A 72,089-nucleotide genomic window follows, 5' to 3' on the forward strand; every position below is an offset into this window, starting at 1 on the left:
AATTATAGATTAGTGAATAACTTTATCAATATTAATAATTATAATTATAATTTTTCAATGATTTTGTATTTTTTTTTTTCTAATACTGTCTTGGGTTGTATTTTTCTAAAATAATCATAACTACAATTTTTTCAATGATTTTGTATTTATACATGTTTCTTCTGCTTAGTTGAATTCTCACCAACCTTTTATTATGCAAAGTTGTGTAGATGATTGGGGTTGTCAAATTGATGCCAACATAGTAGGTGTGTGAATGATTTTCTGACCATACTGCCAACTCAGTAATCAGCTGGAGAGTACTGGCAGAATAGATGATACCTGGTTGACCTGCAATAGAAAGAGAAGATTCTGGCAGTGGTTCGTCCACCCGGAGACACTCTGACGATCAAGTCAGTATATCTCTCAAAGATAATCAATAGTGCTAAACTCACTGTTCAGAATATAAATTGCGTACCTTAGACCCATGTGGGTGTCTCTCTTTTATAGCCAATACAATCCTAGTCCCAATAGAAGCTTAGCTCTAATGGACTTAGGATTACTACTAATCTTGGACTCCTAGTAGGATTGTGATAAACTTTCTAAGAGTTTTATCTTTACCCAAATTGAAGTCTTTTCCCTTTCTAGGACTCTTGTCCCTTATTCGCTTATCTCGGATTCCGGTATCTTCGCAGATAATCTCGGCCTAGCTGAGATCATCTCGGCCTCATGATCAGGACACGTGACACCTCGGCTGACACTTCGGTGTCACCTCGGCCACGTGTTTGTCATTCAAAAATTATGTCCTCACAACTGCCCCCTAGGTTCTATTACCTCGGCATCCTGAGGTGATGGAACCTATATCATTTCTTCCATTTAGCACGTCGGCTAAGCTCGCTTCATTATCTATTGCCGAAGTCAGAACTCGTCGGCTTAATATGACCAAGACCTATAGCCTGCTTTCATCAATGCTTTAGAACCAACGACCAAGTTCGTTCAAGTTTCTCAGCCGAAACCGTCCTCCCAGCCGAGGTATTTGCTTTATTGAATCAAGAACTCCAAGAGTTCCAGTACGCATATGAGTTGGCACGCACAGTATTTCAACTGTTTTTACCACGTGTCTTTTCCCTACTGGACCGTACCTGATACGCACTATCAAGTCGCATCACTTTTGCTTGTGCTGTCTGACAAGCACGTCGTCCAAGGCACCATAATTGCCATTTTGCCGCTATTTCATGCTTTTTGATCAAAATCAACTCTCTCTCCGTCTTTTCACTTCTGCATCTTCGTTCTTGTTCAAACTTTCTTTCTCAAATCCTCCATTGCTGCTTTTGCGAAGCTTTCTGCAACCAGTTTCACTCTTTCCCTCTGGTGAGGCTTTCGTTGCACTTTTTTGCTTACTACCACCGTCTGACACCGACGTACTCCACATCGGGCTTTTTGCAATCTAAACAATCATTCTTCAATGTTAGGCCGAAGTGCCTTCTTTTCTTTTCTGAATGCATTCTATGCTTAAAATAATTTGCGTGTCTTCAAAATATACCTTAATTGTGCAATCTCCTCGGGGTGTAACACCTCGGTTGTACCCACTAATCGGTTTATCTCAGCCTTGACTTAACACTTGAAAATATTTTTTACAATATTTTCACAAGTGTTATTTACAACTCGATACTTCACTCTTAGCAAGACTTCTGTTTTCAAATTTCTTCCAAGTCTTGGCAACATGGTAATCTCGACAAGTATGTAGATATTTTTTTCAACATAACCTTGGCTTAACTTGTAAATTTTTCTCAAAATTTTAACAAGTGTTTAAACCAATCTTCTTTTAACATAACCTTGGTTAACTTCAACTTGTAAACTTTAAATTTCAACAAGCGTTAAACGTGACCTCGGTTTAATTTCAACTTGTAAACTTAAATTTCAACAAGCATTAAACGTGACCTCGGTTTAACTTCAACTTGTAAACTTAAATTTCAACAAGTGTTAAACGTGACCTCGGTTTAACTTCAACTTGTAAACTTAAATTTCAACAAGTGTTAAACACGTTTTCGGTTTAACTTCAACTTGTAAATTTAAATTTCAACAAGTATTAAACACGTCCTCGGTTTAACTTCAACTTGTAAATTTAAATTTCAACAAGTGTTAAACACGTCCTCGGTTTAACTTCAACTTGTAAATTTTAATTTTAACAAGTGTTAAACATGACCTTGGTTTAACTTCAACTTGTAAATTTTAATTTCAACAAGTGTTAAACATGATCTCGGTTTAACTTCAACTTGTAAATTTTAATTTCAACAAGTGTTAAACACGTCCTTAGTTTAACTTCAACTTGTAAATTTCAATTTCAACAAGTGTTAAACACGTCCTCGGTTTAACTTCAACTTGTAAATTTTAATTTCAACAAGTGTTAAACATATCCTTGGTTTAACTTCAACTTGTAAATTTCAATTTCAACAAGTGTGAAACACATCCTCGGTTTAACTTCAACTTGTAAATTTTAATTTCAACAAGCGTTAAACATAGCCTCGGTTTAACTTCAACTTGTAAACTTAAATTTCAACAAGCGTTAAACGTGGCCTTAGATTAACTTCAACTTGTAAACTTAAATTTCAACAAGTGTCTAAACCAATCTTAGCTTGTGAAATTCAAACTCCCAAGCATCATTCTTCAGCCCTTTGCCTCCTAATCTGAACTTAAGTTCCACTTGGGTTCTCATTAGGCACATGGCTTTAACCTCGTCGCCGATGTAAGATTCGAACAAAGACTGGCCGAGGTTATCAACCTTGGTCTCTTTATTAAGGCGCTCAGCTCTAATCTGTGTCTGATTTTGCCGATATGACAAGTCCAGATTAACCTAACGCAGTTCAACTTTATTATATGCAAGTAAAGTTTCTACTCTGCCATATAATAAGTCTAAGTTATTCGTCATGTTTCAGTCAGAAACATTGTCATAGGACTGGTCGGTCCTATCACACAGATTTCAAAAATCAAACCAGCACTTTATTATTACTTCAGCCGTTATGCCCCATTGCCGGCAACCTTTCTCAGGCTGAGGTCTTTAACTTTGAACTCTCTTGGGCTGACCTTTTTGTTGTAAGCCCTAGTAAGTTGTTACTGGTATGCCCCCAGCCGAATTATTGTTCTATCGCACGTTGCATGTGGATTTCAAAGCATTTTTACACTTTTTTACATAGGCTTCAGCTTCCTTTTGCATGTAAGGCCAAAAGAATCCCTACGATATTGCTCTATGGGCAAGGGATCTGCCCCCTGCATGGCTTCCACATACTCCTTTATATAAAAATTCTTTAACTTTGGCCAAGCTCTTCTCTTCTTGGACTTAATCATCTAGGCCGAGATCTTGTCTTCTGGGATCTGGGATCCGAGATCTGGAATCCGAGATTTGCTCATTTGGACTGAGCTCTTGTCTTCTCCTATCCAGTGTTACCTCAGCTTCACTTTGGCGAACCATTTCTCTTCTCTTGTTTGGACGCCTTTGTCCCCGGTGTGTCCTCTTCGGCTCTGGCATACTTTTCTATCCTGGCCATCAGCTCCTCCATGCTTTTCGGCAATGTCTTTGCCAGTGATTTTTGAAGCAAGCAGTTATCCTTCATGCCGTTTTTAAACGACATGACTGCCACCTCTTGGTTGCATCCTGGTATTCAGTTGAATACCTTATAATACCTTTTGGCATAGGCCCTAAGGCTTTCATCCTCGCCGATCTTCAGGGCCATTAGGGCGTCCACCCTCAATGGCTGTAGCTTGTTTATCATGAACCTGGCCACAAACATCTCGGCCAGGCCTTCCTAGGTTTTCACAGTTCCTTTCAGCAACTTGTGAAACCAGTCCGATACAATTTCTCCGAAGGATGAGGGGAACACCTTGCAGAGCAACGGCTCGTTCTCGGTGTACAACGCCATCGAGTTCAGGTACAAGCCGACGTGAAGATTGGTGTCTGACTTACCATGGTAGATCTGGAATCTCGACATGCTAAACCTCTTCAGGGCTTCGAATTTGTCCAATTCTACCGAGAACGACGTTCTCGGCTTGACCGGGGAGGTTACCTCGGCATCTTGTTGCTTCCTCAGTAGGTGATCCCCCATATCTTCTTTGGTCCGTCCAAGAGCTCGGCTATCTCCTGACTTCAGCCTTTTCGGTGCACTACTCTCAGTTTCATTATGGGTCCTTTTGGACTTCCCTCCATTGGTTGCGTCGAAGCACAACTCTTGCCCTTGAACATGCCGATGTTCTTTGGGGTCGGCTTCCTTGGTGCGATGCCTCCTCCTCAATTCTTCCCTTCTTGACTCTCCTCGCCCGACCTCCCTTGAAGGCCGGTGACAGTGTTTTTCGGTCCTGGTGTGCTGGGGGACTGTAGGGACTGTTTTCTGCCCCTCTTTTTGGGCATTCTCTTTTGCCGCTGAAATCGGCGTATCTTGTAGTGGGAACGGTGGCTGCATGACGTTATTCTACATCATGAAATTGGCCACTGTTTGTAGGTCTGCCAATTTGTTCACCATGGCCTTTACCTCATCGTCCCTCCGTAGGCATCTTTCTTTCCATACCTGGAGGTCGTCCTCGTTGCAATACCCGCTCCGGTCCGTTTTCTTTGGTACGTCGCTCTCTTGGCCGACATCCTTTCCTTCGTGATTCTTATCACGAGTCTCTTCGTTGCAGTTGACTTCTTCGATATCAGAGTCAATATGTTTCCCATTCTCAGTAGGGGTGTCGTCCCCAACCTTCTCTTTTTATCCGTCGTTGGCCATCTATTCTCTTTTCTTTCCCACAGACGGCGCCAAATTATGTGAGTGATTTTCTGACCACACTACTAACTCAGTAATCAGCTGGAGAGTACTGGCAGAATAGATGACACCTGGCTGACCTGCAATAGAAAGAGAAGATTCCGACGGTGGTTCGTCCACCCGGGGGCACTCCGACGATCAAGTCAGTATATCTCTCAAAGATAATCAATAGTGCTAAACTCACTGTTCAGAATATAAATTGCGTACCTGTAGACACCCCATTTTTGGCCAACCTTAAGACTCAGACGTCATCGATTGAGTGCTCAGTGATGGTGCTTGTTGTGCTCGTTTTGAGGTATCGGAGTTTCGGTTGAGAGCCTTACCCCCGGATTTCGGGACCCTTTGTGCTTTGACTCAGTCTGCAGACTAAGTTTTTTTTTCTCTTCCCAGAGGGAGGGAAAGGTTTTGTAGACCATCTCTCAATGGTCGTAGACTACTTTTCGTGGTCATAGGCCACTGTTCCCATTTGGAGATTAGTTTCCGATTTTCGGAGCCGTCGGCCGTGCGCCTCGGTTCGGGACCGCTTAACATTCTCCGTTTGGCATAATTTTTGGAACACACCTTGTTTCCTCTGTCTAGAGGGACACTATGGTCCGGGGACCACCTTTGTGGTCGCACGCCACTTTCGATGCTTAACAGCCTATTTTTTGGGCACCCAGCTGCGCGTTTTGACCCCCAAACCCTCGTTTTGCATCTGTCTTGGTTCATTTTTGGCATGGACCTTGTTTTCATTGTTTGGGAGGTGGTACAAGGGTGGGAGACCACCTTTTCTCCTTGGAGACCACTTTTCTCCCGCCAGCCGATTTTCTTGTCAGGAAGCTGGTCTCCTTGATTTTTGAGCCACATTTGCTGATCTCGCACCATACCACTAGCTTGCATTCAATGTGGAGACCATCAAATGGGGCTGCCGACCACCTTTCATTGGGTTGGACCTTTTGAACTGGTCGGCCGACCAGGGGAAGTGGTCGGCCGACCACCTGAACTGGTCGGCTTGCCTCCCTCAGCTTTGTCTCTGTGAGTTGTTGCCAGCTGTGCTAGCTGGAAGGCATAGACTGGATCCTCCATATACGTGTATGGAGGATCTTCAACCTTGGTTTTTAGCTTCTTTGAGAAGCTTTGGTCCCTTTTGGCTATAAGAGAGGCCCTCCTCTTCCTTGGCACAGGTTCAGAACTTCTTGGAAGGCATACAATATATCTCTCTCTCTATATCTCTTCATTTTTGGGTTCAAAAGGGGCATTGTTCTTGACCTATTACACCACACCTCATAGCCACACACCTCCACCATTGTTCTAAGGTTCTTGGAGGGTCTTGAGAGGTCTCAAAGAGTTGGTTTTGGGCTGGAGAAGTTGCTGGTTTTGCTGAGCTACAAGGGTAACTCATTTTTCCTCTTTTGAGCATTGTTTTGATCCATCTGTTAGCCTTATTTGCATGCATATTTGAGCTTTGTTGTCAACTGAAAAAAGTCTTGCTTTGAGGTCCTTTTGATGTTTGTTTAAGGTCATTTTGTTGTTGGGGGTCATCTACCCCCTTGCATGCTTCATTTTGCCTTGTTTTGAGCCATGCCCTAAGGCTTTTGTGGTGACCTTTGCTTGGCCTTTTAACCACTGAAATCCAGCAGATTTTCAGTGGTTAACATGTGTTTTTGAGAGCCAAAATCAGAGAGGGGTGACCCTCTCCTTCCTTGTCTTGTTCACTAGCATTTTTGGCCTTGCAAAGGAGTCTTCATTTTCACACCTCCAAGCCTTGTTTTAGGTCCTTTTCATTGAATTTTAGGGCCTACCTAGGCTCTTTCCAGAGTAGGTTTTGTCACCTTGGGTGTGTCTCTTGCATTTGTAAAATAACCATTCTTATAGCCTATCAAAAGAGTATGTCATTCTAGCATGTTTTGACTATGTTTCAGTGGATTTTTGGCCATCATTTGGCATGCCATGACTCTTTTTTTAACTGGTTTGGTAGCCTCTCACATGCTTCATATACTTGTAGTGCAAATCGTGTTCATTAGCTTAAAATGCATGATGTTTTGGCTCACTATGCTAGCATATTTTGGCCATGCTCCAACATGATTTTGTTCATATTTTTGGTTTCCCAAGCTCTGTTTTGAGGTCCTTTGGTCGAATGATGCTTGTCATGCACACTTGTAGTGTAAATCCCTTAAACTAGCTTTATATGCTTCATGCCTTGACATGTCATTCTAGCTTGTTTTCTTCCCATTTCAGCATGTTTTTGGTGATGTTTTACCATGTCATGACTCTGTTTTGGTTTGGTTTGGTTGGCCTTTGCATGTTCCATACACTTGCCATGCAATCCCATGAAATAGCCTAACATACATCATGTGGGCATATGTCTTTTTAGCATGCTTTTGGCTTGACTTCAAGAAGACTTTGTTCATGTTTTTCCATGTTTAAGGTCTGATTTTGGTTGTCTTGGTTATCCATGACTTGCTTTGTATAGCTTTGGTTCAACTTAGCTTGTTTGCTTTGTGCATCGGGTCCACTAGCATGCATTACTTGGCTCATTTCAATGATTTGGCATCTTTAGTTATACTATTTCAGTCCATGTTTCATGGCCGTGCGCTTGCATTTGTCACTCAATCAATGCATTGGAGGGTTTCCCCTTTATGCCTTAACATGAGCCATTGTGTATGCATTCATGCATTTGCTTGTGAACCATCATTTCAATGCTTATTTGGGGTTATTTTGCCATTATATAACTCTGATTTTTGTTGGTGGAGTCATTCCATGCTTGGTCCTAATAGGTGTAGTGTAATCCACCTAATTTGCCTTGTATGCATTATGCCTCATGCCCTTCATGCTAGCACATTTTGGCTTCCATCCATGCATTTTTAGTCTCATATTAACATGTATTAGGACTATTTTTGGTTGCCTTAATCACATGCTTCATGTTTTGTATACTTGTAGTGTAAATGCTCTTGCTTGCCTCAAGCTTTGAGCATCATTGCATGCTTTATTTGTGTTGTGTACTTGATTTGGCTTCACTTTGCATGTAATTTCAGAGCATATAGACTTGCCATGCTCCCACTTTTGTCACCCCTTGAGTGCCCCTAAGGGTTGTGTTCTTGTTGCCTAGCTTGTGGACCAATACATGTGCATGTGTGTCTTGCCTTTTGGTGCCTTAGTCTTGGTGTTTTGGCCACTGATTTGGGTGTGCCTAAGGCCCATCAATTTTGGTTTAAGTCCATTTTGCATTGAGTATACCATTGTAGTTCATAGCATTGAGTATGCTATGTTATCGCATGATTGATCATTGCATTGTGCATGCCTAGTTCATCTCATTGTGTATGTTAGTTTCTACGTGCATTGTGTATGCTAAGTGTCATGTGCATTGAGTATGCCATTGTTAGTTCATAGTATTGTGTATGCTAGTTGCATGTTTGCATGTTATCCCTTGCATGTTTGCATCACTTAATTGCATTGCATTAGGATTACATGTTAGAGTTGCATTTGTGCATGCCATGTTTGTTGCATTGTGTTTGGGATAGGAGTTAGTCCGAACACGGGAAACGAAGGACGTCTCGTACTCAAAGTGACGAAACGTGCCTCGATTCCCGGTCGCCGACATTCTTGACTACCCATGATAGAGTTGTTGGCTTTAGGTGCTTGTATGTGTATTCATTTCACATTGAGTCGTGCAATTCGGCTCCTCGGCCATCATGCATCGAAATACGTGATTGGTGGCCTGAGGGTTGAGGACTACACTCCCTTGAGCTTATGCAATGATGGAGAGAGTAGTCGTGCACACATGTGTTGCAAATACTTTGCCGTGCCCCTCTTTTTCCCTTTGTTGCAGAAAACCAGAAACCAAGAGAGGAAACTGGTCGGCCGACCAGATTTATTGGCAGGCCGACCACTTTTTTTGGTTTCCACCACAAAAGGTGGTCGGCCATTGGTCTCTCATGCCCATAAGCTGGTTGGCAGCCTCCCCACAGATTCTTAGGGTGGAGTTTCATCTCTCTGGAGCTTTGTAAAAATTTCTGAAATCAATTACAAATAAAGGCAAGCTAGGGCATCGCGACGGATTTCCTGACAAGGTGACTCGAACACGCATGCACCCTTTATCATTCAAGGTAGAGCTAGGAATGGCAACGGGGCGGGCGGGGCCGGGGATCACCCTCCCCGTCCCCGATCCCCGATAGGGAACCCATCACCACCCCCGCCCTCATCCTCTAACAGGGATCGGGTTTCCCCGACCCCGAAATATCCTCAACAGTTCTCAACACACACACACACACACACACACACAAGAACTGTTCAGATCAAGAACCATCACCAACAACAGCAACAGATACATATATATATATATATATAACAACTTAAAAAAAAAATTGTTCATCAACACAAACAGAAAGAGAGAGGGCTTCTGTAGCTTCAGCTTCAAAAAAATTTGTTCATTAATGAGAGAGAGAGAGATCGGTAGCTTCAGATCGAACCACGATCCTAGTCCTGTGTACGGATGAAAGATAGTGAAGAAGAAATGATCGAACCACGATCTAAGTGAAAAAAAGCTTCAGATTGAACCACGATCCCGTGAGTGAGGGAGAGAGAGACGAAAGACATGGTCAAACAAAGAGGGAGAAATGATCGATGACGATGTGATCCGTAGAGGAGGGGGAGAGAGGAGGGGAGTGGTGAGAGTATTGGTGGAGGAGGAGGTGGCGGTGAGAGATGGTGAAGAAGAGAGAGAGACCAAAGACGGTAGAGAGGAAGAGAGATGTGAGGAATGGAGAGAGAGAGAGAGAGTAGATCTACATGAATGAGAGAGAAAGTGAGTAGATGTAAATGAATAAAAGGTAGAGATGAGAATGAAAAAAAGTATATATATAATATATATATCATTCGGGGGACAAACGGGGCGGGGCTCGAGGGCGGGGCGGGGCGAGCCGGGACTGAAACATGTATCCCCGTCCCCGGCCCGAATATCATCGGGGATTTTTTTTATCACTATCCCCGGCCCGTCGGGGGTATTTTTCGGGGAATAACCGTTATATTCGGGATCGGGGGGTCGGGTCCCCATCGGGCCGATTTCAGATTGCCATCCCTAGGCAGAGCTGAGGCAGTCCACATTCATGTAGTTTGCATGCTAGTTTAATTGCTTACTTAGTTAGTTTGTTAATTAATTAAGAGTTGTGTAATAATTAGCTGTAATTTATTATTCATTTTGGTTGTGTAATAACTAGCTTAATTAGATTAGCTTAGATTAGCTAGTTGGTGTTGTATTATTTATTCGGACCCTCCGTCGAGAGGGCGAATTTTGTAATAAGTGTGCGTGTGTGTGATGCATGTCTTCCAACCCCACGTCTTTCTCCCTTTTATTTACCAGCTTACGATGGTTAGTTTTAGGGCATGTTTCAATTAGCATCCTTATGTTTCGCATGTTTGCATTCATTCATCTGTCTTGCATGTACCGAGCTTGGCGTATCATACTAACTGCATTGTATTTCAATTCCGAGTTGAATACATGTTATCTGTAGCATCTCATATGCCATCTTAAAATAGCCGAGCCTATCTTAGTTGCATTTCGCATGTGTTGCATTAGCCATCTTAACATGAACTATGATCACGCATTGATTACTAACTAGTTTCTGTTTTGGCTTGGAGTACTCGGTGAGTGTTTATGCTTTAGCATCCTTGCATGCGTGTGAGTGACTGCAATGATAGCATGCTTGCCATGAGGCTAACTGCTTATGTGATATACCTATCTGAATGCCTGTGGGTGAAGGTTGGATTATTTAAATTGGAACAATTCATCGATTGCGAGTTTTAAGCCCACTTGAGAGTGGCAAATCACCGTGTTTTCTAAGCCCACTTGAGGGTGGCAAAATCTGTATTTTAGCCTACTTGCGAGTAGCAAACTGCTTTCAAAAACAAACATGAGATGTTTTATTCCAACTTAGACGACCCAGTCTATACTTGTATGTTGTGCGCATCACGTAGCAATTCTAGGCTAATGAACCGGAATAAGAGCACATATATTTTCAAAAACAAGATATCATGTTTAGTAGTGGCCGATCTTTGATCGGGCGAGCGGGGGTGCTCATTGCATGACCTTCCCTAATCATACCCAAGTTCCCGAGCCGAGGCAACTTTGGTGATGACGGACACGTGCCCTTAGGCACGAGTCAGGGTTTCCTAAATTCCCCCAAAATAAAATATTTAGGTGGCGACTCTGTATCTGGCAAAGCAATCCATGTTTGGCACTTATTTCTAAAAATTAATTTTTCAAAATAATTTACCAGATTTGGACTCTTTGGTGATTTATCAATCTTGTATTGCATTTTGCGAGATCAGATTAAGAACCGTGACATTTGAGTCTGAACTGTAGTGAGCCCCAATGAACAAAACGAGATTTTCCCGAGACGTTCGGGGACGTCTACAGTTCTGGCAACTCTGTTGGGGTTTAGAGAACTTGACTCGAACTCATGATATCTTATTTTGATTACACTTATGTGTTTCTTTGCATTGCATTTACATTGGTGCGCCTAGGACACCGTGCTTGCCATCTGCTATTCCTGAACGGTTTGCTGGAGGCTCGCTTTGAGAAGCGTGCCATAAGGCTGATCGGTTACGGGCTTTGCCACGATGGGAACACAAATCCCGGTTTTTACCGGGGCACCCCTTTTGACCATTCGACCTAGTGCATATCGGAATTCATAGTGACTATCCCAAACTAGGACAGGTTGCTCACCCGATTGTAGGTTGTTTGAAACCGCTGTGTGCGTAGTGAAACCCTAGCTCTTGACAAAATAGGACAGGGAAACCCTACCCCAACATAGGGGTGTTTTGGCTCTCATTTGCTTGCTATGTGCTTTTAGAGTGTGTCTCTACAGGAATGCACATATCAGTTTGTAAGTCTGGGTATCAGGACTGAGGGCATCAGTATTTTGGGGATCAGTTTTGCCTGAGGGTATCAGTTTACAAGCAAAATTTTGGACAGAATTCAGTAATGAGTATAGTTATTCAGCTATCTTCATATTTGTATCGGTGAAATTGGGTTGAGATGCTGCATGTTTTCTCTTTTGCAAGGTAGTCTTGGAACCGTAGCTTCAGAAGGCTCCAATATCCCCCGAGGTTCATCGGACTTATGCTGATAGGCTTTGTCAGGTCAGAGATTCAGTTCAAGGGCAATTAGTATTCCTTCGCCAGAGGCAGGGGAAAAAGGCCAGTCAGGCACAGGTTGCCAGTTCAACAGTCTCCAATTCAGCGTTCATTATCCACCTCATCTGTGCGCAGTTGGGCTGAGATATCTGCTTCCACTTCAGAAAGGGGATACACATTTGTTCAGTCAGATCCACACTTTACAGTCGAAATGGAAGAGATGATGTGTCAACTCCAAGAGAGTATGAAAACCATGTAGCAGGACGCTGCTCGTCAAGCAGAATTTGCCGCACGCCCGGCCGAGGTTATGGCCCAACAGGCAGAGTTAATCACCAGGCTACAGCAGCAAACCGGGGCATCTGCTTCACACCCAGCTCCTCCCCCACCAAGAGTTCCAATACTCGGGGAGACAGCAAATGTCCAGGAAGATACGAACATCCCAACGGGGCCGGCTCCGCCCCCAATCCTACCCCAGCTGTCCAAGGCACCCACACCCACCAACCTACTGGATTCTCCCTTTGAGTTCGAAGTGGACCCCACAGCACTAAAAGTGAGCAAGCTAGAAAAGCTGTTCAAGAAGTCTCAGGGCGTGAAGTCCATTCCGGATATTGAGGATGGGTACACCGATTCAGCTGTGACTCTGCCGGACCGATTCAAAATGCCGAATATCGACCGCTTCGACGGCTCTGGAGATCCAATGGTGTACCTCCACCTGTTTTCCGATATCCTTAGGCCAATGGGTTTGATCACAGCCCAGAAGTTGTCTCTCTTCGGCCGAACCATGTCTGGGATGGCCGCAATCTGGTATGCGAAATTGGAGGACTCTGTGAAATGGAACTGGGAAGAGCTGGCTGAGGCCTTTATTGCTCAATACTCCTACAACACACAGATCGAGGTCACAACTCATGATCTCGAAGTCACCCACCAAGAACCAAAGGAGGGTTTCTCAGTGTTTGTGACGAGATGGAGAGCAAAGGCCTCAATGATGACTACAAGGCCTTCCGACAAAGATCAAATCAGGATGATTGTTCGGAATTTGCATGGCAAGTTGTTGCAAAAGATGGTGGTTCTACCTCTGTTTACCTTTCCGGCCCTTCATGAAATGGGGGTTTAAATCGAGGATGTCATCAGACAAGGAATCTTTATGGAAGATGATGAGCCTTTGCAGAAGAATGTTGTTCGCAGTTCCAATGCTACTACTGATGGTAGCACAATTACAAAATGCTCAGAAGTAGACTCTATCACCACTTCTCTCAATGGCCAGAAACCAATCACTTCAAATCGGCCCCAAGCCCGAAAGTTTAATCCTCTTTACATAAGTCTCTCCCAAGCTTTGAAAAAGCTACAAGAAGAAGGGCACCTAGAACTCCTAGAACCCTAACCCCTTTCAAATCCTCTTCCACCAAGATATGACCTAGCTAAATACTATGTCTATCATCAACAACACGGTCATGATACGAACCGTTGCATCCGCCTCCATCATAAGATTCAGGATCTCATTGACGAAGAGACCCTAGCTCCACCCAAAGGACCTCAGGTTAGTACTGACTCGTCACCTCCCCACCTCAACCTCATCCATACACTACCATCCACCTTCGACCCCAGCATATACATCACCCCAGCCCATCTACCCAAACCTGAGGTGTTCATTCCAGAAAGCATGGACTTATGCATGATGGGTGCACCTGAACCCCAATCATCTCAAACCCGTGAACCCACTACTTCTGAGTTGATGAGAATGATTAAAGATCTTCAAAGAACTGTGACAAATCTGACCTCTGGGACATTGGCTCCATCATCGACCACATCACGTGCTAGGAGTTTCACGACAAAATGCTCTCCAATCTTGGGACAGGTTGTATTGGAAGAAGGCCAATCCCTTGGCAAAGCGGAGGCAGGTGGTAAGAACAAGGTAGGGGCAGGCATTGGTCTCCATGAACACCTTCAGTGGGCTGTGGAGGCTTTGAGAGCCGAAGGGCTGAATAAACAGCAAGTGATTGCAGTTGTTGCAAAGATTGTGGAGGATACTTTCGTCACTCAGAATGAGAGTAGTTCGAAGCAAGGGGAAAACTGGGAGAAGGGCCGCCATACCAGAAACGATCCTGTAAGCTCTAATCCTCCACTCGGAAGAGATCAGCAAACCAGGCCAACACCTGCCAATCCTTTTGCTGGTGCGTCCAGCAAAAATCCACAAACTTTGAAGTACCAACCCCGAGGTCGGAGGGTCTTCCATGCCCTCTATATGCCTTTGTCCAAAGCTCTCCAAATCCTTATTGGACAAGGCCATCTCAGACCTCTTGAGCCTCGGCCTCTCTTGAATCCTCTTCCGGTTACGCATGATGCTGCTTAGTACTGTGCCTTCCATCAACAAACTGGTCATGGCACTGACAATTGCTCTCGTCTTCGCCACGAAGTGCAAGATCTGATTGACGATGGGGTCATTGCTGCACCAGCTCTTACAAAGTCTATCGGCACTTGATCAGTGAACTTATAGGGGATAATGTGATGTGATCGGGGGATGAACTACATGCGGGCGGCGCTCAGTTTACTCTAGATGTAGCGTATGGCACGCACTATTTTGAGCATTTACGAATGCTAGCTTTTGTGCTTCCTGACTTGGGTATTGGGTCAGTTTTGTTGTTTTATATAGAGTCAGTCTTTTTGTGCTGAGTCAGTCGGGTCTGTCTTGTTGTATCGAGTCAGTCTTGTAGTGTTGGAGTCGGGTGATTTCGGGGGTGTTACCTCAGACATCACTTGCTTGTTTTGTGTTTGTCTCTTCGCTTTCCTTTGAGTCTGTTTCTGCCTTGGAGCCAGTTGTGCCAGCGGATTTGAGTGAAGCAACAGTGATTTCCACGCTTTTGTGTTTGTTTCTACCTTAGAGCCAGTTGTGCCAACAGAGTTGAATGAAATGGCAGTGTTTTTCCCCTACTCTTCTATGCCTTGAAAATCATTGCATTGACCTAAATTTTTCAAAACCTTTTGAACACTGTGGTGAAAACAAAGAGGGAGGAATTTCTCGGGTTTTGCAAAATTTGATCAATTGAGAGAAAGAAAGGCATGCTAAGCCCTTAATGAATGAGATCATGTTTGTTAGTGTGAGTACTGAGAAGGATCCTGGCTTGATCCAGATTAGTTCTACAATGTCTTCAGCGCGAGCGATTTGTCGCTTTCTTAAAAAATTTCAAAAAATGTTTTGCGCGATCCTGCGAAGACCTGTGTGGAATCGCTCTTAAGATTGTGTAGCTTAGGATCGCTCTCAACCTCGGGACTTGAACCCTTTCTTTCAAACCTCAAACTCGAACTCAGAATGTTCAACAGTCAAACACAATGTGAAGCCTGTGTGGCCAGATTTGAAGCAGCCCATGAACTAGGGCCAAGGAGGTCAGAAATAATCAAAAGAAAGCTTGCAAAGCCAAATAAGAAGCACCCTAAGAAATAGGGGCAAAAAATGTCAGATGTGCTCGAAAAGTCAAAAATGGGGTCATTGCTCAAACTAATGAAGATTGGCAAGAATGCCAAATCCCAGAAAGGAAGAAAGAAGAAAGTATTGCTAAAGGATAACCGAGTTCCTATCCACAACACTAGGGGCAAATTCAGCCCCCCATTGGATGGACTCCTGCATCGTCAACGAACAGTAGCCATTCTCCTAGATTTAGATGACTTCAGGATCTTAAAACCATTTTACATGGACAAAGCTACACTTTTACCCTTGAGAGGCTCACTGGGCCGAAAACCTAGAAGGGCGACCCAGGCAAAAGTAGAGTAAGAAAAAGAAGAAAAATAACAAAAAAATAAAAATGCAAAGAATGAAAAAAAGAAAAGAAGAAAAATGAAGAAAATGAAAAGAAAAGATGAAAAAGAAAAAAGAAGAAAAGAAATGAAAAGAATTGAAAAGAAAAGAAGAACAAAGCTCGCAAGGTTGAAAACCCAGAAAGGGCGGCCTTGGCAAAAGTTAGAGCGCAAAAGGAGAGGTTAATACCCGAGTGTACCTTAACCCCGGAACTACGCAAGGCTTGATTCCCATGTTCGGGATACGTAGGCAACTTTATTCTGAAGTCCAGCCATAAAACACTTCAAATTCAACTGTCCTGTCTATGAGATTGAATGGGTCATCTTTGTCATTTCTGTATCTAAAAGTTCAGTTGTGACCTTCACCATGAGAATTGGTTACAGTGCGCTACGGTACTATTCAAACAAGAGGCAACTTTCCATTGCCATACAGTGTGTTGCGGTGCTATTCAAACAAGGGGCAACTTTTTGTTGCCGCGCAGTGTCCTTCAGACAAGGGGCAATTTTTCATTGTTTTTGGATCTGAGGTTGTGCATCTCAAGAGTCAATTCCACGTTGGTCAAGCAGTGGCCATTTGCAAAAATAATTTTGAGAATTTTTAATGAAGTTGACTAATTTTCTCGAAAATTACTCCATTTTTCCAAAACTGGACCATTTCTTGGACCCAAAAAAGGAAATTTTTCAGTGCTCATAACCTGACTTGCATGATTTCAAATCAGAAAATCGAACAAGCATGTTAATCTAACTCTCATTTTGGTCAAAATTGTTTCAGTAGAAAGCCAAAAACAAAAAATGGTCAACATGATGAATTAGGGGCACAGTTGAGTCAGGTTTTCTGTCTTTTCCCCATTGCCAACATACTCGCCAAGAAGGGCACTCATACCTGCTGGAAAAGGGTACCACTGAAGCTAACCGCAAAAGGGCAGAAAGCTCTCACATCCTCTAAGCAGCGAGGTATCGAGCCAAGTACGAAGCACGAACTGGAATGGATCAAGATATTTCACTCCCTCATCTGGATAGATCTCATCACGTCCAAACTCCCCAACAGAGCATCGTCAACCGATGTCAGCTGCAGATTTGCTACACACCCAGTTGTAGCACAACCCCTCTGTGGGAGAAATTCACTGCTGTGAACAAGAACAAGAATATGGTAGAATACCAGGGGCAAGAGCCCACAACTTCCTACTTATCCATCAACCACCTAGGGGAGGGATAAAAAATGAGAGATTGAATAATAGAGAGATGCGCGCTGAGAGGAAAAGCGAGAAAAGGGTTTTGAGAGAAAAACCGAGCTTGAGGGCTGAGTGATATGAGAATCACAAATAAGAAAAGGTGGGGAACAATACCCGGAGAAACTGGCTCCTCGTGCACTGAGAGGTCTATTGCCATTGGAACACGTCTGTGTGTCGTGTCAGTCGCTTTGTTCTCGATTCTTGTTTTGAGTCGTTTCGGGTTTCTATAGATGTGTTTAGGTTGTCTTACCTTGTCTTTCTCTTTGTTGTTGAGTTGCGATGTGTTGTGTTCAGTCGTAGGCTCAATACCCAGTTGAGAACTTATTCTCACTCTCAATTTCAAAAATATCGTTTCGTGCTCAGAGTGCCGTGCCGTTCTCCACATTTGTGCAAAACAAGGTTTTGTTCTTTAAAAAACCACAGGGTTCAACCCGGGTCATGTGGGAACAGTAAAACCAGGACCTATCTGAAGCTATATAGGTTCTAGACTTTGAAGCAAAAGAAAAAAGGAAAATGTCGGGCATCTGAGTTTGTTTCAACTTCTGTAAGTTCCGTCATCGCATCCTGTATGTTCAGAATGAGCTGTGTGTTCAAAATTTAAAGAATACTGTGTTATGAGCTGTGTGTTCAAATCGAGCAGTGTTGTGTCATGAGCTGCGTGCAAATTGAAATGTGTGAGCTGCGTGTTCAAAGTGGAATGTGTGAGCTGCATGTTCAAAATGAAGTGAATGAGCTGTGTGTTCAGAAATGAAAATTTATGAGCTGCGTGTTCAAAATTAAGAATGAGCTGCGTGCAAATGAAAATGTATGAGTTGCGTGTTCAGAATTGAAATGTGTGAGCTACGTGTTCAAAGCGAAGATGAGTTGTGTGTTCAGAAATGAAAATTTATGAGCTGCGTGTTCAGAATTAAGAATGAGTTGCGTGCAAATGAAAATGTATGAACTGCGTGTTCAAAGTGAAGTGAATGAGCTGTGTGTTCAGAATGAAAAAAAAAATGCTGAGCTAGGTGTTCAAAATTAAAAAATGAGCTGTGTGCCCGAAAACGAGTTGTGTGCCCGAAAAACGAGCTGTGCGCCTGAAGAATAAGCTGTGTGCCCGAAAATGAGCTGTGTGCCCGAAAACGAGTTGTGCGCCTGAAAACGAGCTGTGCGCCCGAAAATAAGCTGTGTGCCCGAAAATGAGCTAAGTGTTCGAAGAATGAGCTGTGTGCCCGAAGAATGAGCTGAAAATGAGCTGTGTGCCCGAAGAATGAGCCGTGTGCCCGAAAATGAGCTGTGTGCCCAAAAATGAGCCGTGTGCCCGAAAAATGAGCTGTGTACCCGAGATGAGCTGTGTGCCCCCGAAAAATGAGCCGTGTGCCCGAAATGAGCTGTGTGCTCGAAATGAGCCATGTGCCCGAAAAATGAGCTGTGTGCCCCCGAAAAATAAGCTGTGTGCCCGAAATGAGCTGTGTGCCGAATAAACCAAATACTGTGTTATGAGCTGCGTGTTCAGAATGAGCAGTGTGCTGTTACGAGCTGTGTGTTCAAAGTGAACAGAATACTGTGTTGACTGTTTCACCGTTTCAGGCCAGAATGCCGATCAGAAGTGCTCTCCCTGAGTACCATTCCCCGTCAAAGTTATCTTGGCTATGTTTGCAATGAGGGAAAGTTCTGAATATGATCAGGAAGGAAAACGACATTTGTGGTTTCTGCATGCAAAAGCTACCCCCCTTGTCAGCATTTCAGGACTTTTGTACTGCGAGTTGAAGGTAAGTGTTCGAAGAACACAATGGAGAGGAGATCCCCGTCAGAGTAAAGCGGTTTACCGCCACTCACTCCATGAGGTGCTTTCTAAAGTGCCGCTTTGTTTGTTTATTGCATTCCCTAAGCATCATGCTCTACATTGCTTGTAACATGTACTGTATCATCGTACTTATTGCGTTTATTTGCATCTTGTGTTATCTTGTACCATTTATCCTTTTACGCCGAGCTACGTTTAGGATCGTTGTCCTCTGGGACTTTCTCAGGTTGCGCTGAGCACGCGCCTGATAGTTTGTTGCGGACCTCCTCTCATGATTTCAACGTGGTTTGAGTGTCCATTTCCTCACACGATTTCAATGTGTTTGGAATTTATCTCAGGTTGCGTTGTGTACGCACATGGGCGGTTGTTTTCGAACCCCCTCTCACGATTTCAGCGTGGTTTGAGTGTCCCTTTCCTCACACGATTTCAGCGTGTTTGGAATTTATCCTAGGTTGCGTCGTGTACTTGCTTGGGCATTTTGTTTTCGACCTCTTCTCACGATTTCAGCATGGTTTGAGTGTCCCTTTCCTCACACGATTTCAGCGTGTTTAGAATTTATCCCAGGTTGCGTCGTGTACGCGCTTGGGCGTTTTGTTTTCGACCTCCTCTCACGATTTTAGCGTGGTTTGAGTGTCCCTTTACTCACACGATTTCAGCGTGTTTGGAATTCATCTCAGGTTGTGTTGTGCATGCACCTAGGCGGTTGTTTTCGAGCCTCTTCTTGCAATTTCAACGTGGTTTGAGTGTCCCTTTCCTCACACGATTTCAGCGTGTTTGGAATTTATCTCAGGACGCGTGATGCGCGGGCCTAGACGGGTTTTATCTCAGGTTGCGTTGAAGACGGGCTGGGCGGGTTGTTGGACCTCCTCTCATGATTTCAACATGGTTAAAGTGTCCCGTTCCTTACGCGATTTCAGCGTGTTTGGAATTTATCTCAGAACGCTTGATGTGCGGGCCTGGGCGGGTTTTATCTCAGGTTGCGTTGTAGATGCACTGGCGCGGGTTGTTGGATCTCCTCACACGATTTCAGCGTATTTGGAATTTATCTCAGGACGCTTGATGTGTGGGCCTGGGCGAGTTTTATCTCAGGTTGCGTTGTAGACGCGCTGGGCGGGTTATTGGACCTCCTCTCACGATTTCAGCATGGTTTGAGTGTCCCCTTTCTTACGCGATTTTAGCATGTTTGGAATTTATCTCAAGACGCCTGATGTGCGGGCCTAGGCGGGTTTTATCTCAGGTTGCGTTGTAGACGCGCTGGGCGGTTTGTTTTGGACCTCCTCTCACGATTTCAGCGTGGTTTGAGTGTCCCCTTCCTCACGCGATTTCAGCGTGTTTGGAATTTGACTTAGGTTATGTCGTATGCACGCTTGATTGTTTGTTTTTCCTCCTCTCATGATTCCAGCATGGTTGGTGTATTTTCCTTTTTGCATTCACCATTGCATTTTGCATGCATTGCATCGTGCTATCTTGCGCACCTTACCTGCACTTATTAGTGCATTGCATTGTTTGCGCTTTCGTGCGCATCTTACCTGCACTTGTTAGTGCATTGTTCGCGCTTTCTTGTGCACCTTACTTACACTTGTTAGTGTATAGCATCACACCGTCTTGTGCACTCTCTGGTCTGGGAGACCTTAAATCCTGCATCTTTATTCACACTGTCTTGTGCCCTCTCTAGTCTAGGAGACCTTAAATCCTCTAAAGGTGCAATTCCTTTGGTGTTTGTCGTGCCCGAACAACTTTCGGTGGTCTGGTATAGCCACCTGCCTGTGTTTGCGGTGAGTTCCTAGGGGACTAACTGAGACGGTGGAAACTAGAGTTCGAATGGCTCATGCCTAGAACGCAAAGGTTCAGGATTTCCGAGACTAAAGTCTGGTTTAAATACCCAGGGGTATATCCTCGGCTTGAAGTCTGTATGGCAGCCCCATAGATTGAGATAGCATGTGTATGCGCCTCAATTCTGGATATTGAACCAACCTAGTCTGTCACTCTGTTGGAGAATAGGGAAAGCTACGACCATAGTTAGGGAGAAAAGTAGTACCTGCGGTTCAACCGAAAAGAAGGGGAAGGTCCTCGGCAGCATGAGGCACGATATTGTATGTACGGTTCATTTGAAGTTGGTGCGACCAGACGAACCAGACAGGTATTGTATGTACTCCGCGTGAGACGTAGCGAGAATTGGATAATTCTCTTACATCCTTTCTGCATGTAATATAGTTTGTTTTGTATTCACCTGCTTAAAAATGTTGCATTTATTTTGCATAACTGCTTCGTTACAGCTTTCTTTGCATGATCATAAGTTATGTTCGGCTTTGTGCATATTGTTTTGCATTTTGCCCCTGCCTGCGAGCACATTTTTTGCTTATCCCGCCTGTTTGTCTAAGTCTTCGGCCTTGTCAAAAATAGGTCGTCTATGGGCTTTGACATTCACTCCCGTCACGTATGACTTTTGAGTTCTGTCAAAGAGGGGCAACTGTAGACACCCCATTTTTGACCGACCTTAAGACTCAGACGTCATCGATTGAGCGCTCGGTGATGGTGCTTGTTGTGCTCGTTCTAAGGTTTCGAAGTTTCGGCTGAGAGCCTTACCCTCGGACCTCGGGACCCTTTGTGCTTTGACTCAGTCTGTGGACTAAGTCCTGTTTTCTCTTCTCGGAGGGAGGGAGAGGTCTTGTAGACCATCTCTCAGTGGTCGTAGACTACTTTTCGTGGTCGTAGGCCACTGTTCCCGTTTGGAGACTAGTTTCCGATTTTCGGAGCCGTCGGTCGTGCGCCTTGGTTCGGGACCGCTTAATATTCTCTGTTTGGCACGATTTTTGGAACACACCTTGTTTCCTCTGTCTAGAGGGACACTGTGGCCCGAGAGACCACCTTTGTGGTCGCACGCCACTTTCGATGCTTAACAGCCTGTTTTTGGGGCACTCGGCTGCGCGTTTTGACCCCTGAACCCTCGTTTTGCATTCGTCTTGGTTCATTTTTGGCATGGACCTTGTTTTCATTGTTTGGGAGGTGGTACAAGGGTGGGAGACCATCTTTTCTCCTTGGAGTCCACTTTTCTCCCGCCAGCCGATTTTCTTGTCAAGAAGCTGGTCTCCTTGATTTTTGAGCCATATTTGCTGGTCTCCCACCATACCACTAGCTTGCATTCAATGTGGAGACCATCAAATGGGGCTGCCGACCACCTTTCATTGGGTTGGACCTTTTGAACTGGTCGGCCGACTAGGGGAAGTGGTCGACCGACCACCTGAACTGGTCGGCCTGCCTCCCTTAGCTTTGTCTCTGTGAGTTGTTGCCAGCTGTGCCAGCTAGAAGGCACAAACTGGATCCTCCATATGGAGGATCTTCAACCTTGGTTTTTAGCTTCTTTGAGAAGCTTTGGTCCCTTTTGGCTATAAGAGAGGCCATCCTCTTCCTTGGCACAGGTTCAGAACTTCTTGGAAGGCATACAATATCTCTCTCTCTCTATATCTCTTCATTTTTGGGTTCAAAAGGGGCATTGTTCTTGACCTATTACACCACACCTCATAGCTACACACCTCCACCATTGTTCCAAGGTTCTTGGAGGGTCTTGAGAGGTCTCAAAGAGTTGGTTTTGGGCTGGAAAAGTTTCTGGTTTTGCTGAGCTACAAGGGTAACTCCTTTTCCCTCTTTTGAGCATTGTTTTGATCCATCTGTTAGCCTTATTTGCATGCATATTTGAGCTTTGTTGTCAACTGAAAAAAGTCTTTTTTTGAGGTCCTTTTAATATTTGTTTAAGGTCATTTTGTTGTTGGGGGTCATCTACCCCCTTGCATGCTTCATTTTGCCTTGTTTTGAGCCATGCCCTAAGGCCTTTGTGTTGACCTTTGCTTGGCCTTTTAACCACTGAAATCCAATGGATTTTCAGTGGTTACATGTGTTTTTGAGAGCCAAAATCAGAGAGGGGTGACCCTCTCCCTCCTTGTCTTGTTCACTAGCATTTTTGGCCTTACAAAGGAGCCTTCATTTGCACACCTCCAAGCCTTGTTTCAAGTCCTTTTCAGTGACTTTTAGGGCCTGCCTAGGCTCTTTCCAGAGTTGGTTTTGTCACTTTGGGTGTGTCTCTTGCATGTGTAGAATAACCCCTCTTATAGCCTATCAAAGGAGCATGTCATTCTAGCATGTTTTGACTATGTTTCAGTGGGTTTTTGGCCATCATTTGGCATGCCATGACTCTTTTTTTAGCTGGTTTGGTAGCCTCTCACATGCTTCATATGCTTGTAGTGAAAATCATGTTCACTAGCTTAGAATGCATGATGTTTTGGCTCACTATGTTAGCATATTTTGGCCATGCTCCAACATGATTTTGTTCATATTTTTGGTTGCCCTAGCTCTGTTTTGAGGTCCCTTGGCCGAATGATGCTTGCCATGCACACTTGTAGTGTAAATCTCTTAAACTAGCTTTATATGCTTCATGCCTTGACATGTCATTTTAGCTTTTTTTCTTCCAATTTCAGTATGTTTTTGGTGATGTTTTACCATGTCATGACTCTATTTTGGTTTGGTTTGGTTGGCCTTTGCATGCTCCATACACATGCCATGCAATCCCATGAAATAGCCTAACATGCATCATGTGGGCATATGTCCTTTTAGCATGCTTTTGGCTTGACTTCAAGAAGACTTTGTTCATGTTTTTTCATGTTTAAGGTCTGATTTTGGTTGTCTTGGTCATCCATGACTTGCTTTATATAGCTTTGGTTCAACCTAGCTTGTTTGCTTTGTGCATCGGGTCCACTAGCATGCATTACTTGGCTCATTTCAATGAGTTGGCATCCTTAGTTATACTATTTCAGTCCATGTTTCATGGCCGTACACTTGCATTTGTCGCTCAATCAATGCGTTGGAGGGTTCCCCCTTTATGCCTTAACATGAGCCATTGTGTATGCATTCATGCCTTTGCTTGCGAGCCATCATTTCAGTGCTTATTTGGGGTTATTTTGCCATTATATAATTCTGATTTTTGTTAGTGGAGTCATCCCATGCTTGGTCCTAATAGGTGTAGTGTAATTCACCTTATTTGCCTTGTATGCATTATGCCTTATGCCCCTCATGCTAGCACATTTTGGCTTCCATCCATGCATGTTTTAGTCTCATATTAACATGTACTAGGACTATTTTTGGTTGCCTTAATCACGTGCTTCATGTTTTGTATACCTGTAGTGTAAATGCTCTTGCTTGCCTCAAGCTTTGAGCACCATTGCATGCTTTATTTGTGTTGTGTACTTGATTTGGCTTCACTTTGCATGTAATTTCAGAGCATATAGACTTGCCATGCTCCCACTTTTGTCACCCCTTGAGTGCCCCTAAGGGTTGTGTTCTTGTTGCCTAGCATGTGGACCAATACGTGTGCATGTGTGTCTTGCCTTTTGGTGGCTTAGTCTTGGTGTTTTGGCCACTGATTTGGGTGTGGCTGAGGCCCATCCATTTTGGTTTAAGTCCATTTTACATTGAGTATGTCATTGTAGTTCATAGCATTGAGTATGCCATGTTGTCGCATGATTGATCATTGCATTGTGCATGTCTAGTTCATCTCATTGTGTATGTTAGTTTCTACGTGCATTGTGTATGCTACGTGTCATGTGCATTGAGTATGCCATTGTTAGTTCATAGCATTGTGTATGCTAGTTGCATGTTTGCATGTTATCCCTTGCATGTTTGCATCACTTAGTTGCATTGCATTAGGATTACATGCTAGAGTTGCATTTGTGCATGCCATGTTTGTTGCATTGTGTTTGGGATAAGAGTTAGTCCGAACACGAGAAACGAGGGACGTCTCGTACTCAAAGTAACGAAACGTGCCTCGATTCCCGGTCGCCGACATTCTTGACTACCCATGATGGAGTTGTTGGCTTTAGGTGCTTGTATGTGCATTCATTTCATATTGAGTCGTGCAATTCGGCTCCTCGGTCATCATGCATTGAAATGCGTGATTGGTAGCCTGAGGGTCGAGGACCACACTCCCTTGAGCTTATGCAATGATGGGGAGAGTGATCGTGCACACATGTGTTGCAAATACTTTGCCGTGCCCCTCTTTTTCCCTTTGTTGCAGAAAACCAGAAACCAGAAGAGGAAACTAGTCGGCCGACCAAATTTACTGGAAGGCCGACCACTTTTTTTTGTTTCCACCACAAAAGGTGGTCGGCTATTGGTCTCCCATGCCCATATGCTGATCGGTAGCCTCCCCACAAATTCCTAGGGTGGAGTTTCATCTCTCTGGAGCTTTGTGCAAATTTCTGAAATCAATTGCAAACAAAGGCAAGTCAGTGCATCGCGATGGATTTCCCGACAAGGCGACTCGAACACGCATGCACCCTTTATCACTCAAGGCAGAGCTGAGGCAATCCACATTCATGTAGTATGCATGCTAGTTTAATTGCTTACTTAGTTAGTTTGTTAATTAATTAAGAGTTGTGTAATAATTAGCTGTAATTTATTATTCATTTTGGTTGTGTAATAACTAGCTTAATTAGATTAGCTTAGATTAGCTAGTTGGCGTTGGATTATTTATTCGGACCCTCCATCGAGAGGGCGAATTTTGTAATAAGTGTGCATGTGCGTGATGCATGTCTTCCAACCCCACGTTTTTCTCCCTTTTATTTACCAGCTTACGATGGTTAGTTTTAGGGCGTGTTTCAATTAGCATCCTTATGCTTCGCATGTTTGCATTCATTTATCTGTCTTGCATGTACCGGGCTCGGTGCATCATACTAACTGCATTGTATTTCAATTCCGAGTTGAACACATGTTATCTGTAGCATCTCATATGTCATCTTAGAATAACCGAGCCTATCTTAGTTGCATTTTGCATGTGTTGCATTAGCCATCTCAACATGAACTAGGATCACGCATTGATTACTAACTAGTTTCTGTTTTGGCTTGGAGTACTCGGTGAGTGTTTATGCTTTAGCATCCTTGCATGCGTGTAAGTGACTGCCATGATAGCATGCTTGCCATGAGACTAACTGCTAATGTGATATACCTGTCTGAATGCCTGTGGGTGAAGATTGGATTATTTAAATTGGAACAATTCATCGATTGCGAGTTTTAAGCCCACTTGAGAGTGGCAAATCACCGTGTTTTCTAAGCCCACTTGAGGGTGGCAAAATCCGCATTTTAGCTTACTTGCGAGTAGCAAACCGCTTTCAAAAACAAACATGAGATGTTTTGTTCTAACTTAGACGACCCAGTTTATACTTGTATGTTGTGCGCATCACGTAACAATTTTAGGCTAATAAACCGGAATAAGAGCACATATGTTTTCAAAAATAAGATATCATGTTTAGTAGTGGCCGATCTTTGATCGGGCGAGCGGGGGTGCTCATTGCATGACCTTTTCCAATCGTACCCAAGTTCCCGAGCCGAGACAACTTTGGTGATGGCGGACATGTGGCCTTAGGCACGAGTCAGGGTTTCCTAAATTCTCCAAAAATAAAATATTTAGGTAGCGACTCTGTATCTGGCAAAGCAGTCCATGTTTGGCACTTCTTTCTAAAAATCAGTTTTTCAAAACGATTTGCCGGATTTGGACTCTTTGATAATTTATCAATCTCGTATTGCACTTTGCGAGATCAGATTAAGAACCGTGACATTTGAGTCCGAACTGTAGTGAGCCCAAATGAACAAAACGGGATTTTCTCGGGACGTTCGGGGACATCTATAGTACCTTAGACCCTTGTGGGTGCCTCTCTTTTGTAGCCAATACAATCCTAGTCCCAATAGAAACTTATCTCTAATGGACTTAGGATTACTGTTAATCTTAGACTCCCAGTAGGATTGAGATAAACTCTCTAAGAGTCTTATCTTTACCTAAATTGAAGTTTTTTTCTTTTCTAAAACTCTTGTCCCTTATCCGCTTATCTCGGATTCCGGTATCTTCGCAGATAACCAGAACACGTGACATCTCGGCTGACACTTCGGTGTCACCTCGGTCACGTGTTTGTCATTCAAAAATTATGTACCCACAGTAGGAATGAGTTCAAACCGGTTGTGATGGGACAATCAATTTCGCTACAGCACCTACTGCTCTAACTAGTTGTTTACGTTTTTCAAGTGTCATTCTACATTCACATTTTATTTTATTTTATTTTATTTTATTTTTTTTCTGATGTTTGTGGTCAAAAAAATATAGATCAAATAAACAATTTTTAGTTTGGTCCACCAATATGTATATGACGAAGTGTATATGACTTTATGGATAATGATTCTCACCAATATGTGGGGCTATAGAACAGTGATATTCTCGGCTCTTCAATCTTTAATCTCACTCCAAGTTCTTTGGTTATACGGGCATTGAAGACTCGCTTCTTGCCCTGAAGTTTTTAATTCCATTGAAAAAGATCATAGTTTCTGTTCACATTGGACGGGAAAACTGACGGCGAGGGGACAAAAAAGGAGTAGAAAAGATTTACAAGTTATGTTGATGAATATAAAATGTCATTTTAATAAATATAAGCAAATCCAATAAGCATCCATGGAGAGAGGGTGTTCGGCAACTTAAGTTTCGTTTGGGAATAATTTTTTTTTTTAATAATTTTTTTAATTTTTTAGTTAAAATATAATGTAAAAAAAATTAGTATGTTTAAGACAACTTTATATTTTTTTTACGAAAAGATGTGCAAAAAGTAGAGAGAAAATAAAATTTTTAATTTTTTAATATAGGTTGTTTGGTTTTTTAGTTTTTTTAGTGACTTTTTAGTTAAAATCACACTTGCCAAACGAGGTTTTTTAACTAAATCTACAAAAAGACAAAATAAGCTAAAATAACTAATAAGATAAAATATCACATCAAAAATCTATAATTATTTCACTCTTTTTCTCACAAACAGCACATCTAACTATATAAAAAAATTCAATTATCTTCCAAAACACAAAAATTTTAATCTACTAAAATAATAATTTCCCAAACACCCACATAATATGTACACTAAATAAATTAAAAGATTTTTTTTAAGGTCCCTAGTATTAAGATTTTATAGTATAAAGGACATTCAATATTTTAATAATGTCTAAGGTCCCTCAAGTTGATCCAAAGAAAATTCACGTCATAGAGAAAATTGGTCCAGAGAAATTCTAGGAAGAATTTCTCTGGACTTTCTAGAGAAATTTTGAAATTTTCTCTGGCCTTCCCTAAACTTCCCACTGTAAATTTCTCTACCCTCCTATTCTCCAAATTTATCTGCCTTCCATATACTTCCCACTCTCCCAGAGAAATTTCTTTGCCTTTCCACAAAATTACATCTCCAGAGAAATTTTAAATTTCTCTACCCTCCCTGCCTCTCTTGGACTTAACACTCCAGAGAAATTTGACTTCATCGGCATTCAATTGGTCAAAATGAATCCAAAGAAATTTGAAAACCCAGAGAAATTTGAATTTTCTCTGGGTTTGAGTGAAGAAGCTATAAAGATTTAAAATTTGAAATAAACTCAACCGAGAGAAATTCTCCCTCTCCAACCCAAACCAGAGAAATTATTCTTCCCCAATCCAGAGAAATTCCATTTTCTGTGATTGGGATGCCAGAGATAGAGGGAAATTTCTCTGCTTAACATCATGGCTAGCTTTGTATACATCAAGAAGATAAATACAGAGGGGGCAAAATGCAATGAAGCCTTTACATTATATATATATATATATATATATATATATATACATGGCCAATGAATGCCTTGACATCTTCACCAAACTCATATACTAGCAAAGGGTAGTCACCGGAACGCTATGCCGCGCTGGCAGAAAGTCATACCTCCAGTCAGACATGACGCAGAAAGGATTTGTCAAAACTTCCTCCATGTACTCAGCAATCGAGATTGGCCCACCACGAAACTGAGCATATACCACCACCAATCATGACTTCAACTTCCCAGCTTATTCAAAATATAAAAATAAATAAATAAGTTACAACAAGAAACTATTTAGACATTTGGGGACATTTATGGAAATTGAATTGGCGATTCTCTTTTCTTAGAATTTCTATAAACAAAGACGTGCATATTAAAATCTAAAAGAAAACACTCGCTTTCATGGCACACATACACATACATTTCCGCAAACACTGAATCACATTACGACAGCAGTACACTACAAAAAATTTGACAAATACCTCAAACGCCGTCTCAAAAGGTTTTTTGCGACGGTAAGTGACTTTTTGCGACGGCAAGTAGGGGGTCGCAACAAAGGGGGTTGCAAAAGGGTTTTAGCGACGGCATAACGCCGTCGCCGTTTTTTTGTGACGGCAAAACACCTTTTTTGCAACGGAAAAATTGTGTCGCAATTAACGTGTAAATATCTGAGTTTTTTTGAGACAGCACTGTATTGCTGTCGCTAAAAAGGTCTTTTGCGACGACAAAAAATACCATCGCTAAAGGTTTATTTGAGACAGCACCTAAGCATCGCTAAAGAACTATTGGCGACGACAATAACACCGTCGCTAAAGGCCTTACGTTTCAACCAATTCCCTATCTTTTGCGACGGTAAAGGTGCGTTTACCGTCGCAAAAAACCCTAGTTCAATTTTTTTTTTTGAGACGGTGTGTGCTGCCATCTCAAAAAAAAAAAAAAATTATATTAAAATTATTAAAAATATGAAAATAACTATAAAAAAAACCGATAATTACATAATAATATAAATACATACATAAACAAAAGTTGGCACATAATGAAAATTCATAATGTTATTCCATTCATAACAATACATAAATAAAAATTCATAACAATAGAAATTCTCCCACTACATAATATCGCATAATACATACATAATGTTGTTCACAAATCTAAATAACGTAAATCAAAACCAAAAGTTTTCATCTTGATTCTTCTGTGGGTTACAAAAACAAAAGTTGGTCAAAATCTTTATACGCCCGCATTCCACAAGAAGCAAACTGCTACTCAGGAAATATCTGAAAATAACAAAATAAAAATAATTAATGACAATATAATGGTGTTAATATTTTAATTACAGAAAAATATAAAAAATTAACTATTTTTAGTTTGTTGTAGTTAGTTAAGTGAAGGTTTCTATTTATAGGCACAATGAAATATAGTTTTCTTCATTCTAATCAATAGCAGTATAGAATATGTTACTATGAATGGTTTTTAGCTGAAAGTGGAATGCTAAATCATTTCAAGCCAACCCCACAACCACCACCACTAACCCATATCGACAACATCAAATCAAAAAGCTAGGTAGTGAAAAAAATGATCAAAAGCCCAGATTGATCTCAGATTGTTGGTGCATCTTTCAGCTCCATAAAATGAGGATCTCTATAAGGGCTCCCTTTTCTAATTCAACGCTGCATTACTGATTAATACACAATGGTTGTCGAACAAGCACAAATAATTTAACAGGATAGGTTAGGCACGGTAATCTCTGGAAGCTTCAAGTAATACACGTTGACACACGGTTTAAAATTTTAACTCATATCCTAACAAAATAGTATGAGAAGTTGACTGCAAGCTACTCCCATAGTTCTGAGAACTCGTATACAAAACATTATAGCCGCCTTCAATAGCATTAACACATGAAATGTTGGAATATATTAAAATGAATACTAGGGCGAATCATGAACGAAAAAGAAAATATATACTTATCTATTTACAAACTAAAAGAAACGTAGGGGTGTCCGCGGTTCGGTTTGGACGGTTTGCGGTTCGATTTGGACCCGCCCGCATCTATGCAGTTTGGGGAAAAATCGACCCGCAACCGCCCGCAATGCGGTTTGCGGTTTGTGCGGATAGGGTTCGCGGTTTTGCGGGCGGTTGCGGACGGTTTGCGGTTTGAACTTTTTTTTCAAAAAATTATTTTTAAACTTTTTTTTTCTCCCATTTTGTCAATCTCTATTTTGGACCTTTTTCTCATATTTTCTAAAATGCTCCAACATTAATAATTAATGAACTAAAACTTATAAAAAAAACTTATAAAATAAAAAACACAACAAATTCAATTCATAACCTAAACAAATCATTCAAAATCTGCATTCTATCATATTAACTTGCATTCATCCTATCCTACATTCATCATTCATAATCCAAATAAGAAAATCCTACATTAAAAATTCAACATTCATCATTCCTAACCTCCAAAAAAAAAAAAAAAAAAAAAAAAAAGAGTAATTCTTCATTAACTTACATTCATCCAAAATGCAAAAAAAAATAAAAATTCATTAAGTTACATTCATCCAAAACCAAACGCAATTAAAAAAAAAAAGTTGTTGTCAAACATAAACTTCATTCAATACAAACCCATGAAATAAAATTAAAATACTTCTAAGATATCAAACTTCATCTTCATGAATCACATCCAATTCAACTTTCGCAAATTCCAATTCCAATTCTAATTCCATGCATTTGGTTGATGAACCCTACACAAACAAATTAAAAAAATATAAACTTTAATCTTCAATTATAGATAGTAAGAAATGAAAAAATAAACAAATGTCTATATATTGCATCTCAATAAAGTAAGAAAATGTGTTGATATGAAAAAATTACCAATGACCAAATGGATATTAGACATCAATTATAGCATCAACATTATAGGTTGAAGTTGAAGATGAGCTTGACTCCAAAGTACCTAATTAGAAGTCAAGAAGAGAAGATTATTAAAACTTACATTAGAAAATGAATAATAATACAAATTAAAATAAAGATAAATAAATTCTCATTTACCCGAGTCATATTGCTCAAATTCTTCCACATCATCCATCGCCTTTCGAAGAGAAATTGGAAGGTTGCTTCGAAGCCAATTTTGAGTACATACAAGAGCTTCAACCATAGAAGGCGAGAGTGAACTACGAAATGGGTCAAGAATACGCCCTCCCGTACTAAAAGCCGACTCCGATGCAACGGTAGAAATAGGCATGGCCAACACATCCCTAGCAAGTTGTGATAACACCCTATATTTGGTTGCATTCAACTTCCAATAATCCAAAATCTCAAATGTTTGATTCTTTGCAAAATGTTCAACCTCGGATAAATATTGTTCCAATTCCGACTTAGATCCACTAGTGCATCGCCCCTCTAAATAAGAATTAAATTGGGAGTCAACTAAAGAATAGGGATCATCATCATCATCATCTTCCACCATATTCACAACTTCACTCACACTTGGAAGTTTCTCATTTGAAGGATAGAGTGTGACATAATGGCTATACAAACGACTCAAGCAACTCTTAACCTTGTCTACTATCTCTTCCACCTTCCTATTATCTCCAAGAAATAAATTGGAAAAACAAAACTCCAAGTATGTCATTTTTTTGGTAGGATCAAGAACCACTGCAACATACAACAACAAATTGATTTTGCTTCCATCCCCCCAATACTTGCTAAACTTTAGCTTCATAGTCTTTGCCATTGTGCTCAAAGTATCATCCTCCTCCAAAATTAATTGGTTAATTTTGCTTTCAATGACAAACATCTCTTTGTAAAAAGCATTGGAAGTAACAAAGAGAGACCCCGAAAATTTCTTGGTTGTAACATAAAATAATTTTAGAAACCTCAAAAAAATTCTACACTTTTTCCAATCCAACTCATTCGGACTTCTTCTTATGCCACCATCAACATCATTGAAATAAGGTTCAAAGTTGGAATCCACAAACTTCAATCGATTAAAAGCCTTCTCATACTTTTCGGCGGCCTCTAACATCAAATAGGTAGAGTTCCACCTAGTTGGTACATCTAGGCATACAAGAGCTTTTGAATCAAGTTTGAGTGTGGCCGCACACTTCTTAAAAACATCATGCCTATGAGGAGAAGACCTCACATATCTCACCGCAAGTCTAATGTTGGCAATAGAATCATCCATTTCTTTCAATCCATCACTCACAACGAGATTAAGAATATGTGCACAACAACGCATATGAATAAACTCATGTTGCAAAATAGTCCCCTTCCAATCTTTGGTTATCGTTTTCAAATATTGAATGGTAAGATTATTTGAACTAGCATTATCAACTGTTAAGGTGAATATGCTATCAATGTTCCACTCAATCAAACACGACTCAATTTTTCGACCCAATGTTTCTCCTTTGTGATCCTCAACTTGTTGAAAATTTATGATTCTTTTTTGAAGTTTCCAGTTATCATCAATGAAATGAGCAGTCAAACACATGTAACACAAATTCTGAATAGATGTCCAAGTGTCCGTAGTAAAGCAAATTCTACGACCCTTCATGGCCTTCTTTAACTTATCCCTTTCATTCTTGAATATATTGAGCACTTCTCTAGATATGGTTTGACGAGAGGGAATTGGTGTGAATTTGGGTTGCATGACATTACAAAATCTTCTAAACCCAACACCCTCCACAAATCTAAATGGCAACTCATCAATGACCACCATCTCCGCAAGAGCCCTTTTACAAGTATCAAAATTAAAAATTGTTGCTACAACCTCAACACCCTCTTCATTTTGCTTCGGTTTAAGATTTAGTGTTTGTTGACCATCTGTATCCCTATTTGGATATTCTTTACAATTGGGTGTATGACTCCTCAAATTACTAGTCCCATGAGTTCTAGAGTCAGCCATATACTCTTTCTTACAATATTTACATACGGCTCTACGCTTCCCATCGGTCCCTACAACTTTGTCAAAATGATCCCAAACTGTGGATGGTGCTCTCCCCCCTCCACTACTCTCACTCTTTCTCTTTGGGGGTCTAGGAGGCTTAGGTTCAAGTTCAGGTTCGGGTTCGACTAAGAGAGGATTCATTTGAGAATTAGTGGATTCCGGAGGTACAAGATTGATTGCGGGAGATTGCATACTATCCTCCATTTAAACTGGATTACAAAAATACAATCACAGAATCAATTTTACAGACATTAAATAAACAAATAGAACAAACAGATTGGAAGTGTTTATTTAATTCACATGACAAATAGTACAAACTCCAAATTGTATATTCATTTGAGAATCTAGTCTCAATGTGATGGATACTAATTGATTTAACTTCCATGTTTGTATACTAATTGATTTCTTATGAATTTTATGTGAATTTTTTAGTGATTTTTAAAATCGTCCAACTTTTCTATATAATTTTCAAAGAGTTTTTCAATGATACAAAATTCATCAAAATTTGATTTAAAATGAAGATTTTGGCAACCGTTTTTCAATCGCTCGTCGATTTATCCCCTCATGGTTCAATATAGCCAAAAAAATCTCCCATGTAATTTTGGATTAAAGTGTTATTGTTTGTTTTTCCATCTAAACTAATGGAAGTTGTATCACACACACACACACCTTATTTTAGAGTAAGCTAGATTTTTTTTTTTTAAATAAAGTGAAATTAACACAACAAAAATATAATTATATTCTCATCTTCTCCAAACCTAAAATTAAATTAAGATATTAATTAAAATAAAATTATAATTAAGGATTGATCTAAAATATAAAATATAATTAAAAATTGATCTAAAATATAATTAAATTAAAATTAGATTAAGTTGTTAGGAATTGCAATAAATAATTAAGGATCTACAATTAATTCTGATTTAATTGAAACAATGTTAGGAATTATAAATTATGTGTATGAAAGAGATGGAAGAAAATAACAGAAAATGCCTGAGAATATTACAGTAATTTCGCATATTTATCAAAAAAAATATTTATCATGACAGATCATTATTTATCAAAAAAAAAAATAATGATGAAAAAAATATTTATCAAAAAAAATATTTACAGAAAATAACCCTTCATGACAGATCATTATTTATCAAAAAAAAAAATCAACACAGATCAGATGGATACAAACAAATCAAATCTAAATCGATCAGATCAGATTGTCTACTGTTCAACACAGATCAAAAAAATCAACACAGATCATCCAACACAGACAGATCGATTTAGAGTTGGACACAGATCATCCAACTATCCAACTCTGAAGCAGATAAATAATGATCATCCAACTATCCAAAAAAAAAAAAAAAATCAACACAGATCATCCAACTATCCAACACAGACAGATCAAAAAAATCAACACAGATCATCCAACTATCCAACTCTGAATATCAACACAGACAGATCATTATTTATCAAAAAAAAAAAAATATCAACACAGATCAGATGGAATGGAATCGTTGTTTCGCTGAGAGAGAGAGAGAGAGAGAGAGACGGAGACAGAGACTTACCTGAGAGTTGCCGAAGGTCGATCGGTGCTTCGCTGAGAGAGAGAGATGGAATCGGTCGCTTCGCTGAGAGAGAGAGAGATGGAAGAACAAGAGTGAGATGAGAAGAGAACTGTGAGAATGAAGATGTTTTTGAGAGATGCTTACCTGAGATGATAAGAGTGGTCAGTGGTTGCTTTGCTGAGAGAGATAGATGCCTGAGATGATGAGTGTGATCGCCGATCGGTGGTCGCTTCTCGCAAACACAGAGATGGAAGAGAAGAACAACGGTGGTGAGGTGAGAGAGTGAAATGAAATGAAATGAGAGATATGTTTTGAGAGATTAGGTTAGGGTTTGTTTAAACGGTCCAGATTTGTTTGGGCCAAAAAAAATTTAGATGAACGGCTCAGTTTTTTCTTAAAAAAAAAAAAAAAAAAAAAATTATATAATGCGGGCGGGTTGTGTCGGGTACGGGTAAAACCCGCAACCCGTCCGCAACCCGAAATTCTCTCATTTTCCAAACCGCACCCTACCCTAATGTATTTGCGAAACCGCCCATAAACGTGCGGTTCGGATCGGTTCGGGCGGGTTGTGCGGGTCGGATAACCCGCTGCCCACCCCTAAAGAAACGGGTCCTTGCTATATACTTGACAGAACGCTAAATACAAAAGGTCCAATGATAATAATATAGTACAAGCAAAGTGAGAAGATAATAATAAAATCATGTACAATAATAATTTTACCAAGGGTTTGCCCGTATGGAGCTATGCAGCAAGCTTGAAACATTCCTACACAACATACTGAACCGCTAAATGTTTAATAAAGTCTGTTGGTCATTGAAATCACCTTATTGTTTTCTTTTCTTTTATTTTTTCCATTTTAGTCAGTGTAATGGAATCGACTATATTTTTCTTCAATGCTAATTGGGGAATAAGATCATACCTGAAACAGAGATATAATAGTAGTCTATAATCTGTTCAACAAAAATTAAAACCAAAAACAAAAAACAAAACAAATATGCCATAATTTATATGAAACAAGAATAGGGTAAGAAATCAAGATGAGCATTGTCAGTTTTATATTTCTGAAGCTCCTCTTGGGCACATATTAGCCTGCATAAAAAATTAAAAGAAAATTTTAAAAGAAAAACAATGTTCAAAAGCTATGAGATTTTTTTATAACATTGTGATGTATAATGTCGTGTGTTTATGATTATAAAAACCTCCATTGCAAATCAGTTATTTCCTGAAGTAGTTCCTTCTCCCTATCGTGAGCCGCCTCTAGCTGCAACCAAACAACAAACGTACACAAAACAAACTACCTTATGTATTTCAAATAAAAAAAACAATGGAAGAAGATAAGTTGAAATAGAAGATATATAAATATATATATATATATATATATATATATATATATATATATATATATATATTATAGTAAGATCCTTGTAGCTAAAAAGAAAATTCTTAGCATAATTTCAAATAACTAGTTTTATATAATTATTTCAAAACCATCGTGATAAAGCTAACTCAATCTTGAAATTCACAAATAAACTATCATATCTAAATTCGAGTTATTGTCCTTCGATGATTAAGGTCAAATCCCATGATTTGAAATCCACATCTATCCAAATGGAACCTAGGGGTTGTCAAATTTTAGCTATAGCTAAACCTCACACCAAATTTGCACAAAGTTTAGCAATGATAGCATAAGGTTTAAATAGCCATTGGAGAGCTCAAATTTGAGTTCCATGCTATTTTTTGAGAACAAGCCTTTCGTCATACCATTGGAGAAGCTCAAACTAAACAAAATAGTGATGTTTTGACAAATATCTATTCATGTTATTCTCATTTCCCAGCTAAAAAAAAGGGTGGAAAATCAGCTTCCCTTTCCTTTTCTTTTACCCCACAAATCAAAGATCCAAACACAACCGAAATGTTCAATTATGGGAGTTTCCTAAAGCCAATGACCACAAGTGACCCAAAATACTCATTAGATGAAGCAACAAGCTCAACTTCAAGAATAACATGATCAACCTTGTTCATGAATACCATATCTCTATACCAATGTTACCTGCTACACAAATCATTCATTCATGATAAATACGAAAATGACCATGGTATTCCACATGCACTAAAATTTAAGTATATCTACGCATGAGAGCAATTTTTTCTTTACAGTTAGGCATCCAACAAAATGTACTCTTTTATCATTCAAATTAATTAGGCAAAAACATAATTCTAGTACGATTACAGTCCATTTTCTTAAATTTATCCCATTAAAACTCCACTCTCAGGATTTTAATTTATTACATTTGATTTATTTTAGGGGGGGCAGGGGTTCAAACTTGGCCACTTAGTGCAAATAATGCAAAAGGTTAGGTTTATAGGCTCAAACTCTGTTTTATTTTTTTGGCAAAACTTTTGGGCATAAAGTTGTAGCCTTTGGATTCCAAACCCACATTTATCCTTCTTGTCAACCCAAGCTTTCACCACATTGAGCAATGTCCTATTATAGTATGGGTTTGACAGTTTACTATGACACCATTTGTGCTTCTTTTTAATTTTAATTTATTTATCTCTTGAACCCATGTAACATTCTTGGAAAACTTGATTGCAGTGCTATATTTTAGTGGCCATTTGAATTTAGTTTTTTTAACCACATGACGTGACTTAGTTTACAAATATTTAAGAGATGTATTGAATTACAATCTAATTCATGTAACATGTAATGATAAATGCCTATAAATTAGAAATGAAAAAAAAAATTTATAGCATTGACACAAGTCCATATATTATTGAGCCTCTTATATAATTAATATTCTATAACGTAACAATCTCTATTAGTCAAGAGTCTTTTAAGAAGCTAACTTCATTCCTTGGTGCATAATTAATAATTTTGTTAGATAATAATTAATATGGTTTTGAAATATCCTCTTATATTATTAATTAGTACAATACAAATGAATAGACATATGTATTCTATAGAAATTTCTTTCCTTGTCCTTTTTATGTCATGGTTTGCATGTTTGAAATTTATATTTCATTGTTACCCATTTTTAAGAAAGGATTCTAGCTTGCAATGCCTATGGGAAATAAACTGAGCCATTCCACTATCATGGTGGTAGAAAGCTCCATCATACAATGCTCAACATTAAGTTTGAAGGTAGAAACTTATACACTAAATCATCAGAAGCAAATCGCAGAACTTACAGGTATGTAGAAAGGTAAGATCTTCATAAAAATGTAAATTCCCAAAGAAATTTAAGAGTGCATGTAGTGTACAGTGCTCCCGAACAATATGATAAAAAAGACAGCACCCACTACCCAAAAACAGAACACGTCCAGAAGCTTATCTATGCTAAATATCGTACCTCTCTCCTTTACTAGGAAGAAAACAAGCATCTAGAAAAATGAAACTGCCAGATGCACCTCCCCTCTGATGAGCTTGCATGGCCATGCCCTCAAAGATTCTTCCACTGACGTCCAAATAACATTATCTAGAAAATTAAAATCTCAGTAAACCCTAAACCCCCATATATATATATTTCATAGATAGACGAAAATGTAAATTCATACCTCAACCATCTCCGCATTTCCAGCTCGTTCGAACAACCCAGCAAGGAGAGAGAAGAAATGAGGAACTTCGAAGGGTCTGCCGCTCGCCGGAGAGAGAGAGGGAGAGACGTAAGAAGAGATAAGGGATTTTTGAGATTGGGGATTTTGGTTCAAGAGATTAGGGATTTTGGGTTTGGAATGGGGGAAACCCGAGCGTGAATGGAGAAAAGGAGGGGGAGGGAGGAGAGGGGGAAGAGATTAGGGATTTTTGAGATTGGGGATTTTGGGTTTGGGGTGGGGGGAACCCGAGCGGGAATGGAAAAGGGGTGGAGGGAGAGCGGGAATGGAATTTTTTTTTTTTCATTACAAATGAATATTTAAATAATAAACTGGCTCTTTTTTTTTCACAACAGAGGATGCCGTCGTAAAAAAAAAAAAATTTTATTAAAATAATTTTTTTTTTATAGTTAACGATTTTTTTTTTTTCATTTAGTAAGGTTGAAAATTTATTTGTTTCATATTTATTTTAATGAATAAATTTTTTTTTTATTTGGTAGAAGTAGGGATAATATTTTCTATTAAAATAAAGTTAATTTTTTGTGGTTAATGAAAAATATTTTTTTGCGATCCTTTTTTTTTTTGGTTACTAAAAATCAATAACTAATTTTTTGTGGTAGAGGATAGGGAGTAACAGTAGTGGTGAAGGTGGTGGATAAGAGGTGATAGTTGTGGTGGTAGTGATGGCGAAGGAGATTAGTGGTGAAGTTATGGTAGTAATAGAGGAGATAGAGTAGCGGTGGTGGAGGAGAGGTAATGGTAGTAGTAGCGGTGGTAGTGGAGTGGTAGCGATGATGGTAGTAATGATAGTCGTAGAGGTAGAGTGGCAACAGTGGTAGTAGTGGAATGGCATTTGCAGTAGTGGTGAAGATGGTAGAAGAGATGGGTGGTGAGAGAGAGATGAGTGAGAGACAGATAGAGAAGAGAGATAGAGAGAGAGAGAGACAGAGTGATGAGCGAGAGAGATAGAGTGATGAGCGAGAGAGAGACAAAGTGGTCGCTAAAAGTGTATTTTCTTGTAGTGGAGAGCTCGGTAAATAGAGAAGAGAGGAATGGAAGAGTGAGCAAGGTGAACAAAATTGGGAAGAGAGACAAACAGACACATATAGAGAAAGAGAGAGAGAGAGAGGAGTGAGAGACAGACAAACAGACGCAAAGAGAGAAAGAGAGAGAGAAGAGTAATGAGTGAGAGAGAGACAGAGAGAGAAAGAGATAAAAGAGAGAGACAGACAAAAAAATTGAGAGAAATAAGAGATGAGCGAGAGATAGACAAAGAGAGAAAGAAAGAGAGCGAAAAGAGATGATCGATAGAAAGACATAGAAAAATAGAGAGATAAAGAGAAGAGAAATAAGCGAGAGAGATGAGAGACGAACGAGAGACAAAGAGAGAGAGAGAAAGAGACAGAGACAAAGACTAACAGACAGAGAAGAGTGATGAGTGAGAGAGAGAAAAGAGAGACAAAGAGAGAAAGAGATAGAGAGTGAGAGACAGAAAATGAGATAGTGGTGGTGGTCATAGTTCCACCCATTGATTTACGTATGGTGTTTGTTTTGAGCTTTCAAATCATAATTTTACATCCATTTTTCAAAACTCAATTCAAAATATAATTATTACTTTTCAAAACTCATAACCAAACACATAATTCAAAACTCTTTTCAAAACTTAATTCAAATCAATTTTTTAAATATTTAAATATTTTAAAAATATTTTAATTTTGTGAGAGACAGATAAAGAAGAGAGATAGAGACAGAGACAGAGTGATAAGCGAGAGAGAGACAAAGTGGTTGCTAAAAGTTTATTTTCTTATAGTAGATCGATAAATCGCGAAGGAACTCGATAAATAGAGAAGATGAGAGGGAGAGAGTGAGCAAGGCAAACATAGTGAGGAAGAAATAGACAAGTAGACAGAGAGAGAGAAAAAGAGAAGAGTGATGAGTGAGAGTGAGAGAGAGACATGGAGAGAGAGATAGAGAGAGAAAGAAACAAGAAATGAGCGAGAGATAGACAAAATGAGAGAGAAATAGAGCGAAAAGAGATGAGCGAGAGAGAGACATAGAAAAAGAGAGAAACAGAGAGAGAAGAGAGATGGGCGAGAGAGATAGAAAGATAAGAGAGAGAGAGAGAGAGAGCAAAGAAATGAGAGAGATAGAAAGAAGAGAGATGAGCGAGAGAGACAGATGAGAGAGATAGAGAGAAGAGAGATACGAGAGAGACACAAAGAGAAAAGAAGAGAGATAAACAGACAGACAGAGAAAAAAGAGTGATGAGTGAAAGAGATAAAGAGAAGGGAGAGAGATAGAGACAAAGAGACAGGAAGATGAAAAAATGAATGAAAAGAGAAATGTTATATCAAAAGAGTAAGACGACATGTTTTTTTTTTTAATTTTTTTTGCGGCAGAAAAATACCGTTGCATTTATTCAAACCATTTTGTGACTGTATATATATGAAGCTGTCTCAAAACCACAATCACTATGCTAGATTAGAGTTTTCCAAAAACTCTTTTGAGAAAATTATACTTTCTTGTTTTCCATGTTATATTGTTTTTATTGAATTTTTTAAATATTTTAAGTATTTTTTAAAAAATTTTAGACACACCTAACATAAATACACCTAAAAATTAAAAAAATTATAAAAAAATCTTTTAAAAATTCACTAAATACCAAAAATACAATAATTCAATACATTTTTTTTGTATTTTTATGTATTTATTAATTTTTAAAAATATTTTTTTCATAATTTTTGTTTTAGATACATCTAAGTAAGGTGCATCTAAAAAAAATATTTAAAATTTTAAAAATATTTACTAAAAAAAAAAACATGAAAGTCACTTTTTTGCGACGGCAGAAAATGCTGTTTCAAAAAAACAGAGTATTTGCGACGGCACCATTTGCCGTCTCAAAAAAGCAGAGCATTTGCGACGACACTATTTGCCGTCACAAATACTCTCATTTTTTGAGACGGCAAATGGTGCCGTCGCAAATGCTCTGCTTTTTTGAGACGGCAAATGGTGCCGTCGCAAATACTCTGTTTTTTTGAGACGGCATTTTCTGCCGTCGCAAATAGTTCCGTCTCATAAACCCACTTTTCTTGTAGTGATAGCAAATCCAAAACCAGACAGAGACAAAGAGGAACCAAGATTAAAAATATATATATATATATATATATATATGAAATTGTAGACCTTGATGATGCCTTTGAGGTGCTTAACAAACTCAGAATCCGAAGAAGGCTCGTGAGAATGCTCTGAATCAATTGAAGAAGCAAATTTTCAGTTGAAATTTTCACACAATTACAAAGCATATGCATACATAGAATGGGATAGAGAGGGATTACCGGGAGGATTGTATAAGCCGGAGCGATCGACGGAGAGAGTGGAAGAAGGTTGAGAAGTGGCTTTGGTGGATTGGTTTGAGCCCTCCAAGGGTTCGACGAAAGTACTGTTTTCGATTTGGGACGGTGAAGACGAAGAAGATGAGCATTGTCAAAAAGCTGTTAAGGGACCTTAGACATCACAAAATAATATTGTGGATCTCTTTCATCACAAAAAATGGGAGAGGGATCTTAGACTAATTTTCTCATAAACTAAATGTAAATTATAATTATATTCTCTAAAATTTGTTTAAAACACAAATTGTTTTCTGTAGTTTAAAAAATTATAAATATCTCATTGTCAGAATTTTTTATTTAACAAAATTAATTGAAAAAATAAAATTCATTACTATAATAAAATTATTTAAATTATTAATTGAAATAAATTTATGACATTATTAAAAGTTATCAATTAATTTGATAATTTATTAATAAAATGAGTTATTTGTTATGAAATTAAAAATTTCAACGAGTAGAATGTAAGTTTCAAAATTATAAGAGATCATTAATATTTTAAACAAATATTAATAAATGTATTTATTTTTATGGATGCTTATTAGTTTATGAAAAAATAAATACATTTATTATTAGTTTATATATATATATATATATATATATATATATATATATATATATATATATATATCTACTACATACTACTATTATAAAAGTGTGAATATCTTACCATATTTTCTACTTTTTTAAAACCTAATCTCAAATTTATTATATTTTTTAAAAGTCATAAAGAGTTCTATATAAACCAAAATCTCTTTATTTTTGAAGTTAAACACTCAAAAAATGATTTATCTTCTTCTAAGAGTTCTATATAAATATAAACAAATCATATCCTTTCTTATCAAAAAAAAAAAAATGTCTTCCTATTTTTTATATTATTGATGATTGAAAAACAAAAATTAATTACTCTTTTTTATTTTTTTGTATATACTTTTATACTAATATATATAATATTTACAATTGTCCATCGTAGATCAAATCACTGTGAATAATTTTAGTTGAATTTTAAAGTAATATACATTTATTCGAATCTAAACAAAGAAAAATACATATATTTTTAAAATAAATATATATACTGCATCTAATTAATTAGTGAAACATAATTATTTTCTAGTCAATAGCAAACACGATAAAGAAAACCTATAATTAAAAAAAATCTAGAATGGTGTCGTGGAATGAGATTTAACTAAGCATTCTCAATTCCATCCCTTTAGCTAATAGTTAGTTGAAAACTCGATCCAAGTGATGCAATGGGGATGATGAGAAGGGCGTACAAGGTCAACTGTGGATGCAATTCCAAGATAACCCAAAAAAGTTCAGTTGAAAAGTGTTAGATGCAATCACGACAATATTAAAATATGCTAACTCTCTATGTGATGGAAAATATGCAACAACATCATAAAACGTGAAAATTGCATTATAGTTGGCTAAAGCAATAGACAAAATATTCATCAACCACACTAATTTTTTGTTTAACATATACTAAATAAGTCTATTTTTTTATTTGTTTTTATTTTTTTTAGTCATATCAATTAATATTTTCTCTTTATTTTTTTACACATCATTTTATAAAATATCAAAAAATATATTTATTTAGAATATCCCCAACTACAGTAATTCTAACCCACCAAGATGATGTATCTCGACTGTTAAGTAGCGAAACTTCAAATATCTAAGCCGTCCCAACAGACGGTAGAGCACGGTCTGCCATCAAATTCATATAATTTAAAGTAAAAAAGTTACTAGTCATTCACATGGCTTTAAATTGGATATATCAACAATGATTCATCCAATGATTCATCCCACTAAAAACACTACCACTAATAGCACTAATGCATTAAAAAAATTAAAAAAAAAAAAAAAAAAACACAACTCCAAGACCAAAACATCACATCATTAATGACGGGACCCACTGCCACTTAATTAATGGGAGCACTAATTAGTGCTCCCAAGCATTTTTCTTGGATATATAGCTTCGATATGTATATGAAAGGCATAAGCTTCAAGAGCTGCTTTAATGGAGATTTTCACTATGCAATCACATCACACGATGTGAAGACACCATTGATCCCACTCCACAAAAACCAATCATATAATATTATCCGCTTTTATTAATTTTGTAATAATTATGTCTAAACAATAAATTAATCACAATTGTTTATATAGTGGGTGATATTAAAAGGTTGTTGGAAGAATTATTTTGGGCCAGCTTTGAGTGAACCTCAAACGTCTTTTGGGGTGAGTTCGAAGAGGTGATGTGTTCCTTGTCGCATGACAAGTCACACGGTGAAGACAGTTCGTCAAAACCATTTATGAGTGAATGAGAACTTGACGTCATTTTCAGGTTCATAAAATTGACAATTAAAGAAGTAAATGTGGGTTCCCTTAAAATAGGTTGTCCCACATTGAAACTTTAAGAAAGCTTTTGTGAGTATATAAGCTCTTAGTGTATTAACTTGGGTTGGGTCCCAAGGGGCACCCCAAGTTTGTAGAATGAATGAGTTATGGACAAAGTGAACCTTAATTTAAACCACTACCACCACAGGCACCGCCGTCCAAGTGTGGGTTGTGGGTCAGATCAATTCTAACATTAATTTTTTAGACAAAATTTATTTGAATTTTTTCAAATTTTTGTAGGAAATTATTTGAATTCAAATTTTTGTCTAAAATTTGTGCCTCTTTCAAATTCCACAATAGTTTCAAATTTCAAACAGATTGAAATTTCCCAGACAGATCTATTCAGCAGTTATAAAATTGCCAGACAAATTCAAATCTGTCCAGCAGTTTCCAACAGATCTGTTTGAATTTTGAACGGTATCTGTTTAAAATAGTTTCATACATGTTCATTCAAAATCTGTATCTGTTCGGCAGATTCATACCTGTTCGAACAGCCTTGGATTATCTATAAATACAGCCATTTCCAACAGTCTTTTGGTATTGAAAAATTCATTTTTTGCTGTCCAATTTTTACTCTGTTGTATATATATTTCATATAATTTTAGGAATAAATTTAGAGAGTATATAACACATGTTCTAGTTCGCTGAACAAATTGTTTAGAGTGCTACTATAATTTGTGAAGATCATTGTATTTTGGGAGATAGACGCCATTAGTCCGTAAGCACCGAAGCGGGGCGAATCTGTCTTAAGGACAAAGTGTCACACACTCAATTTGATCTTTTAATTATTCATTCGGTTCGATAAAATAAATCCCGTAAGTTATTTATTTTATTTGTTTGATTTTATTTCAATTTATTTATTGTACACAGAAAATTGTTCCAACAAAGGTAAAAAAAATTATAATAAAAATCATTCTTTTTCAGAAAAGTTATATTTGCATAGATAGCTTAATTCTTTTGTCAATTTTTTAAACTGCATTATAAGATTGTGTCTAATTATTTATAGAATTGATTAGGTAAAAAAATTATAATAAAAATCATTCTTTTTAAGAAAAGTTTTACTTGCGTAGATAGATGTTGCTTAATTCTTTTGCCACTAAAAAGGGGGGTAGTGGGCCCTGTCAACTTTTTATGCTTTTTTTTTTTTTTTGCTATTTTTAATGCATTAGTGTTATTAATGGTATATTTTTTAATGGTCTAAATCATTATTATTTTTTAAACTGCATTACAAGATTGTGTCTAATCATATATATTATTAAAAGTAATATTTTTTATTTACTTAAGTGACATGTTATTAGGGTTTATTTTTTTTTTCTAAGATAGTCACATCAACATACATTTTTTTAATTACATATAAAATTTTACACAAATCCAAACATAATTTAAACTTTACTAATTTTACCTATTTTATATGAATTTTATTTGACAAATATTTCTTTTTTATATTTTTTTATGATAAATTGAGATCATTCACAAATTCAATACCAATTTTGCATTTCATGTTTTTCTTCTTACTTCTTTCAAGGGTGTTAGGAATTTTTTTTAATGTTAAATTGCCTTCTTTTTTTTTTCCTCTTATTTTTTTCCCCTTATTTTTTTGTGCATTATTCTATACCTAATATCAATTTTATATTATTCTATAGTGTGGATTTGTCGTTTTAATTTTTATAGTGATTCTATATATCAAATCATACTTTATTTTCTACATTATTTTATATAATCACAACTCTCAAAAAGAAATATATGCACAACAATGACACTCTCGAGAAATATTTAAAGTTTGAATTTACTACTTGAGTTATTTTTTCAATTGTCGAATAGTAAGTTCTTTTATATTTTGATATCATATTACAGATGATTAAACACTTCACACACTGAGAATGTTTTCATTATTTTTCCTTTTTGGGTTTAGATATTGTTATGTAATTTTTTCTTGGTCAGTCGTTGTTGAATTTCTTTTATATAGTTGATATTTTAATTTAATTAAGAGTGTTTATTTTATAATCTTATAATTTAATATGTATGTATATATCTGGGTAAATTACAAATACACACTTTGAAGTTTGTTTAAAATACGAATTGCCCCCTGTGGTTTGGAAAATTACAAATATCTCACTGTCAAAATTTTTTATTTAACAGAATTAATTGAAAAAAGTGAAATTTCAAACTGTTCACCTATACAATAATAAAATTATCTGAATTATTAATTGAAATAAAATTTTAACATTATTAAAATGGTTAATTAATTTGATAATTTATTAATAAAAGGACCTATTTGTTATGAAATTAGAAACATTAGGAAGCATAATATAATTTCTAAAACCACATGTGGTAATTTGTAATTTAAGTAAATCTCAGAAGGTGTATTTGTAATTTACCCTATATATATATATATATATATATATATATATATATCATATAAAATCATTATATGATAATCTAAGTATAACATATTTATATTTAATTTTTAAATAAATTTTGTATCATTTTTATTTTTACATATTTTTATTTTCCAAATGAATATAAAAGAAAATTATATAGGTAAATTATTTTTAATTTTATGTTAATAATTATTCTTTTAATTTAACTATTATTTTTAATATCAAAATGAGTATTTATTTTACTATTTTATAATTTAATGTCACTATTCAAGCCCGGTATCCGGAGGTTCAGCATTGCGACAAGACAAAAAGTGAAGTCATAACAAATTAATAGTATATCGGAATAAAATAAAAGGGTACCAAAAACTTTATTTAATTAAAAACAAAAATATATACATTGGAACTACTATTCAATTACATTGCCAGAACTATGACTACAAGTGCTTTATGCCTATCCTACGCACTGATCTTGACACGTCACCTGAAAGTAGTTAACAATTATAAACATGACAGAGTGAGAAATATTATACTGAGAGTATAAGAGTATAAAAATCACTATAGATAACTATTTGGCTAAACAAAGATTTGTTTGAGACAAAAAGAACTATTAAAATAACATAGTACATAATACGGAAATTATTTTAAATAATTGACATATAATGAAGAAATTATATAAGCAAAATAATCATAATTACGATACAGAACATGACAAAGGGTCAATGGATATTAAAGTCCTCCAAACATGGGCTCTTCAGAGGGTCAAATATTTAAGTCTCCAAACAAGACAAACATATGGTCATCTAAAGTGACAACAGAACATAACATAGGCCCTGTTTGGTACAGCTTTTTTTCAGCTTATTTCAGCTTTCAACTTAATTTAAGCTATTTTGATGTGTTTGGTTTAGCTTAACAATGCAGCTTATAACTTTTTGTAAGTCAGAAATCAGCTTATTCTTTGAGTGGGGCAGGAGAAACTTAATTTATAAGTCAGAAATCAGCTTATGTTCATAGTTATAAGCTATAAGCTGTTAAGGCATAAGCTATAAGCACTTTCCCACAGCTCTACCAAACAGGGCCATAGAGTCAAATAAAGTGACAATTCAAAGGGTCAATAGGCATCGAATTTCGTGATGGTACTTACAAAATAATTATTCAAAACAAATATTTAATAAACAATTTTATATATAGATTTCTCTTTTTAAGTAAATATGATTCATTTAGCAAATAACATACTTTAAAAATTAATATCATTTGTAAAATAAATTTTACAAAAATACTTTACAATAATTTAAAATATAATAAAACCCAATTCAAATTTGATCATTCACTATCACTTTTCATTCTGACCCACTCTTTTATATACATCACATTTATTATTATTATTATTGTGATTTCATCACGACATAAATTCAGCTATTTATAGGTGGGATAATTTAGGCAAAGTTTGGCAATCTTAAAAAAATTTAAAAAGTCAAAAAATTATTTAAAAAATTAAAAAGTTATCACTATTTATCAAAAAAAATATTAAAAAATTAATATATAAATATTAATACAAATTAATGAGTTGGGCCAAATTAGTCACTGTCGTGATCTGTCAGTCGCGGAAAAAAAAATTGTAGTAGAATATTAACTAAATTAAATGGTAAAGTTGGGCCTGTGGGAGCCCACTATGGATCCCTTTTTGATAATCTGAACCGTTCAATATGTAGAAATCGTCTAGTACTATATACTTACAAAAAATCACTTCTATCGGGTATTGCTAACTACATGATCAAATCAGTTTTGTATAAAAATGGATAGTGTCATTCTTAACAGTTAACAAGAAAAACTAATACGATCAGATAACTATCGATATCCAATCAATGTGATTTTTTACAAGTATATAGTATTCGACGAATTCTACATATTGAACGGTTCCGATTAGAAAAAAAGGACCCATGGTGGGCCCCCATGGGTCAAACAACACCACCCAATCAAAGGCCGAGAAGGAGACAATATTTTCTCATATGCTCAACTATCTTCTCCACTGTCAATCCGTACCATCTCTTTATCCTATTTTCTCCCATACACTTATTTATATAATTTTTTAATACAAATTTGTTCATAAAAAATTAAAAAGTTAACTCAAACATCTATATTTTTTTTCAAAACTTTTTAATTCAAAAAAAAAATAGGCTTATTTAAAACACTTCAAAAAATCCCTTATTATGCAACACTATCCAGCTACTGTTGCACTCACCCACGCGAACCACGAGGTCTCTTGAATTAATGTGCACCACAAAAAAATGTTATAATTATATATATTGTTTTTAAAAATTAAGTAAATATATTTTAAAGTATCATATTTAATATATATTATATAAAATTATTATATGACAATTACATTTTTATAATATGATAAAATTAAAATTATCAAAATAAACAAATAATTTAACTAAAATTAATATATATATATATATATATATATAAGTATTCAAATAATAATTTTATAGAATGATATTGTCAATATTATCAAAATAAATAATTAAAACTATATTTTAAATTTAAATTTAAATTTAAATTATTCTTTCATAGCACATTGTATCATCAAATATATATATATATAGATATATATATATATATATTTTTTAAAATAGTATGTACATTGTATGAGTCCACTGCTAATTATTTATAGAATTGATTAAGGCAATTAAAAGGTGAAAAAATAAAATAACAAATGATAATTAGTATGAGTATCAAATAGTACGGGTGTTTATGGATTCGGTTGATCCGATTTTAAAACAAATCAGAAATCGAGATGATCCCTACAATGTTAAGAAATTATAATTATAACCAAACCATTAAACCTTTTTGTAACCAGATTAGACTAGGCTTGTTCGGGAAAGTAGAGAAAAAATTAATTTATTAATTTTTTTTTAAAATGTGTAAAAAATAAAAAAAGTGATATGACTAAGATAAGTCAATAGATTAATAAATTGACTTTTTTTTTTCATATTATGAAAAGAGATCATAAAATCAGTTTCGTTTTCTTTATAGTTGTAAAAATTTTATATAACAAAAAATAACAATTAGTTTAGTAAAATTGATTATAATTTATCAATTTCAAAATTAAGATTAACGTTAAATTCTTAGTAACTTGCATACTTTAATTTTGTCATACAAAATTATTAAAAAATAATAAACAAATTCCGTTTTTTAAAACAATAATATTATGAATTAAATAAAATTTTCAAATTATTTATACAGTAAAGTTTAATAAAAACAATAATAACAAAGAGCAATAATATTTAATACAAAGAATTATACTTAATTTTCAAGTCAGTAATGTGACAATCAAGTAAAATATTAAAAGTAAGGATAACATTGTTTTTTATATCTTTTCTAATTATTCACTAATCATATCATTTATACATCATTAAATTTATAAATTGAAGTTTAAAAAATGAGTTTGTATACCCCCTTTGTTTCAAAATGAAAAATGTTTCATATCACTAATTTAACACTACAAATACACCACTAATGACATAGTATCATGTGAACCCGACTATTGATGTGATAGTTTGACTTCTTTTTTTTTCCCTTTTATTTTCTTTTTTCTTGCACTTGTCAGCTCATTAGTAGTGCTTTTAGAGTTGCTGATTTAGTGTTCTAAATCGGAACTGTTTCAAAATAATAGTTTATTTTGGGGAATCCAATTTTTTTTTAATAGTACAATTATTGTATTTTAAAAAAATTAATTTTTTAAAATTATCTTTTGATAGTAATTTTTTAAAAAATATCAATTGTCATAATTATACTTTTTGTATTGTTAATAAATTTAAAAGAAGGGTAAAATAAAAAATTCATCTTATTTTAATTCTTAATTTTTGAAAAAAAACTAATATTTTGAAATAATAAAAAAAGAAATAAGAGATTAATATATTAAAAGAGAGGATTATTTTTCAAAAAAAAAAATTCATTATTATGGTGTAGGAGGATTCCTTACAATCACTATTTGGCAATGATATATACCATTACTACTAATAAATTGACACATACTTAAAAAAAATACCACTAATAAATTGACGCACACTAAAATAAAAAATAAAAAAAAAAAAACAACACTGTAACCGTAGATGTGACTGTGGATGAGACCACTGCCACTAGTGTTCTCAACCATTTATCATCACTATTATCACCAAGGATCCTCTAGAGTAAAATTTTCCTAAAATTTCCTAGAGTACTACATTGTGTGGTTGGGATTTACTGGCAAGTCACATCAGAAAAATTGATGTGACTTGCCAGTAAATCTCAACCACAATGTAGCACTCTAGGAAACTTTAGGAAAAAATCACTCTAGAGGATCCTTGCTCCACTATTATGTGGTCCGAAGATGTCATTTTGTTCTTTAAAAACCACTCACTACTATTCCCTGTATCACCAGCCCCAACCCAGACAGCTCTGCTTCTTCTATAATTCTTTAGTCATTTCATATACCTTTTCATCATATTTAAATGGCTAAGAAAGATCAAAAGCTCAGTGTGGTGTTCCTCCCATACTTAGCTCCAAGCCATATCATCCCCATGGTTGACATCGCCAGGCTATTCGCCGGCCGCGGTGTCGCCGCCACCATCATCACCACCACAAACAACGCCCTTCTCTTCCGAGACTCCGTCAATCACGACGCCGCCTCTGGCCTCAATATCTCAGTTCACACTCTCAAATTACCCTCGGCCCAAGTCGACTTACCTGAAGGTATCGAAAACTTCGGCCAATGCACTTCCCCACAACTGATGGCCAAACTCGGCTATGCCATCGCTTTGCTCCAAAATCCGATCGAAGAATTCATTAGGGACAATCGGCCTGACTGCATTGTCTCCGACATGTTCTTCCCATGGACTGTCGACCTCGCTGACGAGCTTCAAGTGCCTAGGATCATGTTGTATCCCACCAATTCCTTCTTTCACTGCGTTTCGCATAGCTTGAGGCTTTATGCTCCTCACGAAAAGGTACAGTCCGATTCCGAGGATTTCTTGATTCCGGGTCTTCCTGATGAGATTCACATGGCGAGGTCTGAATTACAGGACCATGTTAAGGCCAAATCCAGGTACGGAGATTTGATAAACTCAATCAGAGAAACAGAGGGTCGTAGCTACGGCATAATTTTTACCAGTTTCTACGACCTCGAACCCGCTTATTCTGATCACTTCAAAAAGGTCGTGGCGAGCAAGTGTTGGAATTTAGGCCCTCTCTCTCTGTTCGCCAACAGAGACAATGTCGGCCAAAAAAACAACTCCGGTGAAGAGAAACACAGTTGTTTGAGTTGGCTCGACACTCAAAAGCCCAACTCCGTCCTCTACGTTTGTTTCGGTAGCATGGTCCAATTCTCCGATGCTCAACTCACCCAGATCGCGTTAGCACTCGAAGCATCCGGGCACCCTTTTGTTTGGGTGGTGAGAAAGGAAGGGAAAAGCGAGGGGAAGCAAGAAGAAAGTTGGTTGACAGAAGGATATGAAGAAAGAATGGGGAGAGATAACATGGGCGTGATAATAAAAGGGTGGGCTCCACAGCTGGAGATCTTGGACCACCAGGCTGTGGGAGGATTCCTGAACCACTGCGGTTGGAATTCTCTACTCGAAAGCCTCACCGCCGGTTTACCGTTGATCTCGTGGCCGTTGTTCGCCGAACACTTCTACAATTCGAAGCTATCGACTCAGGTTCTCAAGATCGGAGTCGAAATTGGGCCGAGGGTGTGGAATTCTGGGTTTGAAATCAACAGCCCTTTGGTGGGAATGAATGAGTTAACCAAGGCTATAACTTTTCTGATGGGTGGTTCACCGGAGGCGGTGGAGATGAGGCAGCGAGCGGAGGAGATAAGTATTAAGGCTAAGAGGGCCGTCGAAGAAGGTGGTCGTTCTTACTGTGATCTCAAGGCTTTGATTGAAGAGCTCAAAGCTTATGCTCTTCAAAAATAGGAAATGGAGTCGCAACATATCATTAAAAATTAAAATTAATAGCTTGTCTTGTTTTCACTTTTATAATTAGGTAGTGCGTGTGGTTATTTTAAAATAATTGAACTTGTTAGGGGATGTCTCCATTTCATTTTTGTGACGTAGACAATCCGATTAGGATATTGCTATTGTCAATAATGCACGGATAAGTGCTTATATTTTGTGCATTATGTTAATAAAAAATGGGTTCACCTAATATGCTTTAATTTTCATTCATCAAATCCAAATCTGATAAGTGAGTTTACATAAATATTGTACACATATAGATAATCCAAATCTGATAAGTGAGTTTACATATATATTGTACACATATAGATAGAGAGAGGAATGATATTTTGTCACTGGTTAATAAATTCAAAAGGAATTTCAAACCATGGGGAAGGAAACAAAGAATTTGAAATTCATTACGTAAAATGAATTTTCATTTTATATTTTTAAATTGCATAACTTTTTTTTTTTTTTTAAAGTTTAGGTATTTTTAGTAATCAAGACATTTTGTTGAGGGTGGAGTTTTAGGGCACCTGATTTGTCACTCTCTTTTATAAATATGAAGATAAAGGAATATGACATGATTTCTTCTTTTTTTTCTTTTTTCTCTAGACAAATATGTATATATATAGTTAATTATTTAAAAGTCTTATTGATAAATATTATGATAGTTTAGGTCCTATTTAATATTTTTTGAATCAATAAGTCTCATTTAGTAAAGCTGAAAATATTATCAATTTTTTTTTTTAATTTTTTTTCTAAATTAAGAACATTATCAATTTTACATAGTAATATTTCAGATAATTGTTTCACTAATCGATGAAAAAAACAAAGTATGAGATTAAATATTTTTACCCTTCTACTTGTTGGTTTGATTCAACTATCTAATAAAATCGAAAACTAGGGATGTAATCGGTTCAGTACGGTCGGTATTAAGATAAAAAATTATACTGAACCGATAATGTCGGTTTGATTATTTTGAATACCGATACAGACTGCTTCTCCCATCAAACTGTACCGAATCGAACAGTTCGGTTTGGTGCGGTATAATCAGTTTAGGATTTTTCAAACTTGAATCATTTTAAAATATAATTATTAATCTATATAAAAATATTAAATTAGTTATTGTCTACCATTTCAAACATATCCAATCAATCCATTTAATATATACTTTTCAATTCCTAAATTAATAAAAATAAAAACAAAAAAAGTTTAAAAATATTAAGGTTTCAAGAATAATAAATTAGAGTTAAGATTATATATAATAAATGTTTACTAACTTTGGTTATAAAGATGATAAAGTTAATTAATTAAGGTTAATAATTTATTATACTTATTAAAAACTATTATATTATTAGATTATATATATATATATATATATATAAATACAATATATGTTGAAACTCTCAGTTTCAGTTTAGATCGGTGCACAAGGTGCTTAAATCGATACCGAATCGAAAATCGAAAAAATTCAAATTTAAAAACTGCACAGATCGATTCTTGTTAAAAAACAAATCAAATATAACGAGTTTGGTGCGGTTCAACTGGTTTGATCGGTTTTTTCAATTTTTGTTACATCCCTACTGAGAATATTAACGGTTTTTTTCCAGTTTTAAAACTAAGAACATTATCAGTTTTTTCATTTTTATTTTTATTTTTTTTTTAAATTTTGCACATCAATGTTCCATCATCATAGTCCTTTATAGAAACAAATTTTTTAGTTTTGCACAAAAAAATAATTTAGTTTTTTTAATTTTTTCAAAAAAACACATTTTGCTTGGTTTGGGTTTTCAGAAAACACTTTTTAGAAAATTTAATTTTTTGTTTTTCATATTTTTTGTTTTCACTAAATTTTTTAAATATTTTAAGCAATTTTTTTAATTTTTAGACATACTTAAATAAATACACTTAAAAAATATAATATTTTTGAAAAAAATCTTTGAAAAATTCATTAAATACCAAAAATATAAAAATTCTGTATATTTTTCATATTTTTGTGTATTTATTAATTTTTTAAAAAAATTCACAAATATTTTACTATTTAGATATATCTAAGTAAAGTGCATCTAAAAAAAATAAAAAAAATTGCTTAAAATTTAAAAAATATTCACTAAAAGCAAAAAAATATGAAAAACAAAAAACTCAATTTTCAGAAAACTAAACTCAGAAAACTGAAACCAAACACACTGATTAGTTTTTTTTTTCACATAATTTTTTTTAATTTAAAAGTTGATATTTTAAAGTTTTGAAAATTAAAATAAATGTCAAATTATCATGTTCCTTTATAGATAATCATAAATAATGAGCAATTATTGTTTGAAAGATAATTCCGACTATTAAAAATTTAATGAGACTTGAAGGTTCAAAAAATCTTAGTTAAGACTTAATGGAGTATAAATTCATAAATTAGAACTTATGTGTAAATACCACATATATATATATATATATATATATATATATATATATATATATATATATATATATATATATTAGAAAAACATACAATATCTTTAAAATAAATATTTAAAATAATTTAAATAAATATATTTTTTAATGTGTAAAAAATAAAAAGATATGGCGCACAACAGTGATTGTGGTGTCTCCATTTGAGATGTATTATGAACTTATTTTTATAATTCAAACCGTTCATTTCGTAAGGTTTGTTGAGTACTTCATGCCTACCAAAAATCATATTGATCGGATATTAATAACTATATGATCGAATTACATATTATTTATGTTATTTTTCAAAAGAAAAAACTCATTATTTATTTTTTTAGTTATCGATCATATAGTTGCTGATATTTTATTAATATGATTTTTTATAGGCATAAAGTACTCAACAAATTTTATAAAAATTTGAATCATAAAAATAAAATCATAATATATCTGAAATAGAAACACTACAATTTTTTTTTTGAACAGAAAAAACACTACAGTTACTACTATGTTTTTTTTAGCACAACAGTAACTCGATTTCTCAAAAAAAATAAAAATATATACTACTAATGCAGGATGCCAAATAGTGCCAAGTCTTTCTTTACTTCTTTCTATGAGTTTAATACGGTCCTCCCGTGAAACTTATGATTTGCGGACAACAAAGAGTGTGCTGCCACATCACCAAACTTAGAAAACAAAGTGGGACATCCAACTGAAAAGTTTCTTCATTAAGTGGTCAACTCTCATCCTTCCCCGGACTAACTGCTTTTCAAGCCATCACGCCATCCGTTCAAAATGTGACGAATGGATTCAATTCAATCAATTTAAACGAATTAATATATTTGCCGTTTACCTTAATCACGGGTCGTTTGCCGCCGCCTTTGTACCAACCCCATAGACACATTATATATGTTTTTAATTAATAAAAATAAGATGATTTATATTTTACTTCTTTTATATTTATTATTTTTTTACTTTAACCTTTAAAATTTATTTTTTTTTCACTTTAATTCTTAATATTTTAATTTTTTTTTTTAATTTACTCCTATAATTAAGGCTTGGTTTGGAAAGTAGGTTGACTTTTTGACTTTTTAATTTTTTTGACTATTTTAGCCTGGACTTAAAAGCTTGGTTTGAAAAGGGCTTTTTGACTTTTTTGAGTTTTTTTTAAGAGAAGAATGTAATGATTATAGGTTGGATGTGATATTTTGTTTGTTATGGCTAAAATAGCCTATTTTATTTTTTGTGACTAAAATAGCCAAAAAAACCTGCAAACCCACTTGCCAAACACAAGCTAAATTCTGTTAAAAATTAAATAGAAAATCACACATTAATAATCACATGATATAAAAATATTTTATTATAAAACTCACATTTCTAACATAAACTTAATCTCTAACATAATAATATATTATTTATGTTATGTAATAGTTATTATGGCATTTTTTTTTTTGTCTAATTTTGAATATAAATCAACTTTAGGAGCAAATTGAAAAAAAATTGAAATATAAGGGACCAAAATGAAAATATATATGTTTTAAAGGCCAAAGTGGGAAAGTTGTCAAACATAAAGGAAATAAAGTGTAATTCACCCTAAACAAATCTATATCACAATACAGTTTTGCAAATCCATTTAAAGTAAGAAAATAATATATAAGTCTACTTTTTGTACCTACTTTTAGAAGTGTAAAAATGGCCCTCGGGCTCTGCCCGTTTAAGCCCATTTGGATTCGGGCCCGAGCCCAGCCGGAGACCCTAGGCTTGGGCCTGGGCCATCATTTTGAAGCCCGACCCAACTTGTGGCCTATCGGCTCGCTTAAGGCCCACTCAAGACTTGACTCGAGGCTTAGTGCCTTTTTTAGTGAAAAATAATAAAATTTTCTTAGAAAAAATTAAAAAAAAGATGTTTAGGCCCACCCAAGCCCAACCTAGGCCCAGGCCCACCGGCCCATCCAAAGCCTGAATTTTCTAGCCTGTGGATCGGTTCGGTCTAGTCCGAATTTTGATAGGAGCTCGCGAGGCCTGACATGGGCCGAGCTGGACCAAATTTACATCACTACCTACTTTCTAGAACCAATGATGTGTCAACAAGTTGATTGATTGATAATTAGAGAATAAATTGTAGTGACCTCAATTTTTTTTTCCTTAAGTCATTATTTATTATTATTATTACTTTATTTCTTTATTTATATTACTTCATTAATTGCGCGGATACATAAAAATTTAATGTGATATTTAATTATATATAATTAATTAGAAGTATTTCTTTGATCTTCAAAAAATAATTGTGAGTGCAAAATCTACTTTCCTTAATTTATATTTATTTCGTTGTTTTTATTTATTTGATGTTGGTTTGATATTATACTTGCATATAGATGATGGATTGATTTCAACTATTTTGGTTAGTTGTGTATGTAAGGTTTATGATTTTTTTATTTTGTGGATGCAATCACTCATGGATATTAAGGGTGAGCAGTGGATATACCGATCCGCCTAAACCGACCAAACCGATCCGATCTGCCGCATTTTGGACAGACATGTGATGACGAGTAAACGGTTGCTGATTATTTTTTTCAATCTGCCTAGTTTTGGACGGATGGCGGATTTGATGTTTCTTTGGCTGCAACCGAACTGCCAAACCGCGCGCATCCCTAGTAATTGATAAGACTTTGTGTTTTCAATTTGTTTAGATATTTTGTTTGTGTTTTCAATTGAAAAAGAGTTTAAATATTATGTTGAATATATTCTGTTGAAAAAGAGCTTTCAACTTGAATATATTTTTTGAATTGAAAAAAAAAATGTATTATTTATCTATATTTTTTTATTTTTAAATCTAACTCTAAAAATAATGATTTTTGTTTTGAAAAATAGATATAGATGTAACAATACAGAGGCATACAATCTTTGCTACTACTCTGTTCATGCTTTTGGTGGTTTGAATTGTTTTTATATTTTAAGAATTGCAAATTGTAATACTTTATGTGGATGAGACATATTGTGATTGTAATATGTGGATGAGGCATGCAGTGATTGTAATATTCTAAAGTTTCAAACTTTCTTTCTTTGGATGAGACATCCAATATTGTAATACTTTTTTAAGTCATTGATTGTAATATTTTTTATTTATTTATTTAGGAAATGCACAAGTTGAATTATGTTGAAAATTTATAAAATTTTAAACCGCTAAACTGATTTGCATCCATCTGCTAATCTGCCAATCTGCTCAATCCACATCCACCAGATTGGCAGACGGATGCAGATTGATTTTCTCCAATCCACCAATCTGGTGGACGGATGGCGGATTGGAGATTCCATAGCCGCAACCGATCTGCGCCCACCCCTAATGGATATATGAAATTAAAATAAACTAGGATCCCATAGATAAATTTTGAATACTCCACTATGACTCTATGAATTGTTGTTTTATTTGAGTGCTGGTGAGAAAAATTATATAAAAGAAGAAGAAGTGAGGATTATGAGATTTATCTAGATGCCTTAGGCTCGACATTGTTATATTTATTCTCATAAGTAGATGAGGGATTATGTATATATATTATTGCTTCATTCTCAGGAGTAGATGAGTGTTTTGATTTACGTGCGTACGTATATGCTAACCGTCCGGAGAGTGTGTGTCAAACTCAGGACAATATTCCCGTGCAAGTTTGGCTTTGGAGCGGTGTTAAGTATACGGGAGGCACATGAGATATATGTGTAGCCTGAAAGTGAAGGGTTGAAGTGGTGGAGTTAAGGTACAATGAATTAAATATGAGTTTATTAGTATAGTTTGAATTGTACTAATTTGTACATCTTGAAAAATAGTAAACGACTTAATAAATTACGAAATTTGAGCAAAGGCATGTATACGTAATTTTAGACAACTTTTGTATTTTAACTTTTTATTAAAAAGATCAATTAGAACTTGTAATCGGATGATCTTGGTTGTAATAGTTTTTATTCAATTTAGTAATGCAAACTTTAAATGCCGTTTTAACCTACAAAATGAGCTCATTTTCATTAATTTCACGTGAACTAAAGTAAAACATTATTCTGAACAGTTTTCATGTTTTGAACTTTTCTAAGAAAAATCATTTTAGGGCAGTTTCTTTCGTTTTCAGCTTCAGGTTTTTTGTTCGACTTCCGTCTAGGTTCTTCTATCAAGTTTTTCTTGCAACTTGTTCAATTTCTACTAAATTATTTCGCATCACCTTTTAGGAAATTTGATTATGTACAACTTTTGTTCTTTGAGTTTTGGTTAATTTGAATGATTTAAGCATGAAGCGGTGCATTTTTATACTTCTTCAGTAATATACTTATGATTAAATTGTACTAATTTTATTGCAGAATGGTGGGACTTACTAATTTTTTATACAGGGGTGACCCACCATATTTTTTTTTATTTTCTTTATATTCAATTTATATCCAGTTGTGTACGGGTAAGAAACTAAATGTCATCGTATCTTGGAAAACTATCCATTCATTTTGGTGTGGATGAAATTACTTGTTTTGTCCTGTAACAATAATTAAATGTACTTTTGTTAGTGTTTGGTGGACACGTGGGTGTCAAATCTTGTGCTCATACTAGTGTAATTGTATACTGACCCGTTTTGTTTTTTGGTATCTCAGGTGTTTTTTGTTTTAGTGCAGCCGAGCTTCCTTTGTAGAATTAGTTGGGACCACGGTGGTGACGAAAAATAACTATGGTTGTAGGACATGTCTCTCAAACTTCTTTTGTTTTCTTGAGTTTAGGGTTGATATTAGTTTAGTTATTTTTTATTTATTTATTTTTGACCTTAGTATTTTGATAATTTGACATTGTGGGTTATTTTTAACTATACATTATTTAAGATGTTTTGACTATTTGTTGCTACTTTAATATTGCAGGAATTGGATAGTTATGAATTTATGATGGATGGTTTAGTTGGCGCTTGTTAATTTTTTTTTTTATCCCTTGTAATTTTTTTTGAGCATTGAAATTTACTTAAACTAGATTGAGACGAAAACTTTAGATTTTGTTTCACCCTTAGGAATTGGATGTTGGAATATTGATTAGGATTTAGTCATAATTTAATATTTAATTATCCAAATTTTGGGTCGTGACAATTTAGTATTAGAGTTCTAGGTTATCCTAGACTTGTGAGAGTTTAGGTGATCCTTAGATTGTGGAAACATAGGTTAGATGTAGGAATGGCAATGGGTTGAGGCGGGGCCGGAGATCACATTTCCCGTCCCTAATTCCCGACGGTGGAAATTCCCCTGTCCCTGGCTCCGATTCCCGATGGGGAACCTATCACTGCCCCCGCCCCTAATGGGGATCGGGTTTTCCCGACTCCGAAAATTCCCCGGCAAAAAAAAAAAAAAAAAAGTTCAGCTCCAGATTTGATATTCAACAACAGATTTAATATTCAACAACAACAACACAATAGATTTAACAACAACAACAGATCTGCGATTTAACAACAATAACAACGACAGATTTAACAACACAACAAATTTAAAAAATAAAGAGAGAAAAGAGAGTAGAAATGGCGAGAAAGAGAAAGAGAGAGATAGATATGCGATCTCTGACCGCTGCAACCAGATCTTCCAGATCTAAGCTCGACTCTCATTGTTGAATGATGAAGGCGGTAGTGGAATGGCAGAGGCGGTAATGGAGCAGCTGTGAGAGAGGGAGGAGATAGGAGCCGCGATCCACTTTTATCGTCGAATGGTGGAGGTGGTAGTGGAATGGCAGATGCAGTAGTGGAGCAGCAGGTGAGAGATGAATGGAGGAGGAGCTGCGATCGACTCTCGTTGTCAGATGGCGGGGACGATGGGATGACGTCGTCTCTGGTGGCATTCTCATTGGTTGGGTTGTGGGACTCCATCTCTATGGTTTGCTCATTTTTTTGCTTCGATCGACATGGGTTTGAGGTTAGGGTTTCGAATAAGAGAGAGGGAGAGAGAGTAAGTGACAGAGGTCTGAGAGAGAGAGAGATATATATATATATATATATATATATATATATATATGAATGGATAGAGGGGAATAAAAGTAATTTTATTTCGAGGGGAAACGGGGCAGGGGACGGGCCGGGTTCAGGGCTGTGAAAGCTATTCCCGTCCTCGGCCTGAAATTGTTTAGGGATACATTTTTAAATACCATCCCTAGCCCGTTGGGAGTACTTTTCGGAAAAAAAACCATTCTAATCGGGGACGGGATGTTGGGTCCCCGTTGGGCCGGATTTAAATTGCCATCCCTAGTTAGCTGGTTTAGTTTGGTAGTTGAATTTATTCTAAGTATTTATGAACGAATTTTTCTTGTGTTTAACTTGAAAGTGATGGCTGGAAGGTATAATTTGAGAAATGTTGAGCCTAGTGCCACAGGGGAAGAAACAACTGCTAATGCGGCGGTAGCTGTTACTGGGGCAACCAATACTATGCAAGTTAATATAGGGAAGATGATGGCTCAGTTACTTTAGGTTGTGTAGAACTATAATCAAGGCTAGTATGGAGATCCCTTTGCGAAGAGAAACAACGACTTTGATTCTTTGGTAGGTCATAAATTCTTTGGAGATGGAGGACCCATTGCAGCTGACGCTTGGGTCCAGAAATGTGAGACGGTGTTTGGTCGTATACAGTTCACCGAGGTTCAAAAATAAAAGTTGGCTACACATCAGCTTGAGGGAGAAACTCTATTTTGGTGGAACTCGTGTAAGAAGGGTCTAGATTTGACGACTTTGACTAAGGCAAATTTCAAGACTCGTTTTGACCGAAAGTTTGTTCCTGCTGCTATTCGGTCTCAACTGAGTGATGAATTTTTGAAGCTAACCCAAGAAGGTAGAACGGTGATCGAGTATGTCACCAAGTTTAATGAGTTGTCTCGTTATGCCTCTCACTTGATTGACATGCAAGAGAAGAAGAATGAGAAGTTTATTAAGAGATTAAATCATTACTTGTCTAAGAGTCTTATTCCCTTTGATGCTAAACCATTTTACAGAGTTCTTGACTTGGCACTGAAGTATAAGGAAAAAGGGAAACAGTTTAAGGAGAGAAAGGCCAAGGTCTTAGAGACTTCCAGATGGAGTAATTTCCAACAGTGTGATGGGAACAGATACTGACTTTACGATCAAAGGCATAGGGATCAGCAGTTTTAGAGGCTACAGTAATAGGGTAGTTAGGGAAATTTCAGACCTCAGGATAATTTCAGGCCTCAAGGCAATTTCCAGCCCCAGGGGCACTATTATCAGAGATAAGGTGGTTCACGTCCATAGGGTTATCAAGGACAACAGCAGCAGGTGCCATATATAGGTTATCGTCTTTTCGTACCTCAGTTGGAGGGACGCCCACCTATCAGAATAGTAACACCTCAACCGATCAATATGAAGTGCTTTGGGTGTCAGCAGTTGGGACATGTAGTCAAGGATTGCCCTTAGAAACAGCAGGCGCGACAAGGTCAGACAGCTCCAGCCAGGGCATTTGTAGTGATGCAAGGAAATGAAAAAGTGCAAGGCACCTTTAATCTTTTTCATGAACCCATTAGAGTACTTTTTGATACTGGTGCCTCTCATTCTTTCATATCTAGACAGTTTGTAGAAAGAGAATACTTTGTAACTACCTCATTGTTTGGACTTATTTGTGTTGAGACCCTTTTAGGAGGGGCAGTTACTCTTTATGAGATGTGTAAAGATTTTGAGATTGATTTTATGGGCGTAGTCTTGTATGTAGGCCTAATTGTGTTAGGGTTTGAGGGGTTTGTAATTATTTTGGACATGGATTGGTTGCGAAAACACTTTGTGACTCTAGATTGTGCTGGAAAGACTATAAATATAGATATTCTCGGTATGCCACGGCTTACCCACACTTATAGCGATGGAGGAGAGTTGGTGATGACAAGTTTTATATGCTCGGTGGAAATCCCTAAGCAGGATATTAGTGAGGTAGATGTGGTACATGAATTTGAGGATGTATTTCAGGAGATACCTGGACTTTCACCCTGACGGGTAGTAGAATTTTGCATTGACTTAGTGCTGGGAACTGCACCAATTTCTAAGACAGCATATAGAATAGCGCCTAAAGAACTTGTGGAGATGAAGAGGCAGCTGGAAGAGATGCTTCAGAAAGGGTTCATATATCCAATTAACTCCATGTGGGGAGCACCTGTGATATTTGTCTCCAAGAAAGATAGCACTCTCTGTATGTGCACAGATTAGAAGAGCATCAAATATCTTTTTTCTCAAAAAAAGTTGAATATGAGGCTATAGAGGTGGGTTGAATTCATCAGTAGTTATGATTTCGAGATCCTTTACCACCCGGGGAAAGGAAATGTGGTCGCAGATGTACTTAGTCGACAATATGGGATTATAGCTTCTTTGATGATTCAAGAATGGAAGTCCTTGGAGTTAGTTTCGATGTATGATGTTTAACCAATAGAAAGTGTTGAGAGGGCATACATTAGTAGTTTGACCATGCAGCCGACGTTACTGGGTAAAGTTCGTCAGATGCAGTATTTAGACGGGTTTCTTGTTAGCAAGCTCGATGACCTTATGGCAAATTTGATCGATGATTGCCCTACTGATTGGTCTGTGGACTCAGAGGACGGATTGTGATTCAGGGGCAGGTTGTGTGTACCTAACATTGTTGAATTGAGGAAATAAATTATGGATGATGCCCATAGGTCCCGATATACCATTCACCCTGGTGGGACTAAGATGTATCATGACCTAAAGAGGACGTTTTGGTGGGAATATATGAAGAAAGACGTATGAGAGTATGTTTCTCGATGCTATGTGTGTCAACAAGTTAAGGCGGAACACCAACGATCGTCTGGACTTTTGCAGCCTCTTGAGATTCCTACTTGGAAATAGGAGTACATCTGTATGGACTTCGTGGATGGATTGCCGCGGTCTAAACGAGGCAATGAATCTATTTGAGTGGATCGACTCACCAAATCTGCTTATTTTATTCCTATTAGTGTTCACCGAACTACAGATAAACTGGCTAGGTAATATATTCGGGAGGTGGTGTGACTTCATGGTGCGCTAGTTTCTATAGTTTCGGATTGTGATCTGTTGTTTGTAGCAGAGTTCTGTGAGGGTTTTCAATATGCTGTAGACGTCCCCGAACGTCCCGGGAGGGAAATCCCATTTTGTTCATTTGGGCTCACTACAGTTCGGACTCAAAAGTCACAGTCCTGTATCTAATCTCGCAGAGTGCAATGCAAGACCGATAAATCATCAAAGAGTCCAAATCTGGCAAATCATTTTTGAAAACAGATTTTTTTTTGAAAGAAGTGCCAAACATGGACTGCTTTGCCAGATACAGAGTCGCCACCTAAAAATTTTATTTTAGGGAATTTAGGAAACCCTGACTCGTTTGCCTAAGGCCACGTGTCCATCATCACCAAGGTTACCTCGGCTCGGGAACTTGGGTACGATTGGGGAAGGTCACTTCGTGAGCACCTTCGCTCGCCCGATCAAAGATCGGCCTCTACTAACCATGATATTGAGTTTTGAAAACATCATATGCTCTTATCCCGGTTATTAGCCTAGATTTACTACGTGATGCACACAACATACAAGTATAGACCGCATCGCCTGAATTGGAACAAAACATTTCATGTTTGTTTTTGAAAGCGGTTTGCTATTCGCAAGTAGGCTTAAAATGTAGATTTTGCCACCCTCGGGTGGGCTTAGAAAACATGGTTTTGCCACTATCTAGTGGGCTTAAAACTCGCAATCAATGAATTGTTCCAATCCAAGTAATCCAACCTTCACCCACAGGCATTCAGGCAGTTATATCACATAAGCACATAGCCTCATGGTAAGCATGCTATCATGGCAGTCACTCACACACATGCAAGGATGCTAAAGCATAAACACTTACCGAGTACTCCAAGCCAAAACAGAAGCTATGTTAGAAATCCATGCATGATCCTAACTATGCTGAAATGCCTAATGCAACACATGCAGGAATGCAACTACAATAGGCTCGGCTATTCTAAAGATGGCATGTAAAATGCTACAACTAACAAGTATTCAACTCGGAATTGAAATACAATGCAGTTAGTATGATGCGCCGAGCCCGGTGCATGCAAGACAGATGAATGAATGCAAACAAGCTATCATAAGTATGCTAATTGAAACATGCCCTAAACTAACCATCATAAGCTGGTAAATAAAAGGGAGAAAGACGTAGGGTTGGAAGACATACATCACACACACGCACACTTATTACAACAATTGGCCCTCTCTCGGAGGGTCTGAATAAATAATACAGTCCGAATGAATAATTAACTACTCTAGCTAATTAAATATTACAAAAACCCTAATTAATTAACAAGTTAACTAGGAAAGTGAATGAACTCGCATGCAATACTACAAGTAATGGACTGCCTCAGCTTTGTTCTGACTGATGAAAGATGCATGCATGCTCGAGTCGCCTTGTCGGTAAATTCCATCACGATGCCTCGCCTCACCCTTGTTTGCAATTGATCTCAGAAACTTGCACAAAGCTCCAGAAGGCTGAAACTCCACCTTGGGAAGGCCACAGACTAGTTATTAGCATGGGAGACCACCTGCCGACCACCCTTTGTGGTGGAGACCAAAGAGGGTGGTCGGCCTGCCAAAAAATCTGGTCGGCCGACCAGTTTCCACCTCTGGTTTCTGGTTTTTTCTGCAACAAAGGCAAGAGAGAGAAAAGGCAATGTATTTTCAACAAATGTGTGCACGACCACTCTATTGCACAAGCTCTAGGGAGTGTAGTCCTCGATTCTCGTGCCACCAATCACGCATTTCGATGCATGATGGCCGAGAAGTCAAATTGCACGACTTGATATGAAATGAATGCACATATAAGCAAGTAAATCCAACAACTCTATCATGGACAGTCAAGAGTGTCGGCGACCGAGAATCGAGGCACGTTTTGTCACTTGGAGTACGAAACGTCCCTCGTTTCCCGTGTTCAGACTAAACCCTACTCCAAACACAAAGCAATGAGATGACATAGGCAATGCGACTAACATGCAACCTAGCATACACAATGTTATGGGCTAAAATGGTATACACAATGCACGTGACATAACATGGCATACACAATGCACTTACGAAGACTATCATGCGCACATGAACTAAATGGCATATAAAAATGCAAGATGGACTTACACCAATATGAATGGACCTCAGCCACACTCACATCAGTGGCCATATGATAGAAATGAGACAACCGGAATACATGCAAACATGCACGGATGCAAAGGACCGATCCTAAGGCACAACATGCAACTCTAACTAAGCATGGCAAAGGATGAAGTATGGCATGCAAACACACATTTTCCAGCTCTGAAACAGCATATAACATGGTCCCGAAACATGCAAACGACTCACACAATGCATGCTAGATGGCTCGAATACCGAAACTAGTGAAGTGCGTTACACTAGAGGTACACCAAGCAATGCACAAATGGAAAAATCACCCCCAAACAGAGCCTAGGCAGGTCCAAGACAGTGGAAAAATGGCCTAAAATGATGGCTCAAAGTGCATGGAAATGAAGCCCATTCAATGATTCGAAAACGAGGCATTTATGCACAACTCTCAAACGCATTTAAAGAGTGGAAAACATGACAATATGGCATGCATGTAAGCTCTGAAATATGATGTGTAATGATCCTAAAGCATGAAAACACCTCAGTATATGCACGTAATAGACCTCGAAACTCAAAGCTAAGCATGGATATTGAACTACAAGCATGCAAAATAAGCATCGTTCGACCATGAGACCCAAAAAAAGAGCTGAGGTAGTCCAAAATATGTACAAAATCAGTTTAAGGCATGGCCAAAAAGTGCTAACATGAAGGGCCAAAACAACATGCAACATAGGCTAGTAAGAATGGTTTACACTACATGTATATGAAGCACATGAGGGGCCACCAAACCAGCCAAAAAAAGAAACATGGCATACCAAAATATGACCAAAAACCCACTGAAACTCAGTCAACACATGTTAGAATGAAGTGTTCCTTTGAAAGGCCAATGAGAGGGTTGTTCTACACATGTATGATGGACACACAAAATGGCAAAACTACCTCTGGACAGAGGTTATGAGGGCCCTAAAACTCACTGAAAAGGGCCTGAAATGAGTCTAGGAAGCATGCAAGTAAAGGCCCCTTTGGAAGGTCTTGAAGATGATTACTCTACACATGCATAATAGACATTCAACATGGAAAAAAGGGCTCTGGACAGAGCCTATGCAGGTCGCAAAACTCATAAAAAGTGGCCTAAAACATGGCTTTGAAACATGCAAACAGGGGCTCCTTTGTAAGGCCAACAAAGCTAGTAAACAAAACAAGGGGTGAGAGGGTCACCCCTCTCTGATTTTGAGGCTCAAAAACACATGTTAGCCACTAAAAATCCGCTGGATTTCTATGGCTAAAAGGCCAAACCAAGGCCAACACAAATGCTCTAATGCATAGCTCAAAACAAGAGGAAATGAAGCATGCAAGGGGGTAGATGACCCCCAACAGAAAAATGGCCTTAAACAAACATGTTTAGAAGCTCAAAAAAAGACTTTTTTCAGTTTATGACAAAGCCTAAATATGCTTGAAAATAGAGCTAAACTATGAAGCAAAATAAGGCTACAAAGAGGAAAATAGAGACTTACCCTTGTAGAGAAGAAGGTCAGCAACTTCTGGACCAATGTAGCAAGCTTTCAACCTCTGAAAAACAGCTCTAAGGTTCTTAGAGTTATGGTGGAGGTGTTTTGCTTGGAGGTGTAGGGCAATGGTGCAAGAACTATGGAGTTTTGGAGCTCAAGTGTAGAGATATAGAGAGAGAGGTGTATAAGCCTTAGACACCAAAAATCTCAACCTTGGCTCATGAGGGAGAGGCTCCCTCTTATAGAAGAGGAGGTTCATAGCTTCTCTAAGAAGTTTGGAGCAAAGAAGCCAAGCTTCTAAAGGAAGCTAAACCAAAAGGGTCAAGCTTCTTGAGGAAGCTGGACCAAAGGGGTCAAGCTTCCTCAAGAAGCTAAACAAAAGGTCAAGCTTCTCTTAGAAGCTAAGAGTAAAGGACCAAGCTTCTTTAAGAAGCCAAAACAAGAGGGTCAAACCTCGGAGGATGGAGCAACTGCCTCCCAGTTGGCACAGCTGGATTGCATTCAGGGAGACCAAAAAGTAGGAGGCTGGCCGACCAGTTCAAGTGGTCAGCCGACCACTTGCCCTGGTCGGCTGACCAGGGGTTAAAAGGTTCAAGCTCAAAAGGTGGTAGGCCAGCCCATATTGGTGGTCTCCTAGGTGAATGCAACTCAGTGGTGGTATGGGAGACCAGAAAATGTGGCTCAAAAGTGAGGGAGACCACCTTCTTGTCAAGAAAAATCGGCCGACCGGGAAAGGTGGTCTCCAAGAAGAAAAGGCGGTCTCCCACCCTACTACCACCTTCCTAACAATGAAACTAGGGTCCATGCCAAAAATGAACCCACACCGATGCGAAACGAAGGTTCGGGGGCCAAAACGCGCAGCTGGGTGTCCCGAAAACTGACTGTTAAGCATCAAAGGTGGCGTGCAACCACGAAGGTGGTCTCCCGGGCCACAGTGTCCCTCTAAAGAGAGGAAACAAGGTGTGTGCCAAAAATCAGAGCAAACGGAGGTAGTTAAGCGGTCCCGAACCGAGGCACACGGCCGACGGCTCCGAAAATCGGAAACTGGTCTCCAAACGGGAACAGTGATCTATGACCACGAAAAGTAGCCTATGGCCACTGAGAGATGGTCTACGAGACCTCTCCCTCCCTTCGAGAAGAGAAAACAGAACCTGGTCTGCAAACCGAGGCGAAGCACAAAAAGTCCCGAAGTCCGGAGGCAAGGCTCTCAGCCGAGACTTCGTGACCTCAGGACGAGCACAACATGCGCGATCACCGAGCGCTCAATCGATGACATCTGAGTCTTAAGGTCGGTCAAAAATGGGGTGTCTATAGTTGCCCCTCTTTGACAGAACTCGGAAGTCATATGTGACGGGAGTGAATGTCAAAGCCCAGAGACGACCCATTTTTGACAAGGCCGAAGACTTTGACAAACAGGCGAGATAAACAAGAAGTGTGCCTGCAGGCATGCTCGCAGGCAGGGGGCAAAATGCAAGGGACATGCACAAAGCCGAACATAACTTATGATCATGCAAAGGAAGCTGTAATGAAGCAAGTCATGCAACAGTTTTAAGCAAGCATACACAAATCTAAGTACATTACATGCAGAAAGGGTGTAAGAGAATTACTGCAATTCTCACTGCAAATACAGTGTACATGTGTGATAGATACACAAAGCGAACGTGTGATAGATACACAAAGTGAGTAAGCACGTGTAATAGATACACAAAGGGTGAACACAAGGTGTGATAGATGCACTTATTGAACAAAGTGTGATAGATACACAATAGGTGAACACGAAGTGTGATAGATGCACTAAGTGAACAAGTGTGATGGATACACTAAAGGTGAACATGAAGTGTGATAGATGCACTATGTGAACGAGTGTGATGGATACACAAAAGGTGAACACGAAGTGTGATAGATGCACTTAGTGAACAAGTGTGATGGATACACAAAAGGTGAACACGAAGTGTGATAGATGCACTTAGTGAACAAGTATGATAGATACACTAAAGGTGAACACAAAGTGTGACAGATGCACTTAGTGGATGGATACACAAAAGGTGAACACAAAGTGTGATAGATGCACTAAGTGAATAGGTGTGATGGATACACAAAAGGTGAACACGAAGTGTGATAGATGCACTAAGTGAACAAGTGTGATGGATACACAAAAGGTGAACACGAAGTGTGATAGATGCACTTAGTGAACAAGTATGATAGATACACTAAAGGTGAACACCAAGTGTGATAGGTGCATTTAGTGAACAAGTGTGATGCATACACAAAATGTGAACACGAAGTGTGATAGATGCACTTACTGAACAAGTATGATAGATATACTAAAGGTGAAGACGAAGTATGATAGATGCACTATGTGAATAGAGTATGATTGATACACTAAAAGATGAACACAAAGTGTGATAGATGCACTAAGTGAACAAAGTGTGATTGATACACAAAAGGTGAACACAAAGTGTGATAGATGCACTAAGTGAACAAGTGTAATGGATACACAAAAGGTGAACACAAAGTGGGATAGATGCACTATGTGAACAAGTGTGATGGATACACAAAAGGTGAACACGAAGTGTGATAGATGCACTAAGTGAATAGGTGTGATGGATACACAAAAGGTGAACACGAAGTGTGATAGATGCACTAAGTGAACAAGTATGATGGATACACAAAAGGTGAACACAATGTGTGATAGATGCACTATGTAGATGAACACAAAGTGTGATAGATGCACTAAGTGAACAAAGTGATTGATACACAAAAGGTGAACACAAAGTGTGATAGATGCACTAAGTGAACAAGTGTGATGGATACACAAAAGGTGAACACGAAGTGGGATAGATGCACTATGTGAACAAGTGTGATGGATACACAAAAGGTGAACACGAAGTGTGATAGATGCACTTAGTGAACAAGTGTGATGGATACACAAAAGGTGAACACAAAGTATGATAGATACACTAAGTGAACAAAGTATGACAGATACACTAAAGGTGAACACAAAGTGTGATATATGCACTATGTGAACAGAGTATGATAGATATACTAAAAATGAACACAAAGTGTGATAGATGCACTAAGTGAACAAAGTATGACAGATACATTAAAAATGGACACAAAGTGTGATAGATGCACTATGTGAACAGAGTATGATAGATATACTAAAAATGAACACAAAGTGTGATAGATGCACTATGTAAACAGAGTATGATAGATATACTAAATGAATAAAGTGTGGTTACTAAATGAATGAAGTGTGGTTGATACACTAAGTGAAAGGAGAGAGTGAAGTGTGATTGATACACTAAATGAATGAAGTGTGATTGATACACTAGAGCAAATGAAGAGAGTGACGTGTGGTTGATACAGTAAATAAATGAAGTGTGATGGATACGCTAAAGTAAATAAAGAGAGTGAAGTGTGATTGATACACTAAATGAACGAAGTGTGATGGATACACTAAAGTAAAAAAAAAAGAGAGTGAAGTGTGATTGATACACTAAATGAATGAAGTGTGATGGATACACTAAAGTAACTAAAGGGTGATTGATACACTAAGTGAATGATCTTAAACGGGACTTCTTTGAATGAACCGTACATACAATATCGCCTGGTTGTGCTAGTTTCAAATGAACCGTACATACAATATCGTGCATGAATGAGAAAGAAACTTGATAGGTACAATGCAATATATGCATGATGTTTAAGGAATGCAATAAACAAACCTAGCGGCGCTTTAGGAAGCACCTCACGGGGTGAGTGGTGATGAACCGCTCTACTCTGATGGGGATCTCCCCTCATGCTCTTCGAACACTTACCTTCATGTAGAACACTTTGGACGCTGCCTTTCTTCCTGATCATATTCACAACTTTCCCTATTCTCCAACGGGGTGATAGACTAGGTTGGTTTAGTATCTAGAATTGAGGTGCATACACGCTATCTCAACCTATGGGGCTTCCATATAGATTTCAAGCCGAGGGCATGCCTCTGGGTATTTAAACCAGACTTTAGTCTCAGAAATCCCGAACCTTTGCGTTCTAGGCAACAACCATTCGAACTCTAGTTTCCACCGTCGCAGTTGGTCTCCTAGGAACTCATTGCGAACACAACCAAGATGCCTCTGGCAGGGAATGATACTCAGGGAGAGCACTTGATCGCCATTCTGGCTTGAAGCAGACTTGATCTTAAGCTTGAGGTAGAGACACACTCATACTTTGGAGCATTGGCAAGACCTGAAGAGGTACACACGGAATGCAATCTCGGAACTTACTGAAGTTGAAACAAACTCAGATACCCGACGTTTTTCCTCTTTTCTTTTGCTTTGCAGTCTGGAACCTATATAGCTTCAGATAGGTCCTGGTTTTATTGTTCTCGCATGACCTGGGTTGAACCCTGCGGTTTTACGAAAGAGCAAATCTTGTTTTGCACAGATGTGGAGAACGACACGGGACTCGGAACGCAAAACGATTTA

The 72,089-nt window shown here is 37.4% G+C and overlaps 1 protein-coding gene and 1 long non-coding RNA gene across 3 annotated transcripts; one reads left to right on the forward strand and one right to left on the reverse strand.

The window, feature by feature from the left end:
* Positions 1-29,353: 29,353 nt before the first annotated feature.
* Positions 29,354-38,696, reverse strand: LOC114297860 (uncharacterized). Of its 2 annotated transcripts, none has more exons than XR_014363301.1 (5): positions 38,373-38,696; positions 38,168-38,293; positions 36,017-36,078; positions 35,641-35,906; positions 29,354-29,596 (listed from the first exon to the last, which is right to left on the reverse strand). It is a non-coding gene; the product is annotated as an uncharacterized LOC114297860 (long non-coding RNA). The 2 variants fall into 2 exon arrangements; XR_003641656.2 differs by having other exon boundaries at positions 35,538-35,906.
* Positions 38,697-50,947: 12,251 nt separating this feature from the next.
* LOC114297845 (UDP-glucosyl transferase 73CC6) lies at positions 50,948-52,783 on the forward strand. The gene has a single exon (XM_028242326.2). The coding sequence runs from the start codon at positions 51,066-51,068 to the stop codon at positions 52,524-52,526; it is 1,461 nt and encodes a 486-aa protein (XP_028098127.2). The 5' UTR covers positions 50,948-51,065; the 3' UTR covers positions 52,527-52,783.
* Positions 52,784-72,089: the final 19,306 nt, after the last annotated feature.

This window comes from Camellia sinensis, chromosome 3, assembly GCF_055761805.1.
Source record: "Camellia sinensis isolate YWXY chromosome 3, ASM5576180v1, whole genome shotgun sequence".
Lineage (NCBI taxonomy): Eukaryota > Viridiplantae > Streptophyta > Magnoliopsida > Ericales > Theaceae > Camellia > Camellia sinensis.

Bases quoted from the DNA above. Each gene is read 5' to 3' on its own strand.
- LOC114297845 (XM_028242326.2), top strand. From the start codon at position 51,066: ATGGCTAAGAAAGATCAAAAGCTCAGTGTGGTGTTCCTCCCATACTTA.